The sequence below is a fragment of the Canis lupus genome, chromosome 32 (assembly GCF_048164855.1).
Source record: "Canis lupus baileyi chromosome 32, mCanLup2.hap1, whole genome shotgun sequence".
In the NCBI taxonomy this organism is placed as follows: domain Eukaryota; kingdom Metazoa; phylum Chordata; class Mammalia; order Carnivora; family Canidae; genus Canis; species Canis lupus.
Window position 1 is genome coordinate 17551964 of NC_132869.1, and position 72089 is coordinate 17624052.

A 72089-nucleotide genomic window follows, 5' to 3' on the forward strand; every position below is an offset into this window, starting at 1 on the left:
TAAACCCCCATTATCAAAGATATTCTGGACTTTCTCCATTTGCCATAAAAGAACACACATGGTACAAATAGATGAAGGAAAGTTCTGATTGATAAATCATATACACATGCAAAATTCTTATTGGAATTTTTCAAGATACCAGGAATTCCTAGAACAGTGGTTCTCACGCTTTAGAATGTCTACTGGTTGTCTGGAGGACTCCAGTAGAGGGTAACATTTTTGATCTGGGTGACGTCCATGGCCAGTCTAATATTTAAAAGAGATGAAAAAAGAAGAGGGGAAGAAAAAACATAAGGAAGAGATCGGGTAATTTGTGTGTTCTAAGCAACTTCTTTCCAGTAGATTGTGAGTGCTCTGTATAGTTTTGCAGTGATGTCGCTATCATTATTGGATTAAATGGAAAGTACACCATAAGGTCCTTTGAGACTAAGGCTAGGAATACTGTCCACAGGTTAGGAGGAAGAGGAATGCGAAAGTGGGTGAAAGAAAGTACATCTGACAGGGTGGCTTAAGCCCACTTCATATTTCCTTTCCCTTCTCCACTGCTCTCCTCTCCTGCATCCCTTTCTCCTTCTCAGTGCTCCACCAGGAGACATAAGCCAGAAATGAAGTTACAGGGCACAACCCCAATAAGCATGATTGGAGTGGATCAGAGGGCACTAGCCTTGGGACTGAAGACTATTGACGAAATCACCTGTCCCGTGACCGTTTCTATGCCCTCAGTCCATTTCCTCCACTGTAATAAGCAGGTTCACAGAAGAATACAGAAAATTTGTCTCAGAGGAGTCCGTGTAGTCCAAAAACTGGAGAAGGACTATTCTAGAAAAATCTCAGTGCATTTTATGGCTCAGTGCCACCATGGACAGCTAGATAGGGAAAACCGCCCATAGGGAGTAAGGGACAACAAGTGTGTGTCATTCAGACATTCTACCTACGTTGCATTCCCTGCTCTAGTCGCATTCCTCATACACAGTAAGATTACATCTGAAAGATGGAAACTGGTCTGAATGCACTGAGAATATTAATGGCATTTTTTTCCCTTTGCTCTGTGCCTCTATCTGCACAAGAGCTCTTTGCCAAATTGTCAGCGAGCACGTGACTTTGCTATTGCTCTTGCTGATATTTTTGAAGACTCAACCCATGGTACTACAAAGAGAAAATAAGTTTACTTTTGGGGTGAACAAGAATTATATCTACTAAATAGTCTACCGGCGCGAGTTCAAATGGGAGGAAAATGCAGGTGCAGTGAAAGCATTTTGATCAAGAGAATCTTGTTGCTGCACACAGCTTTCCTCATTTATCAGAACAGAGTAAGAATGTGGTTCTCTTATTTTCCCAAATCCCAAAATATGTCAAGGGGAGAAAGTCCACAGAGCATGATGAGTAGCGAAGGAGATACAGTTAGCAGATTTTCTCTAATTCAGTATGTAGTCTTGAAAACCCTGAACAGATTATTGAATGTTGGTCACCAAGCTCAGAGCACTGAAGGGTAGTAGAACTGATCCTTAGGTAAGGTAGGGATCCTTATCCCTAAATGTTTTGTCCACGTTGGAGTCTGTTCCATCAAGGGGCTAAGGAATGAGCAAAGCTGTCAAGAGGACATAAAGATTACCCCCAATTGCTGACAGCAGATGGTGGCTAATGGCAAGTGTTTTTAACGGAGCTTTATTATTCCAGGTTGAGGCATTAACATGTCTCTGTGGGGTTTTTCTGGCTTTATTTATTTATTTTCTATTTTAAAAAGTCACTTTGTAAAATGACAGTGTGACATGCATTGTAATTTTTGCCTGCACTGGGCTCCCGTGTCAAATATGTTTTCTCATTTTCCTGATGTGGGGGTAGTATTTGGGAATCCAACCAAAAGCAAGCTTCTGTTATTTTGAGCCTTGACAATTAGTAGGGAAAGCATCAGTTCTTCCAAATCAGAGCAAGGAATTGTTTCCGGTTTTCTGAGCGATTGCAAGAGCTCTGAAATCAAAGTAAATATAGCCTGTTTCCACATGTGAGGTGGGTTCTACATCACTCAATGCAAACAGCCCCAAACCTGTTTGTGCCAGCTACAACTGTTTAGTGGCCTTAGAAGAAAAAGCTTTTTAACACTTTTCCTTCTCTAACAAAGCAACTTTAGTCACTGCAGATTTAAATCTGATTTCTCAGTGATTATCTTTTTGTTTGATTTTTAAATCCCAACTATTTGGTTGGACTCCAGGAAGTTGTAAGTAGAGCAAAGGGCCGTTGATTAACGCTGCCACAAAAGAAAGCTAAAAATGGAGAAAGAATCTGAGACCCTTAGACCCTTTTTTCACACTTACCTTCCTTACCAGAGTCCATCCCAATTACCAACAGAGGGAAATCATAATAAGTGAGAGACTGGCCTCCCTCCCACCTTCCTTGTTCCAGCCCAGGGACTTAGTGAGTCTCAGACTCAGCAGCCCACCTGGAGATGTGAACAACACTAGTGGCAAGTTAGGGACAGCAGTGATACTAAGGGAGCATTTTCTGAATCTCTATACGTAATTCCTGGGCACAATCTGATACATATTGTTCATTTCTAGAATATTCCTTTCCCATTCCCCCTACCTCTCATTCCTTTCCCTTTCTCTCAGGTCTTTGAAAAATTAGATGCAGTAGAGTTATGACAATGGGGCACATTAGGATCCTACCTGCAACCAGGCGTCTGTGGTTGTTAGAGCTGTTTGGAGGGAGTAACAGGAAGGAAGGATGGGTATCTATTGCTCTTGTGGAGGCCGAGAAAATTAAGGCCATTCCACTTTAAGTTCAGCGTTAGCACAAGTACAGCCATCCCAGGCCCCTGTGAATAAGAGCTGAACTTACCTTACTTCAGTTACAGGAAGAAAACAGCTTACAGCTTAACGTCCTAGAAAGCCTCATATTAGAATAAAAACAGAGCCCAAGCCAAGGGCAGGAAGCCCCTATAGAATGAGAACAGAGCTCAATGCCCTTGAAAACCCCATATCAGAATGTAAACAGAACTTGAGGAATTACTCCAGCCTTTCTGGAGGTCCCCGAGACCAGCCCTTAAAACTAAGCTAAAACCCACCTCGGGGTCCAAGTCCCTGCTCCGCTGTGTCGGGTGTACTTGGACCCAAGCTCGAGCTTGTAAATCAACCCTCGTGTGTTTGCATCGGTGTCGGCTCCTTGGTGGTTTCTCAGATTCGCAATCTTGGGCACAACACTCTTGGGATATTTTTCTGCTTTGGCATGAACTTTTTGAGCATGGGCTTCCTGGGAAGGAAATTCTGGAGCAAGTCCTTCATTCTCACTGAGAAATCTCCCCTGCTGCCCTGGAATTGAGACAGCCCCAGGGTCGTGCCTCGGTATGTCCAGGACAGCTTCACAGCTGGAAGCTTGAGCTCTTGGGCCATCAGCTATTTCCAATTTTAAGGGAAAATAACAAACAAGTAAGCAAAACAAAACGAAAGATCAGGTTCTTACACGGCAGTCATCAGCTGCTTAGAACCTTTGTATTCACTCAGGAAAAGTTGGAGAAAGTCTCCCGCCCTTTTCAAATTGCAAAACAAGCAGAGCAACCTCTTAGGCTCCAATATTGCCAGGGGGTGGAGGTGCCAAATAAACAGATTTTCCGCATCCCTCTCTCCTCCTGCAGTGTCAAGCATCTTGGGCAGTGTTTGTACCACAGGAGAAAAGAAAAAAAAAAAAGGAGAATGTTGTACTTTTGATGCAGGCAAGAGCCCCATTACTAATTAAACCGCAGCAGCCTGAACTTCGAAGGATCAGCTAGTGGGACCTCCAGCAGAGTTAGAAGGTTCTGTTGAAATGGTAATGGAGTTTTTGTGCCTCAGACAGAATCCTAGAAATGGCCTTGATGTCACACCCTACAGCCTCCTCATTTCATCCCTCCCCACACTAGGCTTTCTGGGAAGTTAGAAGACCTCCTAAAGTCTTTCTGCCTGTTCTTCAAATCTTATGAGGGCCAATTGAGTTGGTGATTAAGCCAAGACCTTTAAAGATTGCTATTGTCTCAATTAGGATGACTTGGGCTATAAATTATGGAAAATCCTACCTCATCTGGCTTAAATAGTAAGGACAACTATAACCTTATATAATAAGAGGTCCCAGTATCAGATGGCTCTAGGGTGACTCAGTAAAGCTACTCAAGGACATCAAGACCCTGGTTAATTCTTCTTTCCTATCCCAATTTCAGCACAGCAGCCTTGTCTTTGACAAACTCCTCCTCCAATTTGTGAAATGACTTCCAAAACCAGACATTATTGGCAAACAACAAAGTCCAGTCAAATGAGAGCGTCGTTTACTATCATTTGTCCCTTTTTTAAAAAGGATTCCTTTGCTAGAAAATTCCCACCAGATTTCCTCACTGGCTCAGTCTCCTTCTCACTGGCTCAGTCTCATTCCCTACTCCTACCCAGTTACTGGCTAGGATAATGGGACTGCAGTGACTGACCAAAGTGAATTGGGATTTTTTATCAAAACCACGGGGGGCGGTGGGGGGGAGGAAGCTGAATAATTAGAGATTTGTGAACAAGGAAGAGTAAATTGCTGTTGGTGATGTAACCAGCATATCTGGTTCAATTTCAAAAGCCAAATAACCTCCTGAATACCAAGTCTAGAACAAGAAATGACAGAGACAGTACAGAAACACACAGAATATATTTGTAATGGGAAGAGTTCTGGTCTCAGCAAGATGGCAGACAAAGATAATCTGACCATTCTCCAACTGTAAGGACAAAAAATGCAACAAAAATACAACAAAACAAAATGTTTAAATGCACTGTGAGCTCACAGGTAAGAAGAGGAACACCCAATTACCTGAAAGAAAGGTGGAACTAAAACAAGAGTTGGAAGCACACAAGCTAATGGATCAGAAATGCCAGATTGGGGCCATGGTGCCTGTACAAGGACAGGAGATAGGGTCTTTGAACCAGGTGAGAGGGGAGTAGAAACCAAGACTCTGGAATAAATCTGGGAGCTTCCAACAGTGGCACTGGTGGCATCCTTCCACTGGAAGGGTAGACTTGAAGATATTATCTTTGTTAGGGGCATGACACAGAAGCTTATCTGTTTCTGCCTGAGATTTGGGTGGGAAAACAGTTCTTCCCTGGGGGAGCAAAACTGAAAGCAGGCCTTTACTTAAGATGATCAATTGTCACAGTTTGCCTGGGACAGTTTTGGTTTTAAATCGGGATCCTTGAAACCCCCTCAAGTCTAGGCAAAGCCGGACTTGGTCACCCTACCTCCACCTTGTGTTGTTTAGGCATCCAAATCCACAGTAGCCCATTTCCAAGAGCTCCTGCACCATGAAATGAACATAATATAGCCTGAAAGCTAGTGATACTTCTGAGGTACTTGGCAGAAGCAAGTGCACCTGTCAGGTCTCATAGCCCAAGCCACAGGGATTTGGGGGACGAAATAGAAGGTAGGGAGAGAGTATTTGTTAAAGATGAGCCTACAATGAAAATCATTATAAATACACAAGAAGTCAATCTACCATGTGCAGAGGTCAGTGGATAAGGCAAGATTAAAGCTCCATAAACTAGAATGACAGGACAAGAACATGGAAGAGAATATAAGTAAGAATATTTAAAAACCACTAATGATGTGTGTGCGTGTGTGTGCATGTGTGTGTGTATAACCTAAGAAAATCACTAGGTACTAAGTAAAGGCACAGGCAGATTTGAAAAGGAAACAATAGGGCAGCCTGGGTGGCTGAGCGGTTTAGCGCCTGCCTTCAGCCCAGGGTGTGATCCTGGAGACCTGGGATCGAGTCCCACGTCGGGCTCCCCACATGGAGCCTGCTTCTCCCTCTGCCTGTGTCTCTGCCTCCCTCTCTCTGTGTCTCTCATGAATAAATAAATAAGATCTTTAAAAAAAGAAAAGGAAATAATATATATGGTTGTCTTATTTGTTATTTTCTCTTTGTAATTCGGTTTTCTTTTGTATATTTTGATGTCATGCTGGGATTACAGATCAGTAATACATATAACATGTATATTACTCCTGGTAAATATTTTGTTTATCTTAAAATTATGGTCTTCTTTAGTATTGGTTAGGCTTTGTGCTTTACAGTCTTTTGCCAATATTAATATGGTTATAACAGGTCTGTTTTTGTTGGTTGGATATTGTTTAATATTGCTTTGGGAGTAGCATACAAATTCAGGTCCTCTGTACCTCAAAGATGGTATTTATTAAACATGCAAGACACTTATTTCATTGGGGAAAATGCTGAGAGACCTGGGAGAGGCTGAGAGCCATCGGACTACAATACAACCCTGACCCCGAGGGGAGGAAAAGGAAGGAAAGGAGGTGAGTGGAAGCATCTTAGATTGCGGTCCAGCCTACAAAAGGTTCAACAAAGCCATTACAGCATCTTCCAGCCAGAGTCACCTGAGAAGATGCATTTCTCCCAGGAAACGGCCTGCTGAGATGCAACTGCCACATGGAGCCAGTGGCTGGGGATAGTCCGTGGGATGCTTGGTTCTGAAGCACATCTGCCTGTGCCCTTGGTCACCTACAGTGAGAGTTGTGAGAGGTGCGTTCTCGTGTCTGCCACTGAGTATCATCCTAGTATTTTTGTATCTCATCCCTTTACTTTCAGTTTTTCATAACATTTGGAAGGTATCAGTTGTAAACAGTTTATAGCTGGACTTTGAAATTTCCAGTCTGAAAGTCTCTATCTTATAACTAGTGGGTTTAGTTTATTTATAATAATTATAATTGCTGATATAATTGACTTTGTTGCTGTCATGATTTCTGTTCTTCTAATTTACTGTATTTTTTCTTTGCCTCTTTTCCCTTCATAACTTCATTCTAATTATGATTTTGAGGGTGTGTGAAGGTGCTAGTAAAATAGTAAACATAAAAACATGTAAAGAGACAGTATATGAGTGTGAAAATGTCAATAGTAGACTAGATTGTGCTTTCTTTATTTCCTTTTTTGCTTTGGACTGGTTTAGAAGTTACATGTTCCATTTCTATTTCTTTTCCATTTCTTTTTTTTTTAAAGATTTTATTTATTTATTCATGAGAGACACAGAGAGAGAGAGAGAGGCAGAGACAAGGCAGAGGGAGAAGCAGGCCCCATGCAGGGAGCCTGACGTGGGACTCGATCCTGGGACCCCAGGATCACACTCTGGGCTGAGGGCAGGCACTACACTGCTGAGCCACCCAGGCTGCCCCTCCATTTCTATTTCTTAATGGTTGGGATGTTAGACTGTGCTCTTATCTCAACAAAGTCTAAAACTAATCAATTTTCTCCAAATTAATCTTAATTCAATACAATTATAAGAAAAACACCAGCAGGCTTTTTCTGGAACTTAACAAGTGTACATTAACAGTTGTGATATGATTCTAAAATATATATGGAGTAACAAAAGACCATAAAGGGCCTAGATAATTTTGAAGATAAAGAAGAGGAGGAGGGGAAAGAGGAAGGATTCACCTTCTCAGATAATAAGACTTTTCATAAAGCCGAAATAAATAAAGTGGCATTACCACAGTGATAGACAAACAGAGAAGAATAAAGATCCCAGAAATAATCTTTCACTTACACTCCCCTCTTGCCCTGCCCCACCACACATACATATACACACACGCGTGTGCGCACATACACACACACATGCATGTACTTGCAAAAAACACACACAGACACACGTATATACACAATATTGGGGTTTGACAAAAAATGGCATTTCAAGACAATAAGGAAAGAATATTTAATATATGACGTTAAGACAAATAGATATCTAAAGAAAAGAAGTGAAAATTTCTTTTCTATAGAAAAGAAGTGAAATTGAGTCAACTCATTACAACACACATGCACAATTCCAAATGAATTATAGACTTAAATGTCAAAAAAGCAAAACCTAGCATTTCAGAAAAAAAGTAAGATACAAAATATGTAAGTAATGAGGGAAAACTGATAAATTTGATCTTATAAATTAAAACCAATGTATAATGAAAAGCATTTTAAAAGTTGGGAAACATTTGGGGTACTTGGGTGGCATAGTTGGTAAAGTATATGACTTTTGGTTTTGGCTCATGTTGTGATCTCAGGGTTGTGAATTGAGCCCCGCAGTGCAGAGTCTGGCTCTGCACTCAGCTCAGAATCTGCTTAAGATTCTGTCTCCTTCTCCCTCTGCCCCTCCCCCCACACACTCTCTCTCTCTCTAAAATAAATAAATGAATAAATCTTAGGGAAAAAAAGTTGAGGGGTGCCTCGGTGGCTCAGTTGGTTATGTGTCTGTCTTCAGCTCAGGTCATGATCCTGGGGTCGTGGGATGGAGCTCCATGTCTGGCTCCCTACTCAACAAGAAGTCTGCTTCTCTGTCTGCCCCTTCCCCTACTCAAGCTCTCTCTCAATCTCTCTCTCTCTCTCTCTCTCTCAAATAAATAAAATCTTTTAAAATAATAAAAAAAATTTTTTGAAAGGTTGAGAAACATTGTGACAATAGGGATGACCCTTGAGGGCATTATGCTAAGTGAAATATGTCAGACAGCAAAAGATAAATATGTATGATTTCACTCATATGTGAAACTTAAAAAGGCTGAATTCAGAAACAGCAGAATGATGGTTGTCATGGGCTATAGGGTGAGGGAAATAGGGAGGTGTCAGTCAAAGTGTACAAACTTTCAGTTATAAGATGAATAGTTTCTGGAGATCTAATGTACAGCAGGGTGACTATAGTTAACAAAATTGTATTATGTTTTAGAAAGTTGCCAAGAGGATGGATTTAAATGTTTTCTCCACTAAATAAATAAATAAATAAATAAATAAATAAATAAATAAAGTGTGAATGATGTGAGGTGATGGATGTATTAACTGACCCTATTGTGATTATTTGCATTATGGAAGAGTGTCAAATCATCACATTCTACACCTTACTTACACAATGTTTTGTCGGTTATGCTTTGGACTCAATAAAACTAGAAAAAATTTAAAAGTTCTTTTAAAAGTTGGGAAAACATTTTAGGCCAAAAAATATCTGCAATCTCTTTTTAATAGATATAAAATTAATATCTAAAAGGGATATTACAAGTTAATTAGAGAGAAACTATAACCCAATAGAAAACACAAAAATTATAAAAATAAAATTCACTGCAGAGCAAATGGGAAGAACCAGTAAACACAAGGATATGTTCAAATTCACTAGCAACAAAAAAACGCACATTGAAGCAAACAAATACAACACCAACTTGCTCTCATCACATTGGCAAAAACTGGTTGTCAGATAAAACTGCATTTTGGGAAAATGTGGAGAAATAAGAATGTTTATCTTAGGGCACCTGTGTGGCTCAGTTGGTTCGGTGTCTGACTCTTGATTTCAGCTCAGGTCATGATCTCAGGGTTGTGGGATTGAGCCCTGTATCAGGCTCTGCACTGGGTATGGAGCCTGCTTAAGATTCTCTCTTAAGAGAATCCTATGCTCTCTCCTATGCTTGCCCTTTTCTCTCTCTCTCTCTCTCTCGCTCTCTTTCTCTCTCTCTTTCAAAAAAATAAAAAGAATGTTTATTTTGCTGGTAAATGTGAACATGTTTGCCTCAATGTTTTTTTTTTTTTTTTTGTTTGTTTGTTTGTTTGCCTCAATGTTGATGAGCAGTTTGACAACATCTAGAAAGTTTCCAGATGTGCTCACCCTCCCCTTATAGAGGTCTTCTCTTGAGAGTCCTTCTGTATGCACAAGGGAGCACATATAAAGACATCACTGCAGCACTGTGAGCAGAAGACAAAGAGAACGAACTGCCAAATTGCCTATTAGCAGAAGAGGGAAATAAAATGAGGCTTATGCATGCAATACAGCACCAAACGGCGGTTACAGTTGACTGGATCTACGCGTATCAAAACCCAATGCTGTGTCCTAGGAATACACCCAAGAGAAATGAGAACAGCCGTCCACAAAACAATATGTACATGAGTGTTTATAGCAGTATTGTCCATAATAGCCAAAAGATGGAAACAACCCATATGTCCATCAGCTGATGAATGGATAATTGTGGTATGTCCATGTAATGGAGTATTACAACATGGATAAATCTTGAAAACATTACACTAAGTAAAAGTAGCCAGTCACAAAAAAAACATGTATTACATGGTTTCATTGATAGGAAATGTCTAGAATAGGCAAATCTATAGAGACAGAAACTGGGTTAGTGGTTGCTTACAACTGGGAGGAGGGGAAGATTGAGAGAACAATAGGGGGGATAGCTAAAGGGTACAGGATTTCTTTTTGAGGTGACTAAAATATAAAGTTGGGGTGACAGTCACAAATATACTAAATATACTAAAAGCCATTAAAATGTACACTTTAAATGGATGAATTATACATTATGTGAATTATGTCTCAATAAAGTTGAGACATTAGATAATTAGATTATTTAGATTAGCATTTAGATAAAAAAGCAAAAGTAGGTATTATAAAACTTCACAATACACATCAAAGTGATGCACATAAAATTCAAGAGAGAAGCTGCCATTGTCCAACATGCACATGAGAAAATGCTCCGCATCACTTGCCATCACGGAAATACAAATCAAAACCACAATGAGATACCACCTCACACCAGTGAGAATGGGGCAAATTAACAAGGCAGGAAACCACAAATGTTGGAGAGGATGGGAAGAAAGGGGAACCCTCTTACACCGTTGGTGGGAATGTGAACTGGTGCAGCCACTCTGGAAAACTGTGTGGAGGTTCCTCAATGAGTTAAAAATAGACCTGCCCTACGACCCAGCAATTGCACTGCTGGGGTTTTACCCCAAAGATTCAGATGCAATGAAACGCCGGGACACCTGCACCCCGATGTTTCTAGCAGCAATGTCCACAATAGCCAAACTGTGGAAGGAGCCTCGGTGTCCATCGAAAGATGAGTGGATAAAGAAGATGTGGTCTATGTATACAATGGAATATTCCTCAGCCATTAGAAACGACAAATACCCACCGTTTGCTTCAACGTGGATGGAACTGGAGGGTATTATGCTGAGTGAAGTAAGTCAGTCGGAGAAGGACAAACATTATATGTTCTCATTCATTTGGGGAATATAAATAATAGTGAAAGAGAATAGAAGGGAAGGGAGAAGAAATGGGTAGGAAATGTCAGAAAGGGAGACAGAACACAAAGACTCCTAACTCTGGGAAACGAACTAGGGGTGGTGGAAGGGGAGGAAGGTGGGGGGTGGGGGTGAATGGGTGATGGGCACTGAGGGGGCACTTGACGGGATGAGCACTGGGTGTTATTCTGTATGTTGGCAAATTGAACACCAATAAAAAATAAATTTATTATAAAAAAAAAGAAGCTGCCATTGTGGAGGGCAGGAGGGGGACAATGGGAGGATGTTTAAAGGTATCTATAATGTAGTATTTCTCTTAAAAAGGGATAACAAGAAATATAGAAAACTGTAATGTAAGTTTACTCTTGACTGTATGCTACTGTATTATTTGGGGGGTTGAAATTTTTCACACTTAACTTTTAAAATTTAAAACAAAAAATACTTTCTTACAACCTGTTAAAATCATCGAAAGGAAACTTATACCTTTAAGAATGAAACAAAGTATTTTATTCCCTTGCTCTAGTCTGGTAGATAATTAACCCATCCTCTTTTTCTGCCTTTGACTATGTTTCACAATTTCTGAGGGTAGTCTCAGGTGACAGGCATTTAAGTCCATAAAGTGAATTTTACATGAATCACACACCTTTCAGGTGGATGTGGTTCCACCTGAAATTCAGGCAACAGAGAATGACAACGTGATGCTCTTTGCCAGTTTGGACCAGATTTTTGTTATCCCTTCAGGAATATTAATTAAGTCATTCCTTCCCATGATAATACAATAGCACATTTCAGCCTCAGGTTGGAAAGGGATCACCTTGGATTGTTTTCCCAAACTGTAGATTATTAGATGGTGGTGGGAAGAAGAGGGTGAGGCATGTGGACATTTTTGAAAATGGAATAAGCGTTGGGAGTCTCTTTACATTCAATCTGTCAAAACGGGAACTTGTTGGTTGTGAAAAATGTAAATATTTTGTAGTCCAACTAAATTCAAGTTTGAAATGTGAAAGGCACATAAAAATCAGTATCGTGCTCTCTTCTCAGAAAGGACTTTTTTATTGCAAACTGTAAAACAGATTCAGCTACTCTAGTCCTTCTGAAGTGGCATGTTACACTGATAACTGCAATGTTCTGAGGATACCATGAATATAGCAGAGTAAATGATATAAATCTGTGATGCACGATAAAAGAAAACTAATTGCAAAATGTACACCATTCTGGAATTATTTTTGTCAGAAAGTAGTAAGAGTCACTGGGTAGAGTTTGTTGGAGTAAGTATTTATGGCCAGTCCTTGGAGTGTCTGAAATCACTGCTACAAGATGCTAGCAAAATCCACTATGCTTACTGACTTAGTTGATCATCACACCCAAGAGGAAAGATTTTTATGGAGAAAAATCTTTTAAATATGTGGCTGACTGCTAATAGATGGAATCAATTACCCAAGAAATTAAAATGAATAGATGGTTAGTCATCACTGCTTGGATTACTATAATAGCCTGTTTTTGACTAGGACTTCTTTCTGCATAGACAATGATAGCCCCTCTAAGGACAAATACCCACGTTCTAAAGATCATTGATAGCTCATAATTTCTTTCTGGAAATTACCCTTGTGGACCCTTTCGCACCTCTGTAATCCACTAAGATGTTGGTTTATAATGAACTTTAGTGTACTTTGTATATGCCCCTTGAATCAACCTGTAAGAATTCTATTCTTTTTTTCCTTTACTATTTTCAAAAGAAGTTTTTGAGCAATCAGCTGAAAATCAATATGATGTGTTCTGAAGCCATTCTGAAACATTGGATCAAGTATATTTGGAGCTAATGTTTAAATCACATAAACATTCCCCTGATCAACGAATTAATAGAGCAGTCCCAAGAGCGTGAATAATTCGCTTCAGATGCACTACATGAAGGTATTGGATTCATTTATGCTTTCATGATTGACATCAAATTCATATTATGTCAATGAAAAAGCAAAGAAGAATGCAATTTTTTAATGCGTGTGGGAAGTTTCTGAAAGTGTTCTCTAGGTTAGCAATTTGAGAAGTAGAATCCAATGTCCATTCAAAATGACTATTAGTTAAAATTCAGAAATTATTTGGACCATCGTTTCCCAAAACGTATTCAATCTCATGCAATTCCCAGGAAATGCTACTAAAATGGGGGTGGGGAGGCAAAGGAGAAGGGCCCTGTGATCAAATTTTTTCAGGAAACAGCTTATTCTGACCTCTTTTTGGAGCATTCCAGTATATCTTAGCATATCAAGGACTTGGAGAAGTCCTGAAACAAAGAAAACTAACCCTATCCATATTTATTTGATCAATCAATTGGGAGTCCTGGCTCCCAATCAGGGCTACTTCCTGGGATGTACCAGGTAAGGTAAGGTAATCTAAATGATACTCCTACAATTATATGAACTTTTTCTATAACAAAAAACCAAGTGGTTTAGGAGTTATCAAGAAACCTACGAATATTTAGGTATTGATTGTCCTTCTCTCTGATTTAGGACTAGCCTGATAGTATCATTTCAATTCATTGTCCTCTCTGGTTTAGAACTAGCTTGATAATATCATCTTACTCTGCTTTTTTCTACTTTCTCAACATCCATATTAATACTACAGATCCAAGCACAGTTCTCAACTGAAAAAAGTTTTTTTAAATAAAAGAGCAGCCTCAGATCACAGAAGGAATAATGATACTGAGACCTTGATAACCCAGAGGCCAAGAATGGCTCTGGTTCTCTTCTTTATATCATGCTTCCATTTATACGTCGGTATTGCGGGAGACCCTCAAGAAATTCCCCTTCTGTGCCTGAGACCCTCTGACTTCACCATGTAATTATTTTTCCTTCCCGTCAGAAGCAGATGGAATTAATAGTCTGTGACAATTGTCTATTGTTCTAAGCAAGTTACGCCATGATCTGGATGCCTCTTTCCCAGAAGATGGACGGCGGAGTGCATTGAGGAATGAGAATGTGTAATGTCTGCAACTTTCTTGTTCAAAGTCCCTCTTTGTTTGGAAATTACACTGGTTTGACTTTCTATGTTCCATCAGATAAGAATCTCCATCCTCAGTGTCCCTGATGAAATTAGACTCATGACTGGGTGTCACCAAGGCCTCACTGCTTTTGCCTTGAGGAAGCATAAAACAGGAGTCAGAACATCTCCTCCCTGGTAAGGAAGTTCTTCAATCCGGAAGACCACCCCCCCTCCACAGACCCAGGCACCCCATTTGTCATTCTGTCTGCCCACCACAGACAGAGCCAAGTCAGCCTGGGCTCAGAATCACTCAGATAATTGAAGAACCCACCTTCAGGCAGAGGGCTAGAAGCTGTGTGGGTAACATCTGACTGTTCCTACCTTGGTCTTTGATAGCTTAATCTTTGATGAGGAATAAAGATTGGCAAGGCCCTTTGCCTTTGGGTTTCTCTGAAATCTTGATCTCATTTTAGATGGCCTGGATTCAAAAGGATGTCACTCCCGATTCATGCAGTTTCTAAGTCAGGATGATTACATTTTTTCCACAGTGATTGGTTGTATAGTTCATGCTTCTGTTTTAATAAATAGTGCATTTTTTAATGGGGAGAAGTCTAGCTTGTAGATATCTGCTCATATAAATTATTAATGCTTGTTTACCCCTTGCACTTACAAAACTCGCCTGCCTAGAGCTCCATAAACAACCTAGGAAGGTGGAATAAAATAAACTCATATTTATTTAACATCTACTGAGTGTCAGGCACATGTGCTAGGTCTTCCATGTAACACTTCCATGTAATGAAATTTAATCTTCAATCTGACTTGGAAAAGAACCTTCATTGTCATCATTATTATAAATGATAAAACTAAGAATCACTTAGTTTATTCAATCAGCATTTGTTACCTACTAATTTGAAGGACGAGGAGAAATAAGAGGGGAAATTAAAGAAGCAGAGAGACTAAAATAATCCACCTTCTTGCTCCTCAGACTATTCCACACATCAGAATCACTAGATGCTTGTTAGAAATGCAGATTCACGGGCAATCTTGATCTGCTATGTCAGAATCTATTTTAACAAGATCCTAGGTGATCCACAGGCTCTTTAAAGTCTGAGAAGTGGTGTCTACCCAACTGAAACCTGACCCCGTGGGAAGGGTGGAGAAAGGAAAAAGAGTCTCTGAGGGCAAGAATGGGGAAGACATCGAGTCCTGAGAAATGTGAGAACAAAGATCTTGAAGGCTGTTGTGCTGCATCTAGAACATTGAGAAAGTGGTTGGAAAGTAACATTCTAATTTTTTTCTGTAGTTTTTAAATTAAATCCCCTTTTAATGTTTTTCAGGAGGAAATAGTACAATTTTGAGTTTTATTTTCAATTATTCTTCATTTCTAGTCCAACCCTGGCCTTTCATTGCAACAGGAAGCTGACTGACTTTCAAATAGGTTGCCATGTAATCATACTTGTTGAGCTTACTGGTTTTGAAAAGCCAGATGAGATTTACTGATTCTGCAAGAGAAGAACTAGGCTTATGGTACCCATGTCTTCTCTCTCTTCGGTCTGTGGATTAGATGTGAGATATTTGGCCCTACTATGCTTGATTTTACCTACAAAACCAAACAGGATTCAAATTTGGGGCAACAAATTGGCATCTGTGAACTACTCAGAGTCAAGGGGGCTGTGTCATTTAGTATATCCTCCTGCTGTCACAGGGTCCCTTAGGGCCTTGTTACTTGACAAAGTGTGAGTCAACAGACAAGCAGCATTGGCATCACCTAGGGCTATGTTAGGAATGCAGCATCTAAGCCTCTTCCTTGAACCTACTGAATCAGAATACCCATTTCACCAACATACTCAGGTAATTCATGTGCACATCAGTCTGATAAGACCATCTTCGCAATATTTGGAATATTTTTTTGAAATTCTTTCCTTACATTAACAAGCCCCCCCCCGCCATCTTAGTTCATGCTGCTATAACAAAATACCATAGCCTGGATGGCTTATAGACATCAAATATTTATTTTTCACAGTGCTGGAGTCTGGAAGTCCGGGATCAGGGTACATGATGGGATGAGGGCTCTCCTCTGTCTCAGATATCTCCTTGTATCCTCACCTAGTGGAAGAGGGGCAAGCTAGCTCTCTGGAGCATCTTTCATGAAAACATTAATCCCATTGAGGAGGACTCCACCTTCGTGACTTAATCACCTCCCATGGCCCCCACCTCCTAGTGCAGTCTCTTTGTGGTAGGTTTCAATATGTGAATTAGGAGGGGAGGTATATTTGAACCATAGCACCTCCCAAATCTTTCTCTCCCAAACCTGTCCAAGGCAGACACACAGGGACTTGGTTAGTTTTTTTTTTTTTCTACAACTGCTTCTGCAAATTTTCTACAAATATCTCCCAGGCCAGATCTCTCAAAGTGTCTCAAGAGACAATATGATTCTGAACTGATGCTAAATGCATTTTTTGGCAGAGGTAGAACAAAAATCCTGGATTATCTACTCTGCTGGAAGGCAAAGAGATGTTACCATTCCTTGGTTTTATTTACTTAATTATAAAACCATTTATGTGATGGCTATTCCAGCAAATCTGACTCCAAGTTCCAAATCTAAATATAAAAGATTTCACTGTTATCTAATTCAGAGCCTTAGGGATTTTCATATCCAGACTCTTGTTTGGTTTGAGTGATATTGATAGCAGGGTCTTCTTTTTGTAGAGATGTAGACAAATGACTGGCTTTACCATATGAACCAGCAATTCTATTTCTAGGTATATACCCAAGAAAAATGAAAACATAAGACCCCACAAAACTTTGTGGATGAATGTTCTCAGCAGCATTATTCATAACAGCCCCCGAATGGAAAACATTCAAATGTCCAACGACTGATGAATGGATAAATTAAATGCAGTATATCCATATAATGGAAGGTTATTTAGCCATAAAAAGAAATGAAGGACTGATGGATGATATGAAATGGATGCATCTTAAATACATTATGCTAAGTAAAATAGGCCAGACACTAAAGGACAAATATTGTATGATTCCATTTGTATGAAGTCTCTAGAATAGACAAATCCATAGAGACAGAAAGTAGATTAGCGGTTGCCAGGGGCTGTGAGAGGGTGGGAGAGTACTGCAGAATGACTGCTAATGGGTATGGGATTTCTTTCAGGGGTGTTGAAAAATTGACTATAGTGATGATCGTGCAACTCTGAATGTATTAAAGAGGCACCAACTTGCACACTTTGAATTTTATAGTATATGAATTATATTACAATCATTTTTTTTAACACAGTAAAGTTTTTTTAAGAAATGAGTAGCACTGAAACAAAAGCAGCTCCATGTTTGAGGGGCGGTTGGCTGGAGGACTGTGAGCGGGCCTGGCCCAGGACAAGGGATGAGGAGAAGTGGCGTCGGCATCAGCTCTATCCTGTAGGCCCCAGCATGGACCACTAAACATAGGAGATGCTTCTCAGCACCCAAGATCCCAGAAATAGGGGCGTTCTCAGTGTATCACCTTCCTCCCTGATTGAGGCAGGTATTTCTGACACTGATCGTTTTCTCTCCACAGAATCGAACCTCACTTAGTTTTTCACTAAGTTGCTTTGCCAGGATGTAGGTGTCTCATGTGGTCACAGTAAAGAAGATAATCATTCCTGAAATTGTGTTATTAATTCTCCTCTGTTCTGCTTTAGCTTAAGCACTACTGTGGGGGTTGTTCAGCCCTACAGAGAAGTTGCTTCCCAAATGAGTCAGCTCTGCATTGTTAGGTAGGCCCCATCACTGAAGACAGGGGCTAAATAATTTGTGGGCCATCATGAAAACTGAAAATGCAGAGTCCCTTGTTCATAAATCAATCATTTCAACACAGTGACAACAGAGCAAGCAGAGACCCTCAAGTGTGAGGCCGCATATGATTGTACAAACCACCGTGAAGCTGGCCCTGGACAGATACATGGATGAGAAGGGCGGGGGGAGTTCCCATTCTTATGTACTTGAGAATAATCCCATACCATTTATTGGACTAGTTCTCATTGATATCTACTTCAAAATGGTGTATTTCTAGGGAGTGCCTGGAGGTAATAGTACAAAATATAATCTGCTTTTTAAGGAACTCTTCCAGTATTTTATTAAAATAATCTATTTCAATGGTTTTAATTTGCAGATTATTTTATTTTACCTTCCAATATTATTGAGATGTTGAAAGAGATAAAATTTCAGCATCCATTTTACATACAGAGAAATTGTCATGTAAAGAAAGCATTTTAGGGGGCTATCCAAAGATAAAGGAGCATTTGATACTTCTCCCATATCCTTTTATGATAAGCTATTTTGCCTCTGATAGTAGTATGGGGATACTGCACATTGATTAATAATTCTGACATATGATGCATTAATAATAATAATAATTAATAACATTTTATCACGTTTACAACACACCATGCACTGTGATAGTCCCTTTACAGATTTTATACTATTTGTTTTTCACTCCAAAACTCTTGCCCAAAGTGATCATTTGTGAACTGAGAGGTTAAATACTTGTCTGTGTCACAATGTATGTGGGTTTGCATGTGTGTTGTTGTGTATTACGTGTGTTATTCAGACTGCAAGCCTAATTTAGCTTCAGTTAGTAGTAATTCTAACAGAAATATTTTATGTGAACAGTGCCAAAAAGATCCAAAAAGTTTACCACTGATTATATTGTGAACCTAAAGGGGCCTCCTGCGTCAGAGAGGCGGCATAGCATGATGGTGAAGAATGTGGAGTCGGGTCAGAATATCTGGGTTTCAAACTCAGTGATATGCTTACTAGCTGTGTGACCTTGAGCACACCAGTTACCCTCTCTGTGACTTGGTTTTCCTCCTTATAAGAGGGAGATTGTAATAGTATTCAGCATAAGGTTGTTGTGAGGGCCAAATGAGTATACAGCTAAGATATTGTATTTTACTGGCATTAACTGTTGCTATAATCATGCTATGTAGAAAATCAGAACTTAACATCACAAGTTATTAGCTGAGATTGTCCACCAACATTGTTCTTATGTACAAAATATGCTTAATAATTGATTAAATTGTACTTATGGGCAATGTATAATCATTCTCCAAGAAGCAAGATAACCAACCACCAGGGCAGAATGAATGGTGGGAAATGCTAGAGCTCCAGGGGCTGAGCTCCATACTAGGAGAAACAGGTGAAAAAGAGTACCAACTCTTTTACATGGTGTTTAAACCATCATCAGTCTCAGTCATGGTCCAAATGACAGTTGGTTACCAACCGGGATTTCCAATCAGACCAGCAAGGGACAATGGGCCAAAATCCAGACAGCAGAGCACTAGAGACACAGCTATCTATCTTGCAAATCCCTCTCTCTGGGAACTAAGATCCCAGCAACTGGGCAGGGATTAGGGGTAACACCTCCCATCCCAAGGAGGAGGGGTGATCATCAAGACTGAGGCAGAGCCATGAGCCCTGAGTCCCCGAAATATCAGAAAGATTAAGGGGATGAGCATAAGTTGGCTGTAACCTGGAAGCTGTGATCCCAGGCATTGCTCAGGGGACACTAATTGTCCCGGGTCTGGCTAATGGATAGCATTCACAGAATGATGGGATCTGGGCCAGGTCTACAATGGTGATGTAAAGCTGGGTGAGCAACTTCTGGGGGAAATGAGGGCATGTATGTGGACATAACTTCAGTTTCCAACAGACTGGCAGAGAAGAGGACCAAGAGGGGGGACTGGTGTTCTAGCTATGAGAGAATGGGAATACAGAGGCAGAGGAAATAAGATGAAGGCAGCACCACTAACATAGCCTTCCTTATCACCTGTGCCTATCTGACCTCTGGTCTCTACTCAGACCCTTGTGACTTCTGTGAGCCCTGTGTGTTGTGATCCCTCTGGACAGAACCACCTCTCTAATCTTGTCCTCTAAGAAGAACTGCACTTGATTTTAAGGCCAACCTGAGGCCCCAAACACATTACGTGCTGACCTTCCCTGCTTTTCCTTTTCTTGGGGGAAGCTCTGTTAAAAACCTGGTAGTGACTTAGAAAGGGTGTAGGTAATGAAGGAGGAGGTGGCCCCATAGTGGATGCTAAGTACTCCTGAATTTTATAGGAAAAATAAATTTTTTTCTTTCTTCTTTCCTCTGCTCCCCATAAAACCCAAATCATGTGTTGGGTAATGTGAGTCAGTCCTTCCCATCTTTACATTTGCTTTGCAGTCTGTAAGTTGTCCTTATGCTACTCTTTTTACATCTCATGTTAAAAGTTAAATTTAGCCTAATGTTGCCTAAATAAAAATATTGGGGAGAAGAGAGTATAACTGGAAGAAAACATCACATAATTTGCCTTGCATCTGAATCTCTGAAATGGCCTAAGCTAGATCTTTGTACCTCAGGCACATAGTAGGAACTCCAAAATGCTTCTTAATAAGTAGATAGATAAAGAGAATTCTGATTAATATTCTAAGTTTGTAGTAGGCTGTCTCATGTCTAAGGGCTCTGTTGAACAAGAGAAGAATCAGTGTATTAGGGTAATGCATTTACATAATGAGGTTTAAAAAATGCTTAGTACATCTTCAAGCAGAAAGCACCTTTTTCTTCGATGCTATATCATTGTGCCCATGTTTCAACACAAGTCTCCAGGGAGAGGCGGGGGAGGAGCGTGGAAGTTGGGGGAAAGATTCAAGTCTCGATCTAGGATGGAATCAGGAAAATGGGAGCCCTTTGGTAAAGTACGTCTGATATATATAAATGTATATTTTTAATTCCCCAAGTTGCTTAGAGAGTGTGCGCACATGTCTCATGCCAGCTTATGTAAAGCTCACACCCCACACCACAAAGGGCAGATGACGCCCAGCACATCCACTAACTTCACAGAGACAAACATGAAAAGTGACAGCAGCTTCCTGAGAGCTTTGTGAACTGACACATTAAAACCTGCCTATTGGCAACAACTGAAGGGGGGTGGCAATAAGCAATCCGAGTGTGATGTTTTGTGAGCAACAGTTTTAGCAGGCTGCCTCTCAAAAGTAAAATGTGCTAGCTAAAAATGCCCATGCCGGAGGTTTGCCTCAAAGAGCCAAACCTGAGGTCATGAAGAATAACTTTCAGAGAAGTTAGGGAACTTGTGCAATATCAGCAATTTAACCTTCTAGCCTCGGAACTCACAATGAACATTTGGGGTTCAATAAAATGATGACATAAAGGAAAACACACATACTATTTTTAATGAACTACGGTCAGCCTGGGGTGTGTATCTGTCAGTCAATAGGTCAGAAATGATATTGGCTCCCGCTCTCCAAGGGAAGGATTTGAGACTTTTAGAAGATGCAGAGATTCTATCTGGTGTGTAATGAATTCAGACGGGAGTTAAACAGGCTATGAGTTTAAATCAGCTGTTTAAGTTAAGCTGGACTCTCTTTTGCTGATTCCCATAAATATGGTCCTAATGCTTTCTGTTTTCTTTTCACTTCCTAAAGCACAGATACATTGGCAATGTTCTATTACATTCAGAGGGGAAGGCTTTTGAGTTAGCCAATATCATCGCCCCACATGTGTGCTGCTGAGATTTTAGGGTTACACAGAAATAAACTATTCATGATTTCTCCTGAAGTCTCTAATTTAGTGTGGTTTTCCAGGAACAACAGTTTAGAATTATTTTTGTGTTCCAGAAGGGTAACGATGTACCCTAATGAATGACTCCAATGTGTCCCATGAAATTACTAAATCATTGACAATGGAGATATTTGTGCCTAAGAATATATAATGTGTTAATTAATCTAGTCAATAAATATCTAGTCATTAAGAGAGGCATAATGAAATCCCCATGCTTTAAATCCCTAGGCACATCTGTGCAAAACCAGAGTATATAAACATCATCTTAAATGCTCATCAGCAGAACTAAACACCCACATACGTGGAAGCAAGGTGAATAGAATTATAACTGTGAGCACAAACATCAACAACAAAAAGTCTATAGAAGCTGTTTGTAGAAGTAGAGTCAATATGCCAAAGAATAGCCCAATCTCCCTGATGCAGGCAATTCCAAGTGGATTCATCTTGCTTGACCTTCACTGGGAAAATTTCAGCTAATACCAGCAGTCACAGTTTCATCATGTTTTTTTTTTTGTTTTTTTTTTTGTTTTTTTTTTTCAGCAGGCATTGGTCATACTTGTTAGTCAATGACATCAGGCTTGGCCAGACCTACTGGCATGGAAATCCCTCTCAAATACAATACACAGCAAGTACTCACAGCCTTGTAACATGACTGGAAGAAGACCATTGGTTTCCCATTCTCTAGTTACCCATCAAACTTACAGCTTCTTGCTTCTCTCTCTGAAACGCTGAGAATGAATCAGGACATTCCCAACTGCAAGTGTACACAAGGCTTAGAGCTCACAATCCTTACAAAAAAAGAGACCCAAGTAAATTTCCAGGCTAATAGGACCCTTGTCTTTTGGAGGCAATCCACATCTGGATCACTTGTAGTTCGACCTGGGAATCCAGCTGTAGATGGAAAAGGCTTAGAAATTTACTCTAACTTTGTTTTCTTGAGGGGATGTATTGTCATCTAATACCTTAATATAGGATCCTTATTGCACAAAACAGAACTCCACACAAAACAGGCTAGGCCAAGCAGTCAATTTCATTGACGCAGCTTCTCCCAGAATGGAACAGTGAGGGTCAAGAACTGAGGCTGCTTGTCTGTCTCTAAATGAACCCCACAGATTTTGACTTCTTCTCTTCTCTTTGCAGAATGAGAAGTTTCTCTGCTTCCCCAAAGTTTCAGCTTGCATTAGATTTTGCTTGGCCCCAAATCTACATGACTTTAGTTCACATTCCTTCCAATTAATTAATTCTGCCCCCTTCAAATTGTGTCCACAGAATATCTGCAAAAAGATTTTAACCATTCTATAAAAGAGAAGGAAAAGTACAGAAATTGAGAATAAATGTTTAGAAACTTTCATAGCAATTTGATCTTGCCCCACATTCCAATCTGGGGCATGATGAACGGACCTGCCTTTTTGAGTAAGATAGACTAGTGTGGGTGTTACTAAATTGAAGTTGTGTGTTGCCTGAGACACACATCATATGCAGTAGGACCATGTTGCAGCATGTGACAGTTTAAGGTTATTTTGTCAACTGTAACCTCAAAAGTCACAAAATCCAAAATTCATTTTATTCATTGACAGAAAATGTATATTTAATTGTAACTTCATAGTTTTAAGTTTCGGGAACTGGCTACTGAATCAAAATGAAGGTTAGATCTAAAACTACAATATCATCTCCTTCATTTTAGATAAAAGTTAATATCTTGAGCTTGTGGAAATTGCTTTAAAATATCTTCTTCCATTTCCATCAACCTACTTCTGTAAGGTTCATTTCTCTCCTACAAGTGCTATTAAAATAAAACACAGAAGCAGTTTAGATACATGTGATCCTTTGAAAATAGTGTCATCTTCAATGCAACCTAGATTAGGTTAGGTAACAAGCAAGAAGTAGGCTCATTGGTTACAATAAAAACTTTATATATTGATACACATGATGCTTATTAAAACAGGTATGCACTATGGAAAATTACTCTAAAAATCATAGCTTTTGTTTAGCTATGATTATGAAACACCTAGAAGTTAGAAGTGTAATAACAACTATATTAATTGCACATATTTGCATTTCTAATGAATAATGTGCATGATTTTTAAAATTCTTTTTCCTCATAGGTTATGTTTGTTCTGTTTACGTTTATTGAAAAGGAATTTTATGGCTGCTAAATCTAATAATAAAAATTTTAGTCTTATGGACTGTATATCTTTCAATTTGGTTTCTTGGTAATTCATTTTTACTGTATTTTATAATAATATTGGCCCATAGTGTTTTGAAAATTAAGGAAAACAATGTGATCTTTCTTCATAAGTGGCCTGAAAGGCATTGCTGATGCTCAGTTTCTCAGGGCGCCGATTAAAGAACCTGAGGAGGGGAACTGTTAACTCACTCTGGACAAAATGTTCACCACTAGATCATAGTTGTGATGACATGGGGCAGGCAGTGGCTGTTGAGTTCACACAGGGCTATCCTTTCCAGAGGCTGGCATCAGCTTGGAGGTCAAGTCCATAGCCATATTCTTCATCTATTTTACTAACTTCAGCCTCTCATTATTTTTAATTTAATGTGATGAAACAAAATTATCAATAATAGCCTTACCACCAATTTCAGAACTGTGCTCCCTGTAGCTTGGCTTCCTTTGGCTTGATTACTAGGAAGGATGTCTACAGCTCTACAAGGAAAGTTACAAAACAAGCAAATGTCAATGTGTAAAAGAAATCGTGTATGAAATCTCTGAAGGTATTCAGAGAACTTAAAAAAAGTCTATATGTATTATTCTCCTTGCCATATATAGAGTGACAGGGTGGGTCTCAGTAAGAGGGGACAGTGTTCAAAAAGCAAGTTAATCATTTCAGAAATGTTCATATTTAATACCTATTATGGACCATTCTCTGTGCTATGTTCCATGTTCGAAAACAAAAAGCAAAATCATAATGATTTTGTTCCTTTCAAGGAACTCAAAATCCACTTAGAAAACAGTATGATAAGTGTCTCAGGTACACACAGAGATGCAGTACCCAGAGTCCCTTTTGAGGAAAGATTTGTTGCCCAGTTGCAGGTGATGGGGGTCCTGTCTGCTTCTAGCTATCAGCTCCTACAGGCACACCCTTCCTGGAGCACTCACATCCAGTGATTGAATCAGACAAGGTTATAAAATCCTGGCCATTTTGGCCTGATACTGGACATTCTTCAGAGTTCCCACTGGGTTGGAAAAGGCCTTATCAGATCTGCATCATAGCTTGATGTCTTTCTCTACCCCATCTCCTTCCTCCAAATTCTATTCACAAATGTTGACCTTGAATACGTATGCTGTACCTCAAACTCTGCATCAGTGTCTGCACAGAGAATCAAACCTGCACAATGTCATTTTAGCCTGATGTATAAGAGGCATATAAGTCCAGAGCAAGTGAACTAATCCAAACATGAACTAGAGTAACTCAGAAAAGACTCTCCAGGAAGGAATAATATTTTGGTTGAATCTGGAAACATGAACATAAAATTAAGGCAGGGAGCAGCATGAGGTAACTACATTCCTCTGGGTACAGTAAATGGATTGTGCAAAAACAAGGAGGCATGATTTTGGCCCACAGGATCCTATCACTTGGGTCTCAGCTTAACCATCACCTCCTCTAGAAGTCTTTTCTGATCTTCTGATTTAGAGTAGCTATCCCTATCCCTACCTAAATCACTGTCACATCCCATGGAGATGTTAAAAGCACATCTGGAATTGTAGATGAGGAGTAGATCAAAAAGGACTGAGAAGTCAGGACTTAGTTCTGATGGCCACAGGAAGGAGACTGGAAGACTGGAAGTGTACTTCCTGTACCATCTGAGTTTTGCCTTAGAAATGCATATGGCGGCTGCATGAAGTAGAGTAAGGGTAGTGACAGGAGGATCAGTTCAGAGGCTTTTGCAATGACGCAGATTTAAAAGATAGACCCAAAGGAAAGTGTGACAGACCATATAAAGCAACAGTTCGCAAATGTTACAGTGCACGAGATCACCTGGGAATTGTGTTAAAGTGTACATTCTGATACAAGAGGTCCAGGTTCAAGATTCTGTACTTCCACTGCTGGTCTACACATCCAAGATCTCTTTGGGAAGTTGTTAACCAGCAGATGATGTGTACTGATCTCATATGGAGAAAGCTACCAAGGTTCATAATTCTGTAAGGCATAGCCATCCTCTATGATACCAAATGACCAGGATAGATGTGCAGAGCTCTTCAATGCATAGATGGTTGGAGACATACCAAGCAAAGAGATGGCTATTGTATCTCAAACGACCATAAACCTCTCCAAGTATGATATTCTGGTATGTGGTTCATTTAACTACGGCTTCATGTTGTCTGCTATTGACCAGGAATTAGATCATTTAACTACAAATGGATTGAGTCAGCTTTTGGCTTCTGCTAGAGCCCTAGATTCATCACAGTTTCAGCTGTTGTTAGATCATCCAAAACATGGTTTTCATAGAAAAAAAAACCCACTGCAAGCCAAATTCTTCTATTGGTTACTATTATGTAACATTATTATTAAAGCCAATTATCAAGGACACCTTAAATTGGCAATTTTGGATGGGTGCATCTGAGCACTTAATTATCCTATTGAAATTAGCTATAAAACACACTTTTATTGTGGTCATACAGGAGTACGTGCACACCAGCTTTAAGCAGCATCACCCAATTTTAGACTAGATGGTCAGTGGCTTTTCCTCTCTTTCTCCTTCACCTCCCTTCACTTCCCTCTGCACCCATGTCCATTAGATGTTTGTCACATAGCAGAATATGGAATTCCTGGCACCTGACATTGAACCTCAGTTATTTTGAAATTGAGTTTTTTCTTCTGTATCTTTAAATTCAGTTGGAGAAAACTTGGAAAGTTTTCAAACTGTTAATAAATTTTAATCTGATATTATTTCCACATGCATATTTATATGTTCCTGCCAAATAAATGAACATTGCCTTTCATATTGATCATCTCTAAAATTGCAAATTGCAGGGGGCTTTAGAAATTCTTAATTCGGGATCCCTGGGTGGCGCAGCGGTTTGGCGCCTGCCTTTGGCCCAGGGCGCGATCCTGGAGACCCGGAATCGAATCCCACGTCGGGCTCCCGGTACATGGAGCCTGCTTCTCCCTCTGCCTGTGTCTCTGCCTCTCTCTCTCTCTGTCTCTCTGTTACTATCATAAATAAATAAAAATTAAAAAAAAAAAAAAAGAAGACTATCATTTAAAAAAAAAAAAAAAAAAAGAAATTCTTAATTCTACACAGATATGTGCGTGTCCAACGCATATCAAAATATTTTAACTTTAAAAATAAGATTTTTTAAACTAGGGACTTTCAGGGGAGATCAGTATATTTACATGCAATTATGCAGTTATTGTTTGGATTTTATTTTTTCATTGTCTCTTCAGGAAAAAATGAAAAGTACTATCTTACTATTTTCACTTCACATACAGCAACATACAGTCTGTAAAGAAATACTTGCAAATACTGTGAAGTGCCCCTGGGACTGACAATTTCACACAGGGAGGAAGGACAGGAAATATTAATTATAAGGTTCTGATTCAATTCAGAAGACTCTAAGGACATTGTCTAAATTTAGAACGAATGTGCCATAGAGTGTTAGTAATCTGCCCCTCGCTGCTAGTCATTTCCGCTTGTATCCTGAACTTGGTTTAATTAAGATTGAACCTTGTGAACTGAACAACATATAACATTGTTAAAAGAGCAAACTGGAAGGATCACGGGGTTTTAGGACAAAATTAGAAATTCTATATAGAGCTGATAGCAATTTCTCAGGCAAAAGCAGTAGTATAAGTCAACTAATATACATGAAACTGCATCGAAAGGTATATAGTATTATAAATGTAGAGGATTATTACTATTATTAGTTAAGGGATACTGCTAGAGGGAAACAAGCCTCTTGGTGGGAGAATCATAAATCTCTGGGCTGGGAAAATAAAATAAGTGCATACCTCTGGCACAGGAAACAATACAAATGTGAAAAGCAAACAGCAGCCAAGTGAAACCCGTTCACATATCCGTTGCTGGAGTGTTTTCATGAGCACCAGTTGAATGTTGTAGGCCACTGGAGCTCAGCCATGCTGTGGCTATCACTAGGGGATTTTTCATTCCCACAAAGTATTTCCAGAAGACCCATGAACAAAGGCACAGAGAGCTGTAGTCACATAATTGCACAATCATCTGAGATTTTCATACCGTGATTAGTGGTGGATTTAGCAAGCGGTTAATAAAATGGACACTTCAAGGCTCCTCACTTGCATTCCTGAGAATGCTAGGAATTGTAAAGTATTCCAGGTGGCAAGTGGAAGGCAGATGACAGTAGATACCATTTCTGTGTTAGCATTTCTAGTATACCATCTGAAGAGATCACAGAAGAAAGGGTCCTTTCATTTCCAGAACTCCAGGCATCGGTTGTGATATCTCTTCTCATTCTAAGTAAATATTTATATCTCTACCTACTTTTGTATTTGAAACAAAAATGAGGCATCTCATTTGATTTCTTTCCTGTGATTCATATATCTCCACACAACATGAGGTTTAATAAAAGTGGACCTGTCTCGGTTCTTCAAGAAAAGTTCCAAAATGCCCACAAATCTAATTTATCCATCAGTCACCAAATCCTTTTAGGACAAATACAATCATCAATAGACCATTTAGAATGGTCTAGATGTTTTGCTTAGAGCACCTAGTACAAGCAGGCACATCTCTTTGACACCACTGCAGGGCTCCCCTCCTTTGCCACATGGTCAGTCAAGGCTTGCTCATCTTCTCTCTTTTCTCTTCACTCATTAAACATCTACGTCTTTGCCAAGCCCTGCTATCAGGGTTATAGATATTATTTTATGGCAACCCTAAAAGCTAGGTATCAACATTACCCCCATTTTAGAAAACCCAAGGGAAGCCATACAGCTGGTAAGTAGGCTGGTCTTGACTTTGAGCCAGGAGGTCTGCCTCCAGAGCAGGACGATTTAACCACCATTCACACTACCTCAGTGAATTGAAACCTCCCTAAACCTCCTGTTGACTTCATTTCTTCAGTGCATCTCGGTTCTAATCTAGCCCTTAAAACTGTTTCTCAACAAGGAATCATTTTTTTTTACTCCAGTGGGCATCTGGCATTTTATTTATTTTTTTAAGCAAACTCTATGCCTGACATGGGGCTTGAACTCATGCCCTTGAAATCAAGAGTCACATGCACCACCAACTGAACCAGCCAGACACCCCTGTTGGAGATATTTTAATAGTCCTAACTGGGGAAGTGCTACTGCATCAAGTGATAGAGGCCAGGAATGCTGCTAAACACTCTCCAAGGCACAGGGCAGCCCCCACAAGAAAGAATTAGCCAGACTCAAATACTAGTAGTATTACCCTGCGTTAAATCAATACCTAATAATTCACATCAAATACATCATCCCTCTTTTAGTGACTCCTCATTCATTTCCAAATCAAATTGATAAGCTTTGCACTTGAATTCTCTGCCGTCTCTAAGATGTTCTTTTCTACTTTTCCGCTTTTATTTTTTTCAATTCTACCACCACCATCTGTAACCCGTGGTAGCCTGAACTGAGCGATGGAAACCTGGGCTTTGCTCCTGGCTCTGTCCTCAGTCAGCTTTGTCACCACTGGTACATCATAGACTCTCTAGGCCTCGGTCTCTTCACCTGAGAAATGATGGAATAGGCCATATGATCCCTTAGACTTCTTCTAGCAGAGCCATTTGCTCTGGATTCCCAGGGCAGAAAGAGGCACTCCTAACAAGAGGGGCCGATCTCTTTGCCTAGTGCCAGACTGATGAATAGGTGTGTCTCTAGAGCAACTTGGTGAACAGAAGTACACAAGAGAGGAAACTAAGGTTATAGGCAGGAAGGGAGGCAAGGATGAAGAGAATGTAAACTAGAACAAGTCAAAAAACATTCTCAGTGTAGGTCATGAGCAAAGAAAGATTGAGTAAAATAGGAGTGATGGAAGCTCATTCTCATCAGGTGTCAGACACCTGAATCGCCTGACATGTGTCAAGATTGTTAAGTTATATGAACTTGTATAGCTTGCAGTGCACCTGGAACTGCCTAAGGTGACAAGGATAGGAAACCCCATTCCCCAATAGACTGGGACATGATGAGTGACAAGGACATGACATTGGTTTAGTGACAAAAACAGTTACAGACAACTCCACCAACCTGACTCGGCGGGACTGTCCAACTATAACCAAGGCCTCACCTGCTATCCAGTTCTGTGCTGTCTCATCATTCCAGATACCCCCTCTGGAGTACTCCCACCCCAAATGGAAGCTCCACATTGGCTCTGGCTAATTCACTGCCACTACTCCAGGATGAAGAAATTCTTCTCTTTAGTTCTCCAGCCCTAGGTCTTCCTCAGCACCTTTCCTTTTTTTAAGTGTCTAGATCATAATCCTCTAAACAGCTGAGGGCTTGGGTCTGTTTGTGTGTGTGTGTGTGTAACAATCTCAAACATACAAAAAAAATTGCAAGATGAGTGCAAGAACATTTTTTCTGAATCACTGAAGAATTGTTAACATAATGCCCCATCACTCCTGAGTGCTTTGGTGTATGATTCCTACAAACAAGGATCCTCTCCTATATAACTCGCTACAACCATCAAAACAGGGAAAGTAACATTGATGCGCATTTAATTCTCAGACCCATTCAAGTCTCACCTGCTGTGACAATAATGTCCTCTATAGCAAAGTAAGCCAGTCTGAAATCACAAGTTACATTTAGTTATCATATCTCTTTCGCGTCGTTTAATTTGAAAGAGCTTTTCAGTCTTTTATAACCTGGACATTTTTTAATTACAGACCAGTGATTTAGTAGACTATCCCTCAATGTAGAGTTGTCAGATGATTCTGCAAGATTAGTTTTTGATTATGCATCTTTGGCAGGAATGCCACTTAAGTGATGCTGTGTTCTTTTTACTGTGTCCTATGAGGTGGCACATGATGTCAATTTGTCCCATCACTGATGATGCTAATTTTGATCAGTTGATTAAGGTGGTATCTGCCAACTTCTCCACTATAAAGTTATCCTTTTCTTCTTTGTATTTAATAAATATGTTGTAGAGAGGTACTTTGAAACTTGGTAAAATGTTCCATTCCTCATCAAACTTTCAACTGATTTGCTTATTGATACCAGCATGGACTAATGGATGCTGATTTTATTTGATTTTATCATGATTTATTTCAATGCTCAAATTGTCTCAGATTTGGTCAATGGTAGCTCCCCAAGCTAGTCTCTGTGTCTTTTGACATGCCCACATCATTCATCAACCACATCATTACTTTCTGCCACTATAAGGTGTTTAGGATTACTTGCATTTTCTCTGCCCCATCTCTGGGGCTTCTTCAGGGATCTTTTTGAGTGGAGAATGGCATTAGTCACCAAGATCTAGATGTTTGATGTGTTTATTGCTACTGGGGTGTCACTGTTTCTTCACTCTGTCCTTGGATAGTGCTAGAGAATATATGCTTGCCACGCACTCATTTACATCCATATCTATCTACTGATGGATCTATCAAGAACTATGACTTCACATCAATATCTCTAATTCCAACCTATCGCCATAGGATTCATTCTAGTTTTGTCCATTTTCAGATTTGTAACTCCCTTCTCCGACAGAGAGAAACCCCGCTTCCAGCATCCTTAAAATATTTACTTCTTTGCTCCATATCCCTGTACGTATCCAACATCCTGTTGTTGCTGCATTTACTCCCTCCTGCTGCACAGATACCCTGTTTGTCCCATTCAGGCTCTGAAACTGAACTGCTTACACGGCTACACATCTCCCCCCTCCCCAACACACACACACACACACACACACACACACACACACACACACTCCACCTGCACTCACACAGATGTCCTCTTGCTTTGATCACCCCACATCAGACTACTGCCAAGGCTGCTAGCCTTCACGGATGCTCTTTTTCACTCTGAGCTCCAACAGTCTGCGCTGGCTCCTCCCACCCCAGCCTTACACACACGGAGACAATATCCTCACCCTTGCTAGAATGCTTCTCACTTCATGGAAGCTCTGGTGGCATCTCCCTGCTTGGACATGCTCCTCATTCTGTGGTTGCTTTCATGGCCTATACCCAACTATCAATGCCAGCAGCCTCCCTTGGAATGCTCTCCTTACTCCAGGTGGGCTCTCATGCCACTCCAGGATTCCTCCTACCCCATGGATGTTTATCTTACTTTGTCCACATAATGGCTTTGGACTTGGCTTTGGGAAGGGAAAGAATTTGAGGGGAAAGGGCAGAAAGAAAAGAAAGAAAAAAGGGAAAGAGGAAGAGAACCATTGCTCTTTTTATTATTTAAAGAAAAAAAATTTTGTATATACTCCTGGTCAGTCAAGGTTCAGTGTGAAAAGCAGACCATTCCAGGTGTTTTATCAGTAGGTATTTACTTGAGGTAATTGGATGCTTACATGTTCACTGGAGAAAGGAGCAGCAGCAGGTTCCAGGCTGAGCCTTTGGGGAATGATTTCTGAAAAAAATGCTGGGCTGAGGCTGCTGTTGGAACCATGCTGGCTGGAGCCCAGAGTCACAGCCCCTTCCACAGCAGCTACTAGACACCTTGACACCAAGAGAGGACCCCTAAAATTGTTACCCACATGTCAGAGAGTTGAAGTAAGACAGCTGTGGCCACCACCACTGTTTCTTGCCACCCAGGAAGCTGAAAGTAAATTCCAGAAATCACTGAAGAAAAACTAGTCTTCCTAACCAATGGCAACAACCTGAAGCTAGTGCCATGGTTCTCACTTCTGTTTTCTAAGTCACACAATGACATCTATGTTTTACGGTAAACCTAATGAAATATTAGCATTTGAATACTCAAAATATTCAAATCGTTTCATGGATGTTCCAAATATACGTATTATGTGTTTTCTTAAGTCAATGTCTATGCTTTTCTTTCAAAGCCCAACAAAGAATATCACCTACAGGGGACTCCAAATCCTGATGTGGCCACTATGGTATGTTGTGCCCATTCCTATGCTGCTCCTTTTACTTGGAATTCTCTGTCACCCAGCGTCCTGATCCACCCATCGCCTAATCAGCTGTCTTCAGATCAGCTTTTGTTTTTTACTCTCAGTTTTCCTTTCCTTTTTTTTTTTTTAGGATTCTATTTATTTATTCATGAGAGCCACAGAGAAAAAAGCAGAGACACAGGCAGAGGGGGAAGCAGGCTCTTCCCAGGGAGCCTGGTGTATGACTCGATCCCAGGACCCCGGGATCATGACCTGAGCCAAAGGCAGATGCTCAACCACTGAGCCACCCAGGTGCCCTCAGTTTTCCTTTTCTTTTGGTTTTCCCTCCAACTCCCTTAGAGTGTTCTTCATTTTTTTTAATTTTTTTTTTTTACATTTGCAAGTTACTTCCTACTCCTAATACACACACACACACACACACAGATATGAACAAGATTTTACCTTATTGATTGATCTCCACCTTTTACGTGTCACTATTCCATGAAAACGGGTCTATTTGCGTGGAGCAGGCAGTGATAGACTTTGCCTAAGGTGGTCATTGGAGTTGTCATCCAGAACATTTAGTCCCAGGATGTCTAGGGTGGAGATACCGCCAGTACTGTCTCTGCCTGCCCCCATCCAAGCCCCTCCAACAATTTGTGCACAACTGCTTTCAGTGTGTTTCCACTCCCAGCAGCCAGAACCTGCATCTCTTTGACAGAGGGCTACCCTCTGGCTTCGGAAACCCACTTTGCCTTCAAGCACGGACGGTGGAAAGTAAGCAGTGCCTGGAAAAAATCCAAGTTCTCTTCATGAGCACCTTGAAGACTGACTGAGGACAGGAAGGAAATAAAATCATGCCCCAGCTCCCTAGGTCCCCAACTGGGCAACTCTAATGTATGATACCAGGGCAGTCCTCAAAGCCCTTGACGTAGCTCCTTCCATTTGACTTTGCTTGATATCTCATACCAGCTTCACCTCTTTCCTGTCCCAAGCCCATTTTCCTGCTTCTCTGGTTGTATTTTCTTAAAAACATTTCCTAATAAATCACTTTCACATGAATCCTCTGGGGCTGATCCTGGGGAACCTGACTTAAGACACATGGAGAAATTGAATCTGTTCTTCAGTTCCATCCCAAGCAGGGCATTTCTGAAGCATAAATACTTCTGCTCCTGCCTCTACTCTATCAGCATAGAGTCACGTAACAGTTACCATTTCTATTTGGAGGACCTTTTCATCATCCACTGAGACCATTATCAATCCTTGCAAAACAATAAAAGAGGCTAAGAAGATTCTCCATTTGCACATGATTTTCTTTAAAAAAAAAAAAAAGAACCTTGTTTTCTATCTAGATGATAAAGATGAAAAAAAATCTTCAACTTCCCTAGAGATAAAGTATACAAATAAAGTAAAAAAAAGAATGCTAGTTCTTACTAATCCAATTAGCAAAGATTTTGAAAATTATCTTCTTCAGTCCTGATGAGGTGAGATATATTCAGACACCACTGGTAGGAGTGTAAATTGGTACCACCCTCTGGAAAAGCAATTTGTCAAAATATGTCAAGAGTCTTACAAATGTCCCAGCCCTTTGGCTCAGTTTACACACCTTTAGGAATCTATCCTAAGGAAAATAATTTGAAATCTTGTGTGAAGATTTATGCACAAAGATACTTATCATCCTGCATTGGAAATAAGTTAAGTGTTCTAGAGGGTGCAGTGGTTGAATAAATGAAGGAAGAGTCATTTGATAGAAGAATTTTATGCAGCTGTTATAAATACAAGAAATGTTTAATAAATCAATAGGTTCTTTAAAACAGAATAATAAGCTGTATAAACCATCTACAAACAGTATTTCAACTATGCAAAAATTTATCCTTGGGAAAAAAGATAGGAAGAAAATACAGCAAAATCTAAAATGAAAATAGAACATATTTCTTTCTGCTTTTAGGGAAACACAGATTCTGGATGATTCTTTCTCCTTTTTTAAAGATTTATTTATTTTAGATAGAGAGTGTGGGAATGGGAGAATGGTGGGGAGGGAGAGGGATAAGGAGGGCAGACTCCTCACGGAGCATAGAGTCCAAATAGGGGCTTGATCTCATGACCCTTGAAATCATGACCTGAGCTGAAATCAAGAATCTGCCACTTAACCAACTGAGCCATCAGGGCCCCCTGTTTTCTTCCTTTCTTTACTCTCAATATTTTCTATAATAGGCATGAATTAGCTTTCTATTTAAAAATGTATGATTTAAATCATCACAAGTTGTTCACATTCTGAATGTCTCCAGGACACACACTCTTGAACCTTGCTGGTTTCCTATTTTTTTCTTTATCTTCATAATACCACTTTTAAGGTTTACTTCAAGAGGAAGCTTTTGTAAACAGTTCATCGAAAAGCAGGTGATATTCTATATTAAGCTCTAAAGAAACATCTTAGATGCAACTCTGGGTACACAGCTCTCATTGTAGAAGAGGCTTTCTTTTGGTCTTCCTTCATTATACATTTATATGGAAAGAAAGTTTGTGGAATTGTAAAACTGTTCTTCCATTTTTAGTGCATATCCTATCACAAAAACTATAGAAGATATTATATAAGTCACACAGTCCACTGATAATGGCTTCTCAACCTTCTTATCTGCCAAGAATGAAATGATAGAGACAAGACAAGGAGCCAGGAAATACAACACTTGAGTTTTAAAAAATGGTAATAAAACAACAAATATGGAAAAAATAATGTATGCAAAATAAACCTGGAACCCTATTCCATTATGGGTTTATCAAATTTTCTTATGGAGTATGAGCGTTGTAAGGAAATCTATGTTTTTTCCTATTTAACACTTAGCAATCATAAGTTTTTTTTTTTTTATTGGTGTTCAATTTACTAACATACAGAATAACACCCAGTGCCCGTCACCCATTCACTCCCACCCCCTGCCCTCCTCCCCTTCTACCACCCCTAGTTCGTTTCCCAGAGTTAGCAGTCTTTATGTTCTGTCTCCCTTTCTGATATTTCCCACACATTTCTTCTCCCTTCCCTTATATTCCCTTTCACTATTATTTATATTCCCCAAATGAATGAGAACATATAATGTTTGTCCTTCTCCGACTGACTTACTTCACTCAGCATAATACCCTCCAGTTCCATCCACGTTGAAGCAAATGGTGGGTATTTGTCATTTCTAATAGCTGAGTAATATTCCATTCTATACATAAACCACATCTTCTTTATCCATTCATCTTTCGTTGGACACCGAGGCTCCTTCCACAGTTTGGCTATAGTGGCCATTGCTGCTAGAAACATCGGGGTGCAGGTGTCCCGGCGTTTCATTGCATTTGTATCTTTGGGGTAAATCCCCAACAGTGCAATTGCTGGGTCGTAGGGCAGGTATATTTTTAACTGTTTGAGGAACCTCCACACAGTTTTCCAGAGTGGCTGCACCAGTTCACATTCCCACCAACAGTGTAAGAGGGTTCCCTTTTCTCCGCATCCTCTCCAACATTTGTTGTTTCCTGCCTTGTTAATTTTCCCCATTCTCACTGGTGTGAGGTAGTATCTCATTGTAGTTTTGATTTGTATTTCCCTGATGGCAAGTGATGCAGAGCATTTTCTCATATGCATGTTGGCCATGTCTATGTCTTCCTCTGTGAGATTTCTGTTCATGTCTTTTGCCCATTTCATGATTGGATTGTTTGTTTCTTTGGTGTTGAGTTTAATAAGTTCTTTATAGATCTTGGAAACTAGCCCTTTATCTGATATGTCATTTGCAAATCTCTTCTCCCATTCTGTAGGTTGTCTTTAGTTTTGTTGACTGTATCCTTTGCTGTGCAAAAGCTTCTTATCTTGATGAAGTCCCAATAGTTCATTTAGCAATCATAAGTTAACTTGTATCTGTATATAATGGAAAACAGACTTTTCTGGATTATAATTCCCATGCCCTACTAAACCACTTCTGAAAAGGATCAAATAGTATAAGGCAAACTTTAAAAAAAGGATTACAATAAAAATTGCCATCTTTTCCAATTCTGTATTTTATGGAAATGTACTCTGATTCCCTTGGTAGACAAATACAACTGACTTTAAAATCTTTAGACATGATAATAGATATAATGTGTCATGAACAATTGAATCCAGAGGACAAAGAGTGAGGAAATGGCAACCGGATACACTGGGATAGTGAGTCCCTAACGGGAGAGAGATGCTTTAAAAGCAAGCGGATCGAGGAAAAGGATGAGATAAACCCAGGAAAATGAGCTGCTGTGGGTGGCCAGGAAGCCAGCAGCTGGCGTTTAAGAGTGGCCAAGAAAGAGAAGAGGAGAGAAAGTACTGAAGAGGGCCTTGAGAGATTGAGGGGGCCCAGGGAGAGATGTGTGTTCAAAAGGTCCTGGGAAGTAATCCAAGGAACCAGGCACCAGTTTAACGAGGCCCCAGTGGTTGCTAAGAGCGCGGATTTGGCCGGGACTTGAGGGTTGGGCTTGGAACCCTATAGAAAAGAACAAATAATCCCAGTAAAGGCCAGTGCTAAGACTCAATTGTCTGACCCAGAGGGGAGAGAAGAGAGCGAGAAAGACAGGGAGGGAGAGAGAGAAGAGAGAAAGACAGAGACAGAGAGGCTCCTTGTGAGTCTAATCTCAGTGGGTCCCAGTGAGCAGGCTGGGTCCAAGTGCCTTTTCTCGAGGAGCCCTTGGTGGCCAATATTTCTTTGGCCCTCCTTCGGTTTGGGGGCATCTTTGAACAATAGGAGATGCACAATGAAAAGGAGAAGTGATTATAGAGTTTTCTGGAACTCTGAAGGCCAGCAACGCAGAGAGGGTGATGAGCTGCTTTCTTGTGCAACAGCCGAGGAAGGGGCCCAGAAGTCCTGTGAGCAGACGCAGGGCCCTGAGCAAGCCGGGTGTGTGATGATGCTCAGCGCGGCACCCAACGCCTTTCCCAGCCTACCCCCCACCCCCACCCAGGGGCCCCATCTATAAGGCAGAAGCCGAAACTTCAGTGGAAACACTGAAGCCAAGACTTGATTCTTCTGGGTACACTGAGAAAAGAAACGCTCCTATGCCTTAAGCAATTGCTGTTTGAGAGTGCCTTACCCACTCTCCCTTCAGAGCCCTCCACCCCAGTAGGAGGGCCCCCAAAGTTGGAGCTGTGAGCAGAGAGGTTCCCACCTTCCACTCTAACCTGGCTTCATTGCCAGCATATTTAAAGGAGAATTTACTGTTCTCTCTCCTGGACCAGGTCCCTCAGTAATCTCCCTGCATCAATCCAAAGCAATTAAGAACATGTGCCCTAGGGACAGCGCTTGGGCAGAAATTCTTTGAAGCCTTTGCAACTAAGGCCGACTCTGTGGAGCTTGAGGCTGACAGCTCACTGCGGTGGCTGGCGTGCCACATGGAGGTGTGGAGCTGCAGGGAGTTGACAAGATCCTCCTACATAGAAGAATTCAGTTGAGATTTCTCTATTTTTTATTTAGCAGTCAGGTGGCTCATCATCCCCAGGCAAGCTCCCAGGCAGGGAGAGGCCCAGCGTCCCCCCCCTCCAAGAATCCTGTTTGTAGCTTCCTGGCATGATTATCTATTAGAGCTGCAAATGCCAGGGATACAAATCAGAGAAGACTGGCTGAGCATGGAGACTTTACATGTGAATCAAGAAAGGAAGAGGGTCATACTGATCTCTCTCAGAATCTAGGCTTGGCTTCTTGTATGAATTTCAAGGCAAAAGTTCACTACCAGTGTTTTCCTAGTCTCCTTTCTGTCTCCCTACTGCGTGCCATCTGCTTCACCCAGGACTCTCAGGCTGGCTTGGCTGACAGGGATATCTTTGTGCATTGTCACTTCATTTGTCTTTCAGACATGTATTGAGCACCTAATATAATTCAAGCATTTTAGCCAATCGCTAGATATGTGGAGCTGAATAAGAAGCAAACCATGCCACTGGGAGCCCAGAGCCTTGTATAGAGATAAACATAGGGATAAGTAAATGTGCCTGGCTGTAAATCCTAGAATAAAGGTAATAGAGCATCTATGGAATCCCAAAGAAGGGGAAGCCAAGTTTGCATATACAAGAAATGGAGCCTACAGTTGGGTAGTAAGGAGTCCAGGTGGGTCTTCTCAGAAAAGATGATATTTCAGTCAGAGAAGAAACAGACCCAGGGAACAGCATGAGCAAAGGTCTGGGGTTAATAGGGTACAAGGCACTTTGGGACAGCAGAAGGCAGCCAGGGAGGTAAAAGCATCATGCGACTGAGGCTGGGCAGAAGGGCAGAGGGGCCAGGAGGAAGCCTAAGTGGAAGGTTTGAGTGTTTTGTAGGCCACATGAAGAAGTTTGGGCTTTCTGGATAGTGGTGCATCCCTGAATGCTTAAAGCAGAAGAATAGTAATTTTTAGAAAGAGCACTGTGATAATAGGATGGAAAATGAGGAGAAATCTGGATAGGTGGTTAATTCAATAGGCAGGAATGATGAGGATCTCAACTAGGGAGGTGGCAGTGATGAGAAGAGGGAGGAAGAGTTCTTCAGAAAGAATTTCAGAAAGTATTAACAGCAGGGGACAATCATGAAACGTGAGTGCTGAGAGGGATGGAAAGGCAAGGTAATGGAGGTTTCTGGCACTGGCAATGGCTAGAATGGTCCATACGGGGACTGGAACTGGAGTTTGGGGGAAATGTGCACAGGAAGGACGAGCTCAGATGGAGAGATGGAGAGCTGTCGAGCTGCAGGTGCCTACAAGACAGCCTGATGTGTTTAGGTCCAAATCTGAGGGCAGGGCCAAGGCTGTAGACATCAGTTAGAGAATCATTGAGTACATTGGTGACAGGTACATGAAGAGAATAGAGAAAATCAACCAGGGAAGGCCTTAAGTCTTACTTTAGGCAGTACCTTCTATTTCAAAATTACTTTTCTTTATCTCTCCTATGAGTTAAAACTTTCAGTCCTTCCATGTTATGATCTCAACACACTCTTAAGAAGAAAGTAGATGTCCATGTTATTTTTAACTAAAGGGTAAATGACTGATTGCTAGCTTGTTGAGAACTTGCTTTTGAGGTCAAATCTGAAATTCCATGGATAAGGGTGAATAAAAGTATAGAAATAAGGATAATACAATGTGCATACTACTTGAACTAATATCATAACCATATAATTTTATAATACCCTTAGGAGGCAGCTGGAACTGATACTATTAGTTGTATCGCGTAGATGAGTAATCTAAGATTCAATAATTCAATGACATTCTAAGTTATAGAATAATTTAACTGAGGTTAAATATGACAGAATTGGGATTTGAACTCTGTTTTCCCAAATCCTAGTCCCCTGGTTTTCTCCTTTACACTAGTCTGCTCTTCAAAAACAGTAAGTAGCAAGGCCAGTGTTCTTGAATGCTGTTGGGAATTAGGAGTCTTCCTTATTGTGGAGGAAGGGGGAAGTCAGTGGAAAGTTTGTGATAGCAAAATTACCCAAGAAGCCATATTTTGGTAGTATTTGTCCAGATTTACTTTCTCATAGAATTTCAAAGGTGGATACTTATTTGCCAAAAGACAGGCATTTCTTTTGCTGGACTGTGACACCAATGGGACTCCTCAGGTCACAAAACCCAAATACCCACTCTGTAGCTCTCTCTCCAAGATCTTCCCTGCCTTTCAATTCTCAAATGCACTGCAATGTATCTGTGCATATTTTCAACCAAAATCAATCAAATATCAATGCTAAAACAAGAACTAGTACTTTGAGAGTTATGTGTGTTGTAAATATTCCACGGTTTTCAATCCCAGGGTAAGGTGACTCATCTTAATAGTTTTTCATTCTAATGCACTATTATTTACCCAACTTGATTTGAAAAAGAGAAAGAGAAAGACCTTGACCTTTTGCAGTTTTTTTAAAAGTGTATTTTATAGTCTGCATAATAAGGCAGTGGTTGTTTCGGCTATATTTTGTCCTGTAATCGATGTTAGAGATAGCTTCACCAGAGATTTGCAATGGGATTTTTATTTGATTTACATTTTTACATTTACAATGCAATTTCCTCTGGCATGTTATTTTTCTTGTAAGATACACTAAAACATGATGTAAAATAAGTGGACTACATTGCTAAAGAACAGAAAAAAAATCATTAAAAATGAACTATAATCAGAATAATTAAAATTTTTTTAAAGACTACATCAATATACACATTTGATTATGTTTAGAAACTGGCAAAGTTAAAAAGATATAAAATACTAATAATTCTGAAATGGCTTTATAAACTGGCTCTTCTACATAATAGTAGAAAATGTACTTCAAAAATGTACATCAGTTTCACCATAACTTCATTGGCATTTATACATTCAACAGATATTTATTAAACACTTAGTAAGTTACAATCACTGAGCTGAGTGCTCAGGATAAAAGCAGTCAATCACAAAGAAATAGTTTTATCCCTCATGAAACTTTTATAACCTACTAGAGTAGAGTGGATGTGGGGATATGTATGTGAGTATTCAGGTATATGTGTATATGCATGCTTATACTTACAAACATAAATACATATATACATGTTACATAACTACACATACGTTTTACCAATTTACTAATTTAGTGGGTACATATCATTTCTATAATTTTAGCTAACATTTTATTTCTAGTGAGCTTGAATATTCCTTCATGATTTTTGCCAGTTTTGTTTCTTCTTTAAAAATTGACTATTCATATGTGTTACTTACTTTTGGCTTAGTCCTTTTCTTATCTAATTTGAATGATATATTTATATAATCATGTCATATTTACTGAAAATGTTTCTCAGTTTCGCATATATATACCAAGCTGTTAACTAGATGAACATAGAGAAGTTAATATATAATCAGCCCTATCAATCTTTCCCTTTCTAATCTGTGTTCTTACTTCCAAACTTAGAATGTTCTTACCCAGCACCCCTACTTTGGCTTCTACCAATCTGAATCCAATAGAAAAGAAGCATGGAAAAGATATTATGTTTTAAGACCCTGCCTCTAAGTAAACTGATTTATATGTATATGCTAGTATGTATAATTTCATAGACAATAAAAATGGAATAATAGCATACCCAGTATCTTATAGCCTGGGATATTTTTTACCTTTCTTAAAATAATAGATACTTTCCCATGCCAATAACTACATAGCTAATCATGCTGTGGACTATATATAATGCCCTTCAATTAATGAATATATATATACATATTATATAATATATATGTTTCATATTAAAATTGAGGTTGAGATGGACACTTTTACAAGTTTTTTTCTTTTTCTCAGATTCTTTTCTTTTTTAAAAATATTTTATTTAAATTCAATTGGCCAATATATAACACCTAGTGTTCATCTCATCATGTGAGATTCTTTTCTCAAAATATACTTTTAAAAGTATAAATACTATAAAAATCATTTTTTTTAGATTTTTTATCTGCGTTGCCAATATGCTCTCCAAAATAATTATTCACCTGGTAAGAGGTTAAGATTTAAAGACAGAGAAAACTGTGAGAATATGAGGTCATAGACTCTAAGATGGAGCAAGTTGGCCCGTGGTGGCAGAAGCTGAGTCAGGTGACAATCATGATATTCAAGAGGCTCAGGCAAAGCAGTTAATGGGCCAGCTAGATGTATATTCAATTTACCCAAGAGGATTCCATTATTTACTCATTTATGTAAATATAGAAGGGCTCACCATTTTATTTTAAAGAAATAATGCAGACAAAAGTTACTGTCTCCATGGAGCTTATAGTTTTATTCTAACAGGAGAAACAGACAATAACCAAATAAATAAGGTAAAAGATTTATCATGTCAGATAGAAGAAGAGCTTTGAACAAAATAAAGCATGGAAAAGAGATAGGGAAGGCTAAGTCGGGAGGCTTATAATTTAAAAAAATAAATGTCAGAGAACACCTCACTGAGAAGACGGAAAGGAACTGAAAGCCAAAGCTGGGTGGAAGGTGATTCAGAAAAAGTTCCTGATAATTTTAGACCTTGCCTACTAGGGAACTTATAATTTTATAGAAAGGAATTAAATGTAAGCTTTCTTTTAGGAAGTTGGAGCCCAAGGAGGAAAGAGAGAGGAAGAAGGAACTGAGCTGAACTCCTCTATTCACTAATCAGATTCATCCTCTTCCCTCCCTGGAGGATGAATGAGGTTTGCTCCCTAACCAGAGGTATTTCACCGTGTCTGCTTGTTGATGGAAATTACTCAGTGGAAAGGGGCAGATTAATGATCCAGGAAGAGAAGAGGAAGACCAGACTTCTTGAAAAGGTTACAGGAGATACGATCCAGTGCACAAGCATTTGGTAGGAACTAGGAAGTTTATCCCACTTACCGCGAGAGAAGCAGAAGATGCATTGGTGTCGGAAGATGCATTTTTCTCTTCTGATTGTTCTTATTTCCCAGTGAAATAAAGAGTGAGATCATCAGTTATGAGTGAGAAGGGTAGAACAAGACTGAAGAGACAGAAGGTGAGAAATAGTCTTCTCAAAGAGTGGGAAAGGAAATTGACTAGAGACAGGAGAAGATTGGCTGAACAGCGCAGATCTGCCTCAGCTTTGTAAATTCAGGTTGTAAATTTCAGGTTGTAAATTTTGAGCGACTTTATGCATCATGGTTATAGATTTTTCGCCAGCCATATTCTCAGATGCAGGAAACGAGAACACAAAGTTTCACTTAACCAGCATGGTAGTTTTGCCACGTACCTCTTATAGAGAGAGGAAAAGCATGATTATGTTAGATGCAAGGGAGTGATGGAGCATGGAAGTCAGTTTAATTAAAGAGGAAAGAAGTAAGAAAAGAAATGCAATACAAAGGAAAGAGAGGCACGGGCAATAAACTGAATTTCTCAGTGGGCTCAAAGAAATGTGATGACAGCACCAGGGTTAAATATGTTGGAAAGCTTGGAGTGATTGTTAAAGAATTAAATGATTGAAATTAGGATTTGGAGATGTTAAAAGTGATGATGAGGTCTAGAGTTTAGCTATGAGAGTAAATAGCCAAGGTGGGTTGGTGGAAGATATCATTTCAAGTAAAGAGGATGGTTGTTGGATGGATCGTCTACCTAATTGTTGAAGTCACTAGGAATGATGACGGCACCAGTGACAGAGAGAGTGCAAGCGAGGTCCTAAAATCTTCAAGAGCCGTATGACTGGAAGAACATGGAACAAGATTGCAAGAAGGAATAGAAAAGGGTAGTTTTTTTATGCCTCATGGCATATGCTACAAAATATTTGGGGTTTTGAAAGAATGAAAAGAAAAGATCTGGGAAAACAATGAGAATAAGAAGAGCACCAGGCATTATCTCTTGGGGCCAGAGTATGGGCACTGTGAAGTAAAAGTAGGTTGAGAGGGCTTCCAGGAAAATAGTTGGAATCTATAGTCCTTGACTTTTTTTAAGATCATAAAATAAAAGGCAAAATCAGGTTTTTGATAATTAGAGTGAGTGTTTGGAGGAGAGACTGAGGATGTGGAAGATTATGACAGAGACAGAATATAAACAGTAGAAAGCAGAGTGGAAGGATGTAGATCCTAAATGGATCCCTAAATGATCCTATCCTTCCATTTGGGAGATGCAGATCCTTATATATAGAGGTATTTCTGTGTGTTCTTTGATGACCTAGGTTCTTGGACTTCTGGAAGACATTGAGGTAAAGGCAGCACGCTGGCATTAGTCCCAGTGGTTTCTTAGGGAAATGTGGGTCATCTATTCCACTTACAGCTTTTTTCTTGGTAATAATAGGAGAGAAGAGGTCAGTGTCTGATGATGAGAATGGTCTCATCATGGGCCCAAAATTTTAAATATGGAAACTTCCTTAACTCCAGCTGAGGGTAGTATTATAGTATGTTGAGCTACCCACTTTGTTCATTTATTTCCAGAATTTTCTTTGATATTGCATGCAAAGTAATATTGTATTGCAAATCTTCCAGATTCCATCTAATTTTTTTGATGTTGATTAATTCTTAACATTGATTTGGAGCTTAGTAGAAAAATATTAGAATCCTTCTCTTTCTTCCACCAAAAATTAATTCTCTCTCTCCTATGAATTTCTCAAAAACCTTTACTTGAATCTCTTTTGTAACATTTTATCATAATTATTTTTATGAATATTTCGTATTTCTGATTTATACAATGTTCTATTATACTACACTGCCCAACAATGCACCTTGCATATAGTGGTCTTAAATATATGTGGGATACATAAGTTAAAAAAGCAATGAACAAGGGCACCTTGATATCTTGGTTAAGTGTTTAACTCTTGATTTCAGCTCTGGTCATGAACTCAGGGTTCCGGGATTGAGCCCCATGTAGGTTCTGCACTCAGTAGGCAGTCTGCTTCAGACCCTCAACATCTCCCTCTGTCCTTTTCCCTTCTCATGCATGTGTATTCTCTCTCTCTCTAATAAACACATAAATTTTTTTAAAAAGGCAATGAATGATCTGGGAATCAGAAAGTCTGCATTGGAGAATCATTCTGCCTTTCACTATGTATGTAACCTTAAGCAAGCTATTCAATTTCTCAAATTTGCATCTGTAGGGTGGGAATAATAATGGTCCTATCTACCTACAGGCTCCCTAAGATGCAAGAAGTGTGAGAACTAGAGGCAGTATTTTAAAATGCTTTGAGAACGGATTCTAAACAAGCTATTTCAAAACTGACATTTAAAAATATATTATCATTCATTACAAGACAATTTGATAATTTGCAGGAAGCACTCCATTATATGTCTATTTTTTTTTTGGCTCAGACAATAATTAGGCTCTCTCATTCTACTATTAGCATAGAAGTACTGCTGGAGGAAGCAGCCATAAGCAGACTGTAGCTTTCAACTCCAAATTCAACAAAAATTTTCTATTGCTTTATACCATACCTGAAATCCCAACACTTACTAATTTATTCCCTGGAGTTAAACACTGTCTTTATTCTTTGAATTCTGCTTCAAATAAAACAGAGAAATAACACAGTACATATGACTTGGATTTGAATCCGAGTTTTGCAATTTAGTGGCTCTATGACTTTCACAGAGTTTCCCAATTCGTAAAATAGATATAATGATAATATCTTCCTCCTAAAGTCATCATAGGGACAAAATAAGATATGTATAAGATCTGTATGTAAACATCTCAGTATGGTACCTGGCCAATGCCAGTTTGTCAATAAACTTTCAGTATTCTTTAAATATATCATAAAATCTCTAATAACACAGTGATGGTGATAGATGAAGTAAAAAACAAAGATGTAATATAGAGAATCAACAAATCCAAAGATTTTTCTTGGAAAAAGATTAATAAAATAACAAACCTATGGGGAAATTGATCAAGAAAAAAATAGAGGAAGAACACACAATAAACGCTAGAAATTAAAGAGGGATATAACTGCAGACACAGCATAGATAAAAATTTAATAAGAGAATATTGTTAATACTTAATGCCAATAGATTTGAAAACTTAGACAAAATAGATACATTTCTAGAAAAAAAATTATAAATTACCAAGCTTAAGAAGAAACAGAAAGTTAGAATACTCCTTTAACTATTAAAGAAATTAAATCAGTAATTTCAAATCTTCCCATAACAGGTCCAGATAATTTTATAAATGACTTAAACCAAATTTTGGGGGAATAGATAATACCTGTCCTATTTAACCTAGACAACAGAGGAAAAGATAATACCCCCCTCCCAATTTGCAGGATAACTGTAACTTTGACATCAGAACCAACAAGAAGAAGATGAGAAAATAAAATTGCAGAATAATCTCACTAATAAACATAGATTCAAGAATCTTACCTGAACCAAAAAGTAGGAAACCAAGTCTGTCAAAACAGAAAAATTACATATAAAATATATGCTTATCCACAATAAAGGATTGGAACATTATAAGTCTATTGATATAATTTAACAAATTACTATATCTAAAGAAGAAAAATCATAAGCTCATCTTAATAGATGCACATAAAGTAGTTGATAAAATTTGACAACCTTAGCTAAACAGGAATTGAATAAATATTCCTTAACTTGATATAGTGTGTCTAATAGAAATATATTGCAAGCATTGTGGTAATGGTAAAAAACTGAAAGTGCTTCATGTAAATTCAGGAATAAAGTGAAGGTACCTACTATTACTACTTTTACTCAAGAATGTACTAGAGACCTAGCTGAAAGAGCAGGCAAGAGACAAGGAGATGTAATTACATGGAAAGAAAATGTATTAGCCTGCTAAGGCTGCTATAACAAAATGTCATGAACTGGGTGGCTTAAACAACAGAACAAGGTGCTGGCTAATTCAGTTTCTGGTGAGGTCTCACTTCCTGGCTTGTCAGTAGATACCTTCCTGCTATGCTCTCATATGGCAGAGAAAGAGAGAGCAAGTACTCTGATCTCTAAGGGTACTAATCCCATTATGAGGACCTGGCACTCAAGACCTCATCTAAACCCAATTAACTCCTACAGATCCCATCTGCAAAAAAATGTCACACTGGGTATTAAGGCTTCAACATATGAACTGGGAGCAGAGAGTAACAATTCAGTCCATAATAAGAAAATACAAAAATATCCCCAAATGATATCCATTTTGGTGGGTCTACAAACACTGTTAATAGCTGTGATTAGCAAAATGGATGAAATGGCATTAATATACAGAAATCACTCACATTTTATTTTACCAGACACAAACCAACAATAAATATTTTGAAATATAGAACTTCCAATAATAATTTTAAAAAATGGAATACCTAAGAATAAATCTTAGAAAGTATGGGCAAGAATTCATAAACCAAATTGGAAAACTTTTAAAAATAAGATTAAGGAAGATCTCAATAAATGAGAGAAGGACAAATGGATCAGCTACCCAGAACAGAGAGCTCTGGATCTGAAAGAATTTATATATATGACAAAGTGGCACCATAAATCAATGGGGAAAGAATATATTACTTAGTGGATACAACTGGAAAAAATTAAGGTGGATCCCTGTATAATAGTTACAAACGTGAACTATAGATGGATTAAAAATCTAACTGAAAATCACACTATAAAATTCTTAAAAGGAAACACAGGAAAATAACTTTGTGACTTGTGTATTGGCTTTCTATCATTGCCATACCTATTACCACAAACTTGGTGGCTTAAACAATTCAAATTTACTGTCAGAAGTTTTAAAAATTAAGGTGCCAGCAGGACCGAGTCCTTTGGAAGGCTCTAGAAAAGAATCATATTTCTTTCCATTTCCATCTTCCAGAGGCCACATGAATTCCTTGGCTTGTAGCCCCTTCTTTTATCCCCAAAGCCGACAGCATAACATCTTCAAATTTCTCCCTCTCCTTGACCTTTGCTTCTGTCGTTACCTCTTCTCCTGTAACTCTCACTCTCCTACTTCCTTCTTTCTTTATAAGGACCCTTGTGATTACACTGAGCCCACCCACATAATCAAGCATCTTCCCATCTCAAGATTTTTCACTTAATCACATCTGCAAAGTCTCTTTTTCCACGTAAGGTAATATATTCATACATGCCAAGAATTAAGGTATAGATATCTTTGGGGACCATTAATCTGTCTACTACACTTAGGAACAGGAAGAGACTTCCTGGAAACATTTCAAAAACTCAAACCATAAGGAAAAATAGGATTCATTTGATTGTATTAAAATAAAGAACTTCTGGAAGCAATTGAAGAAGACGGGGCACCTGGATGGGTCAGTGCTTGAGCATCTGCCTTTGGCTCAGGGTGTGATCCTGGGGTCCTGGAATGGAGCCCTTCATCAGGCTCCCTGTAGGGAGCCTACTTCTCCCTTTGTCTATGTCTCTGCCTCTCTCTGTGTCTCTCATAAGTAAATAAATAAAATCTTTAAAAGAAAAGAAATTGAAGAAGACACCAAGAAATAGAAACATATTCCCTGCTCATGGATTGGAAGAATTAATATTGTTAAAATGTCCACACCACCCACAGTGAGAACTACAGATTCAATGCAGTCCCTATCAAAATTCCAATGGCATTTTTCATAAAAATAGAATAAACACTCCTAAATTTGTATGGAACCACAAAAGACCCCAAATAGTCATGTCTGAGTTATGTATACTCTGTGACAAAGCATTTCTGCCTCTGAGTGAATAGCTCCCCCAAAGAAACTCACCTACAAACACCTGCATGAAGTTGTTCATGGAACTATCATTTGTGTGTATGTAAGAAAGGCAGAATGAGTCGAAATTAACCTGGGTACCCATAACTTGGTGAGTAAATAGGCAAAATAAGGTAGCTTCATGCATTGGAGTTCTATGCTGCAGTTTGCGAGAACTGTCTAGATATGCTTATAAGCAGTTTAATGTATCTGAGAAACAGGACCTAGAAGAAAAAAGTAATAAATGGCATTCTATGATAACATTTACAGAAACTAGAATACATGCAAAAGCATATGCTATAAAAATATACATACCAAAAAATCCACAACAAACAAATTGGAACGTTTGCCTATGATGGGGAAAATGCGTAAGTGAGGTGGGAGGGAGAGAAAGGGAAGGAGAGGGGAAGGGAGGGACAGGGGAATGAGGAAGCATGTTCAAGGATTCAAACACTCAATATTGTAGTGCATACACTCTCTCCCAATTGAGTTATAGATTTGATAAAATTCTAATAGAAATTCCTACAGGGTTTCTAGTGAAACATGACAAGTTGATTCTAAAATTTATGTTGAAGAACAAAAGGTTAAGAATAGTCACTATGCTCTTAGGGAAGAATAATAAGGCAAGGAGATGACAAAAATCAAGACTTACTGCAAAGCTTTAATAGTAAGAACATGATCCTGGCACATATAACAAACAGACCCATGGAATATAATAGAGAACCCAGAGTGAGATATAATATAGAGGCCCACATATACGGAAACCTGATCTATGACAGAGGTGGGAGGGAGGGTATATAGACTATTTACCCAGTAAATAGTAATGTGTGAGGCTCTTGGTTACCCAAGTTTCAAAAAATAGATTCCTTTCTATGTGACATATAAAAACCAATTACAAATGTATTAAAGGCCTAAGTGTGAAAACAAAACCTGAAGAAATTTAGGAGACAAAATAGAGTATCTTTATGATCTTGATGTGAGGCATGATTCCTCAAACAAGATGAAAAATGTAACTATAACCAAAAAATGGTAATTTTTACCGCATTAAAGCTAAAAACATCTGTTTATCAAAGGGCTTTATAAAGAAAGCAAAAAACAATTATCATATGTAAAATCAACGAAATGTTAGTACTCAGAGTATAGGGTTTTTTTAGAGTATTCCATATCAAATAGAACAAAAAATCCCAGAGGATAAATAGCTAAAAGACATAATTTCAAAAAAGGGAGTATGAATGGCCAATAAACATATGGAAAAGTATTTGGGCTCATTAGTATTCAGAGAAGCACAAATTAAAATCCTAACAATGTACTACTTCATATACATCAGATTGGCACGTATTCTAAAGTCTGGCAGCACCAAATGTTGATGAGGATGTAGGACAGCCTGATCTTTCATATATTGCGGGTGGGAATGTACTTTTGTACAACCCCTTTGGAAAGCAATATGGTGTTAAGCAGTAAAATTATAGTGGGCCTACCCATGACACTGCCCCTTCACATATATTGGGTGCACTAGAGAAACTCACATGCGTGTGCACCAGGAGTTAGGTGAGAGAATGTTTACAGAAGCACTGCTCGCGTTAGCAAAGACAGAGCACAATGTTCAGAAACAGTAGAATGGGTAATATATTGGGACGCAGTCGTAACATAAAATGCTCTACATGTTCAAGCACATTCACAACATATGCTATACAGAGTGGCATGAATGAATCTCAAAATGTTGGGTGGAAAAAGCAAGGTGCAGAAAGCCACATTATTTATGTAAATTCTTAAAACATAAAAGCAGCAATGCTTCACGGATACTTGTATAGGTAACAAAGTACAACGAAATGAAAAAGCATTATAAACAGAAAGAATGGATAAGAATTCAACTGGGACATGTCAAGAGTATAGAGACACTTCTATTCTTTTGTTAAAAGTACAGAGAATTTCTATTTTTTTATATTTTATAATATATATATTTAATATTTTATACTAGCTGCATGCTAATACATAGGTATTGATTTTTTGGGCTATATATTATGTACATATATAGACACATAGAATGTATATATAAACATGTTATTTTCATTCACATATTTATATTCATTATATCCAATATTGAGGATTTATGTACTATTTCGTAGTAAAACCACAAAGAAAGAAGGAAAAAGGTGAAGGCTCCAGCTATCATAGAAAAGGTTTCCAATATAAGCTATGACAGTTGAAGCTTAGGCTCTATTCCTCTCCCAAGCCTAGAAGTCACCTTACCCTGTGGCTTTACACTAAAATAATTCCAAAAAATCCTGTGGCTGGGAATATACTCACTTACGAGTCCACAAAGACACACACACACACACACACACACACACACACACACACGCAGCTGCAATTGTCACAGCTGTCTCTCGCCATCTCTAGCTCCGCTGCTGAGACTAGCAAGTTAGTAGGTCTCCATTACGGATGCAAGAAAAAGCCAACCAAAATGCTAGACCATCTAGATTTCCTTCTAGAACTGAGGGAAAAGGGCTTGAGCACTGTGAGGGGAAACTTGGCAAAGCCTGAGGGGTTTTCGGGCAGGAGAGAGCTGTTTGAAGAGCCCTGGGGAATGCTGCCCTGTGGGGAAGGCATGTGCATGGTTGACCTTCTGACCAGTATCAGGCGTATCAAATGCACTCACCATTCTGAGATTCCTTTTTCCCTTTGACGTTGCTAAAAATGGAATCAACTGCAAACAGTATGTGACTGTGTATGGTAATTTGGGTAAAGCTTGTCAAGTGTAACATTTTGCTGGAAATATGGTATGGTCTGGGATCAAAATATTATTTTTAAGATGAAATGGAGTAGCATTTGGAGTGGCAAGCCGGTGTAACCTCAGAAGACTACTCGACCCTCTTAAAACATTGCTTTCTCCCAAGATACTTCTCCAGACCCTGGCAGTAGCTAGGCAGGCCTTTCCAGTAGCTTGCCATGCTGGAGGTAAAAGCACATCACTCACTCAGGGTTGAGAGTCCCAGGGGACTCCTTCTTAGGGACACATCAGTTCTAAGGCAGAGTCCAGTGAAATTCAGGAGAACTGAGTAGATTTTTAGAGTGATTACAGCTTCTGAAGTCAACATGTTCTCTCTATAATTTTTTTTTCTTGTGAATTGAGACCACATGGCATAACAAGCTACAATTAGACCTTTTACAAAAACATAATTTTTGACATGATTTGTCTGCTTTTGGATCACAGTTTAAGTCTACCTATGCTAACAAATACACTTAACTTTAGATGTTTTAAATTATAGGAACCAGAAAACCTAGGAGCACTGGCGATCAGATGTAATAAATTTGTATTAACTCTAAGAACTGAGAAGCTCTTAAAGAGAGAAGAGCTCCTTGGGTTTTCTCCTAATCATTCAGGTATATCACCAGATATAATAAAATCATACCACATTGTGTTTTATTTTGTCACAATGAATGCTGACCTTGAGGGACATGCCATGCCATGGTGTGCCTAAGTAATGGAATTAGCTTGAGGAGAGTCTATATTTAATGCCACCTGGTAAATGGTTAGCATGGTTTGGATCTCAAGTTGTCTTGATGGCCCAGTCTGTTTGGGCTGTTATAACCAAATACCATAGAATGGGTAGCTTATAAACCACATAAATCTATTTCTCACAGTTCTAGAGGCTAGAAGTTTAAGATCAGGGATGATGCCTGGGTGGCTCAGTGGTTGAACGCCTGCCTTTGGCCCAGGGTGTGATCCTGGAGTTCCGGGATCAAATCCCACATGGGGCTCCCTGCATGGAGCCTGCTTCTCTCTCTGCCTATGTCTCTGCCTCTCTCTCTCTCTCTCTCTCTCTCTCTCTCTCTCTCCCCCCTGTGCCTATCATAAATAAATAAATAAAATCTTAAAAAAAAAAAGTCCAAGATCAGGGTGCCAGCATGGTTGAGTGAAAGCCCTCTCCTGGGTGGCAGCCTTCTCATTTGCTGTATCCTTACATGGTAGATGAGAGGCAAGCTAGCTTTCTGGAGGCTCTTTCCTGAGAACACTGCCCGAGGACTCCACTCTGACCAAATCACCTTCCCAAATGCGCCTCCTTCTAACACCATCACCTTGGGCATTAGGGTTTCAACGTGAACTCTAGAGGGACTACAAACATTCAGACCATAGCCCTTAGGTCACTCCCCACCACCTCTACTTTGTTCCCCTGGATGTATAATGCAAATTTGGGAATATGTGAAAAGGAAGGAATAAGAGAAATGCTAGAAGGAAAAAATGCCTACATTCATATGTTATAAACATACATATGTGTATATATGTATTACTGATGTTATATATAACATATATATATGTATTACTGATGTATGACTGAAAAAAGAGAAGAAAGAGAAAGAAGAAAAGGAAGGAAGACTGAAAGAAAGAGAAGACTAAGACAAAGCGAGGAAAGGAGAATATGAAGAAGGAAAAAGAGCAGCTAAAAGAAACAGGACAGGAAGAAATGGAGGTGAAACACCCACTTACCACCTCCAACTGAGCAAGTTCCCCCAAAGCTCCCGGAGGCTCCCAGTGACACCGCCTCCTCCCCTTGGTAGAAGCATCAAATCAAAGGTTTCCCTGCAAAGTATTTTTACTGCCCCCCCCCCAAGAGAAAGCGCCCTATTATATTAACAAATAAGTCCAGCTTGGGGCCTGCCCAGACTAGTCTAATTAACATCTAGCTGCCAGCAAGTGAGGCTAAGGTGCTCTGTATCCTGAGCCCATATGCTCCTGCTTGACCATCTGACCTGCTGGGCTGTGCCCAGACTGACACAAAATAGACGGCTCACAATCGAGGTTTGCCAAAACAGAATTTAATCTGGAAGGTATGGGTTAGTTTGTTTATTTAATCTAAACACATGCACAGGTACACACACACATACACACACACACACACACACACACACAAAGTGCTTGAAATGAAGGCTTTTCGAGTAATTAAACAGAGGCGTGTTGTGTATCACTGTGCCTTCCCTGGCACAAGAACATAACCAGTGTTTTCAGACCGATGGTGATGTCCCCTCAACGATTTCTGTAACAGGAACATCCCTCCACATAATCCCTGGCTAGTTGACTTTGGCGCCCCATCTTTTCTTGTGTCAGCAGCCTTGAAAGACAATGTCACTCTTCCTTATGGTTCTGAGAACACTCAGATAGGAAGTTTGTTATTTATTTGTTTTTAAAAAAAAGAAGAGCTCATTTCAAAAGCACACAGTGAAAAGGAGCGGGACTGTACCAGCTAAATCCTACTTTTGTATTTGATGAGCTTTATTGAGGATTTGCATACTCAAAAAGGAAAATTGAGAGACATTCAACTCTGCTTCATGTTATTAGTTCATATCCTATCATTGCTCAGTTTGAACTTCTGGAATATTCCTCTTAATTTTTAAAGTTTTGCCATTCCCATACAGGCATGACCTCAGCAATGTCACCAAAAAGAAATGGTGGGAGATATATGGTGTCCTTTACAAATGACATTGGAAAAGAGAAAAAAATTCTTAGTTCTGTAGCTAAAAACCTAAAATTTGCTTTATATCAAATTACTTATTATTAAATTATTAGAACATTATTAGGGTGTTATTGAAAGGTGATAATACTGGGTTATATGCAGAGTGTGACTTTATGTCTCACATACTTACATGGTGCCAGTCACTGTATTACACAGTTTTACACAATATCTCTTTTGGTCTTCATCACAAGCCCCAGAGGCAAAGATCATTATTCCCATTTTACAGATGAATAACCTGAAGCTTAAAAAGTGAAGTGACTTGCCAAGGTCATTTGGCTAATCAGTGGAAGAGCAGAGATTCAAATCTAGGCTGATGGACTCCAAAACAAGGACCTCTCCTCTTCTCTGCCATGTCCTGGTTGAGACTGCCTGGATTCAAATCCTGACTCAGCTGAGCTGCATACATGTGTTACTGATGTATGATCATGAGCTGGTCACTAAACCTCTTTGCTATAAAATGCAAATAATAATAATAGAGGCACACAGTTGTGAGAATTACATGAAATGATACGAGTGCTTAGAACAGTGCACCTAACCCTGTGTATGATAAGCTCTCATAATGCGGCTGTTATTAAAAATGTTTATAATTAATCGATATGGTTACCCTTCATTGTATGGTGTTGGTTCCTTTATCCTGGTTCTTAACAGATATATTGTACATATGCCATTTATTAAAAGCTAACTCAAACCTGTTTTGGAAGCAAATTGGGTTTAAGTAATAAATGCATGAATTAATTTCAAATTTTGTTCCACCAAAGGGCCTGTTGCAAAAATCTTTCCCTGTCCCTTTCCCATGGACCTGAGCAGGAACTGTCCATCTACATGAGGATACCATCTGGTGGCACTGAAACCGTGACCTCACTGCATCCCATCACCAGGAGGACAGGCAACAGATGATTAGTGAAAATCAAATTTTAGTTGGAAACTATTCGGGAATGGTTCTATTTTCACATATGGACACAGCCTGACTGAAACTAGGGAGATCTTCTCTTTTTGGTTTCTTTTCAAGGTCTTAAGAGGAGCTCTGAAAAACATCTCAGGCCATCTGGCCTATTTTTTTCATGACTGTGACTCCTAAAAGTAAATGTGGTCCGAGAAGATATTTATTTGTAATAAAAGAAACTAAGGAAATTCTCATAACTTCATGGGGTTGGTCTAAACCTCAATCACTTATTCATTCATTGTTTTTCCTTTATTCTCCCAATCATGATTCTGAAGCATCTATTATGTACAAAGAAGTGTGATGGTGTGGGAAATTCAAAGATGAGCATCTTGTTAGTGACCATTTATTGAATCTCTGTCTATTTAGCACACTATGAGGAACAGAAAATCCTACTCAAACTAGCTAGCGTATGGGAACATGTAAATGAAACATCCAGGGGGAGATCCCAGCCTTAAGCAGGGGTTTGACCTGGGGCCTCAAGTGATGTCATCAGGATCCTTCTCTCTGCGTCTCCGCTCTGCTTCCCTCCGTGATGGCTCTGGACTCTACAGGCCTCCAGTTCACACCCTCCTAGCTTTAAGACCAGGGCAGGGAGGGCACACCTCTGTACCAATTATTTCAGTAGTGTCAGGATCCACTCTGCTTTGAGGTGTTTGGCTTGACTAGGATCTTACACCCATCTCTTACTGGTGGGACCTGGAGCATTTGTCCTCCCTTAGAGTCTGGAGTAAGATTCACCTGAAGGGCATGGATTGAGATGGAGAAGGATGGCACCCAGCGGAAAAACAAGATATTGTAACTGGAAAAAGGGAAACGCAAGAAAAAAATACATGTCCATTATGATTAGGTGGCAGAGAAAGATCTCCAAATCCATTCTCCTTTAATTTTTAGTTGGGCACAAGGCCACATTAATAAAGAAACAAGCTCCAACTTCCCTTGAAGCTGGGTTGGGGATAAGGCTAAGTTATGGAGTATTAGCCAAAGGGTAGGTGAAAGTTTCCAGGCATCTTCCTTAAAAAACAGTGGTTACTTGTCCTTTGCACCTTTCATCCTCATTCCTCCTCCTTTATTGTCTGGCTGTATTCTTGTCAAGAGGCAGATGGCCATACCCCAGGGTCAGGTAGTAGAAGCCAAAAATGCCAAGGCCAGAATTCAAGCAGAGATTGAGTCCAGCGTTCTTTCTACAGAGCCATCTTATCAAGGTCTGTACACAAAAGTTTACTCAGCAAGAAACATAAGACAAGTGTACGAAAAGCCATCAGAGTGAAATCAGAGCGGGGTCACAGCTCAGTATTGACTTTGTGATCTTTGAAGTGAGAACCTCCCCTACCATGGGCAAGTAAATCAACCTATCTAAGTCCCCATTTCCACATCTATAAAATGAATAATGATATTGCAAAGATTGAATGACATAAACAATGTATAGTGTCTGGCACAAAAATTATAGCTGCCCATCATCACCTCCTCTGCTTCCTCTTCCTCCTCCAAGTTAGAATAGGATAAATACCAGAAGAAAAAAAACAGTGTTTTAGAGAGAAGTTACTTTGAGCTGGGTCTTAAAAATATTTCTGTTTTTTAGATAATCAGATTATTTCTCTAGGAATAAATATTTCTCAGGTCATATTTTTCCCTAAATTAATTTCTAGGGATAATTTTTTCTAGAGATAATATTTCTAGGGAGTTTAGGCCTAGAAATCTGCATTTAGAACAGAATCTGTGTTGATTCTTCTTCAGGTGAACCATGGACCACATTTTAGGAGCTACTTGGTTAGAAGATAACATTGGAGTAATAGGTGGAAGGAGGGAAGGAAGGACAGAGGAGGGAAAAATACAGACAGAAGGTGACTATTGGAAAACCCTAAATTTGAGCTACAAATTTTGAACTTAGTAGTTCATGGAGCCATTTCATGTTTTTGAATAGAGTTTTTAATCCAACCTTTGATTTAAGAAAAATAATCTGGTAGGTCTGTGTTGGAAGATTTAAAGGAAGGTGACTAAATTAGGCAGCTCATGAATGGCTATTGCAAGGCTAGGTAACAGAAGCAACTAAAAGAAATTGGAATTTTTAGGAATGCTGTTTGGAAAATGAATGATGGTAAACTTAGACTTGAATGCATTCTACTTAGGGTGCCGCCAGAACATGTAAGCTGGTACATATCTACAGTTGTTAAACGAGGAATCAGTAAAATCTATGTCATCCCCCAAGCTTGGGAACTTCTCCCTTTTAAATAATAATAATAATAACAGCAATAATGGGAGCAATAACAACAATAATAATTGGTGCAAAAAGTGACTGTGCTTATTTCTAGTTAGCACACTCAACTACACTGGGGTCATACATTTGATTTGAACTTGAACTGTCATCACTCAGTATGTACGTGAGCTGCCTTCAAGCGGTTGAAGAGCAGAGCAAAGTGGAATGTGCGTAACCCAATCCCACCAGTGGAGCCAACCCACAGAGCGCATACAGTTGCCTCTAGCTGAGACCGCATGCCCAAACCTGTAACTCAATAATCTTGTCAAAGTAATTGGGCACAGGTGGTCTACACAGCTGGGTGAACAGCTGAGCCCGTTCACTATTTTTGAGGCTGTCTTAATGAGTTGCTCAAAGTTGGGTGTGTGTATGATTTCTCTACTCCGGTGGTTCTCACCTAGGAGCAATTTTACCCCTTTGGGAACATATGGCAGTATCTGAAGACGTTTTTTATTGCCATGACTAGAGGTGTTGCTACTAGCATCATCTATGGGGCAGAGGCTGGGGATGCTGCTAAGGGTCTTATAATGCTCAGGACAGTCCCCACACAACAAATAATTACTCAGCCCAAAATGTCAATAGAGCCAAAGTGGAGAAACCATGCTCTATTAAAACACAAACATGAACTCTGTGTCTTCTTGTAATTTATTTTGTTTAGCAGAACACAATGGCTGTGTGATGACCAGGAACCAAAATGAAGAAGACTTATCCCAGCCCTGAACTTGGAAAAGGTATTAATGGTCCTGAACTTGGCAATACAAAAATGTATTTAATCTCAGCTTTGTGTGTGTGTGTGTGTGTATGTGTGTGTGTGTGTGTGTGTGTGTGAGAGAGAGAGAGAGAGAGAAGTCATTGTGAAAAATAATTTGCAAGCAGAGACAGCAGTCCAAATCTGAACAAAGAAAATCATTTAACGCTAAGCCCCAACAGCGCATGCACAGCAATGCCAGGATAGTGACTGAGTGGGATAAATCTAATCCTATAACCTCCAATAAAATGCACACGAATTGTGTGCAAAAGGCAGAATCCTGCCTCCTCCTCAACAATAATGAACAACAAAAAACAACTATGCAAATTCAGTCCTTCACAAAAATTCATCCTGTAATTTTCTAGGGATTAGCAGTGATCGCAGGAGTAACATAACAAGAATATTGAAAGGGCAGAGAAGAAATGGCATTCCCAGAAACAATCAGCACTGGCAGTGCTTCGCCTCCAAGGTGGGCATTGGGAATTTCCTGATGGATGGCACATTATCTGCCCAGTGGGTGGTCCTGGAGTAGCCAGGCAGGTAGGGCTCAGCAGGACACAGAATGCTAATAGGAACGGTGTATGCTGTAGTACAACTCCTGTTCTAGTCTAACCCCCAGGGAGTCTGCAGAAAGGAAAGCTCTGGAACTATGGTTTGGAAAGAGCAGAAGCATAAGCCAGTCTGGAGGCAATGCGATGGGATTACAAAGAAAAAAGTTGTCCTTCCCACTTCTCATTGTCTCCTCCCCACCAATCTTACCCCTTAATGCAGTGTCAAGAAAATGACTAGCCTCCTTTAAAGATGGCTAGAGTATCCTGAGAAAAGACTACAGAAGCTAGCACCTCTACAGTCTGTGACCTTAGGACTGGTGATTACGGGCGAAGGAAATTTTCTTAAGACATACAGACCGAGTTGCCAATGAATTTTCCTTTTTGTTTTAAATTGTATTTATTTATTCGCAAGAGACACACACAAGAGGGGCAGGGGGCAGGCAGAGACACAGGTAGAGGGAGAAGCAGGCTCCATGCAGGGACCCCGATGCGAGACTCAATCCCGGGTCTCCAGGATCACGCCCTGGGCCCAAGGCAGACGCTCAACCTCTGAGCCACCCAGGGATCCCGAATTTTCCTTTTCCAAAGAAACATTGGCTTCTTCACAGTGGCTTCTCCTAGGACATCGTCTGCTCCTCTCGTTGCTGTGATTTTGGGGTGCTTTCCTGTCCACGGCCTCCGCATCTGTATTAGTTTCCCATGGCTGCCAACAAAAATTACTATAAACTTACTGACTTAAAATAACACAAATTTATTTTCTTGCAGTTCTGGAGGTGAGAAGTCCAATATGGATCTCTCTAGGCTAAGATCAAGGTGTCAGCTGAACTACATTCCCTGTAGAGGATCTGTGGGAGAGTCTATTTCCTTTCCAGGTTCTGGAGGTCACTTGCATTCTTTGGCTAATGCCCCCTTTCCATCTTCAAAGCTAGCAGTGGCCAGTTGAGTTTTTCTCATGTGGCACCTCTTTGACATTGACTCCTCTGCCTCCTTTCATTATCTAAGAATCCTTGTGATTACGTTGAGCCCACACAAATAATCCAATATAACATTCCTGTTTTAAGGTCAGCTGATCAGCAACATAAATTACATCTGTAGACTTAATCCCCCACCTTGCCATGTTTATATATATTCTTTTAATCATTTTATTTATATTTATACTTATTTATATTTTTTCTGAGAATTTTTTTCCTCAGATGTCTTGGGGGGCATTATTTTATTTACCACAGCTTCCCTGTTTGACTTCCTCTTTCCAGTTTTGGGTTGGCAACTGATTGAGGGCATGTGCAGTGCCAGTAACTGTCTATAAATAAATATGTGCTAAATGAATGAATTAAGCAGTGGGTGAGGAAGTGAAATGTTAATATTCTGCTTCCTGACCTAACTTTACAAATCCTGGAAGTAAATGTAATTACTAGAGCCTCTGAATTCGCACCCACACAACTGACAACAACCCTCCAGACACCATGTGCTCCATCCTGTGGATACTTAGTCATGTTTCTGGCCTCACTTTTGACTTTAGTTGCCTCTGCCTCTTGGCCTCTCCCAAATTTTAGTAGTTTGTGACCCGAATGGGCAAGATTGCTTTCCCATCTTCCTCACATAATCAAGACACTCAATTATGTGAACCTTGTTCTCTCACAGCTCTACACTTTGTGTTGTTTTAATCACCTTGATTCAGAATGTTTCTTAAAAAAAAAAAAATCCCATGAATTTATTCTAATTAACCTCTTTCCCATTCATTCCAGAGTTTGGGCTTAGGAGTAGTGACTTGAATGAGGTTCGTAGGTCACTGTAGAATTTTTATTTACTGGACTCCTCTGGAAAGTATTGAGCTATTCTGGACTCAGATTTATTTTCCTATTAGGTTGTGTGAAATTCTGACAGCTGCAAAAATAATTATGAGGCTAAAATAGAACATAAATGCATGTGTAGAGCAAAAACATTTTATCCTTCCTCAGTTAAAAGAAATGATTTGCCCTTTCATACTAGAGGCTATTAAAGACATATTTAACTCTCTGTGTTCTGCAGGGGACAATTGATCAATGGAGATATTGCTGGAAGCATGTACTCCCAAACTGGCTTTCCATCACTAGTTACTTATGTCCAAAACTACCTCATTTAGATAACTGGTGTATGGTTGTTGATTTTTAATATTAGCCTAATCAAAATACATACCCCAAATACTGTACTTATTTGCCTAATTCTATCATTCAACTTCTTTCCTCTGATATGTTTGCTCTAAAACAGAGGGAATTATGTAAACATCTGGTTACAAGCTATGACAGTCATTAATCTTAATGTTTTGCACCCCCATTCATTAAAGAATTACAGTTGGCCCAAAGTTACCCAAAAATCACTGACAAAGTTAACTAGAAGTTACATATTCCCCACATCCTCCTGTCTCAGTCTCCAACCAGCATGCTTATCAGCATCCACCTTCCAGCAGTGACACTGATGCAGGTAGTAAAAGCTACCACTGGTTCAGCTTAAGCCTTTTCTGCAGATCAAGTTCTCTGGGGTACCTTGAGTACATTTTCACTTAATTCCTTATACTCATAGGAGGTATGTATGAGTATGTTACTCATACATATGAGTATGTCCCATGTTATAGGTAAGGAAATTAGAACTTAGAGACAGTAAGTAATTTGCTATCATATCGCTGAAAAATGACAGAGCTAGAAACTGAATTTTGTAAAGCTAAGCAATGCCAAAACCCAGATTCTTAACCTCTTATCTAAGTCTTAAAGATATGTTTACCATCCTTTAATTAAAATAGGACATGAATAAAGGTCATAATGGGAATTATTTTTCATAATGGAATGGGAAAATATATTTGTGGGTTATCATTTTTAAACATTATTTTTAAATGTTCCTTAGATAAGTCCTTGCTTTGTAGTATTATCTATAGCCCTTTTGCTGTTAGAATGGCTAATTAGGACATGCCCGATGTGATTTGCCTTCATCTTGGACTTTCCAACTCAATGCTCCCACTTTACAGTGTGGTTCTGTGCTAATTAAACCTATACTGACATTATTGGGGGATAGGGGCTCCCCTATACATTTTTTAGTGGTCCTCATCCATCAGTGATGGCAGTTTTCAATTCTGGCTCTGTGCTCTCTGGCCTGCCTCTGGCACACTTCCTGGGTATTTACTGCTTCTTCCCAACATGTACTCCATCTCCAAGCTCCTTTGCCACTACATTTTCTCCTACGTTTTCTTTTCATTTGTTTGCTTGTATCCCATTTTTCATGGTCAAGTCCCAGTCAGCTGTCACACTCTCTTCTCTCTTGTCTTAATTCAACAAATATCCATTAAAGGCCTATTGTATTTGCAACTCTATGTTCCTCATGCTGAGCTCCCATTTTTTTTTTAAAGATTTTATTTATTCAGAGAGAGAGAGAGGAGCAGAGACATAAGCAGAGGGAGAAGCCGACTCCATACAGGAAGCCTGACGTGGGACTCGATCCAGGGTCTCCAGGATTGCACCCCAGGCTGCAGGCGGCGCTAAACCGCTGTGCCACCGGGGCTGCCCCCATTTTTCTTCTTTTTTCTCTCTTTTCTGTGGTTGCATCATTTTTTTAAAATCAGGCCCCAGTAAATAGCAAGTAGGGATGAGGAGCCAGCTCATCTGTGTGGGGAGCAGGAATTGTGGTCCATGAGTGCTTAGGCATTTGTGTGGCTTGTGGGTCACCTAAGGGCCCCTCCATCCCTCTGTTCTTCCCTGAAGTCTATAGTATATCTTTCAGAATAGGGTCCAGGATTACTGCCAACAACATTCAGTTCAACCCAGGACACCAACCCACTGTAACTTTCTCATAGACAACATCATCATTTAGAATCAAAGAGGTTAATACTGGCAGGAAATCTAACGTGGGTAGTAACTTTTTTTTCTCAAACAAGAAAATCCACAGTATCTCATAAGGTAAAACAAACTTTATATGACTCTGTGCAGATCTTTCTTTCACAAACTTCAATAATACCTTCCCATACTTTGTTCAGAGATTCTATTATTTCATAGAAGAATTGCATTTTAAAAAAATTGTTGTTTTTTAAAATATTTATTTATTTATAATTTCAGTAGAATTAACATTCAATGTTATATTAGTTTCAGGTGTACAATATAGTGATTCAACAATTCTATACATTACTTAGGGCTCATCATAATAAATGGAAAAGTGTACTCTTAATCCCTTTTATTATTTCACCCATCCCCCTACCCACCTTTCCTCTGGCAGCCACCTGTTTATTCTCCATTAAAAATACTGCTCTTTCATAAAAATATGATGGCTCTAAAATGAGATGCCCTATCCACTCATTCACTCATCCAGCAGATATTTATTATGCCCCTTTTATGTGTAAGATAAGGCGTTAGGCATTGTTGATAATACAGAAACATCTGCCACCTACTTCACTATTTTTCTTAGAAACATTCCTGCTTACAGAACCCACTAAGAGGTAGATCTAAGTGTTTGCCCAATATTACTGTAGATATTCCATTTGTTACTGGCTGGTCCTTTCTTCTTCACGTTTACTCTTTGGTTTGGAGTAATCTAAGTGGCCAGCTTTTACTTGAGAGTGACTCTACTCCCGTTAAATGACTTCTTTCCTAGAGCAAATTATGGTTTAGGAGAGAGAGGATAGTTATACCTGTTCCTTTTCTTAGGGCCCCAAATTATGGCTCTGCTATTTCTTGTAGGAGTAGCAACTAATACAAAGCCTCTCTGGCACCTCACAAAACTGGCCCATAACAGAAATGAAGGATGACTAGCCCTTGAGGGTGTTCTCCAAGATAAGGGCAGGCGTCGTTTCAGAAAAGTCAAAAAGGTGCTAACAATGCAGGAAGAAGAGGCCTTTGTAAGACTGAGTGGAGATGGAATAGGATGGAAAAAGCTTTTGCACAAATCATTTGAAAAGCCTTCCTTCTCTGGTGAGTGGCCCACTCAGAGAACACTTGAGCTTGTAACAAACCACAGGAAGGACCTACTGACCGCAGGTCATAGGCACAGCTCCTCTCTACCTCATGGGCCAAGACTTCTCGGAAAAGATAAGAAGTTCCTCTTCTCAAATCTTCAGCCCCTTCGTTGGCAACTACCATTGCTTAGTAATTCTGAAAGTCAAAGCAACTCCCTACCCTCCCTAGTCCAACCACAGGCCCCGTCTGACCCCTCCATCTGTGCTGATCTTTCTTTTTCCTGAACCGCTTTGGCCCTCATAGTTCACCACTCACTAATACATAACTAAAAATGCCCTTATTCGTCATCTTAAATCCTTTCTGGAATACGTCAAGATATTGTTTCAGGTTTCATGTTGTCTGTTGTTTCATATATGCTAATCTTCTTTCTCCAGGTTAGTAACTCTTCGAAGGCAGAGCAAATATCTTACAAATCTCAAAAGCTGGTGGGGATCTTATTCCTAAATTAAAATTTAGTTCATTATGGCTCTATACAAGTACCAATTCATGTATGAGGATAATCAAACAAAATATTCTTTATTTTCAGATAGAATATTCTAAATTTGAGATGTCTCTGAACAGCCATGTGGTCACTATTTTCATGGCTCCTGGGGTCATCTTCTCACACTGGAGCCTAGAACAGTCTATTGGAGGATGCAAACAATCTAAAAAATGTCTTTCAGGGAACTTCTACTTTCCAGTTCCATAGGTAAGGAGCTTAGAAGTCACCACTCCATCCTAACAACAAATTAACAACTCTTCTTAGATCTGTAAGAAAGAGGAGGACACAGGACCTGTCCAAGACTGGAGAGACAAGTGAATAGAGGAGTCATAGCTTACGAAAGCAGAGACTCAATAGAGACTGCTTGGGGGAACTTGTACCAGCTTAGAACAATCTGAATTGTTATTGATGAATTGCTGAGGATAGAGTACAGACAAGCCTGAAAGTTAAACGTTTTAAAGGGACCCAGTCTTTTGCGAGTTTTATCTCCAGGGACCTAATCAGGTTCTCACAGTAAATTACAGAGAAAATTCCCCTTCTGCTTCTGGCAGGGCTAGGAGAAAAACTATTTTGATATATGCCAGAGCACTCTGTTCTTCTTAACAAAGTCTTCTCTCAGGAGAAACTAACTAGAACCTAACCTGCTGGGATATTATCAGAGCTTAACTCATCTAGGAAAAGGAAAATACCCAATTCTGGCTCACTCTAGCCTTTTATGGGAGAGAATGGAAATAATCGGTTGTGGTCTACTCTAGCCACCTTGTCCCATCTAGAGGGGAAAGAAAAAAAACTGAGAAACAGTTGTGAAATTCAGTCCCAGGGCTCACTAAAAAAATTATAGGACTGCAGACCACTTCCTCTCTCTCTCACACCTGACAACCACATTACTAAATGTCTATTTACAAGAGTTCCTTTTACCTGGAACATTATGCCTGATTATCAAGACAAAATTACTAGTCATGCTAAAAGGGAAAAAAAAAAAAAAAACAACCCACAATTTGAAGGGACAGAACACTGGTAGCAGACATGGCAAGAAAGTTAGAATTATCATACTGGGAATTTAAACAACTATGATTAATATGCTAAGAGCTTTAATGGACAAAATAGACAGCATGCAAGAACAGATAGGCAATGTAAGTGAAGAGATAGGAATTCTAGGAAAGAACCAAAAGAAATGCTAGAGATCAAAAACATTGCAACAGAAATGATGAATACCTTTGATGAACTTATTACTAAAATAGACATGGCTGAGGAAAGAATCTCTGAACTCAAGGATATATCAATAGAAAGCTCTAAAACTGAAAAGCAAAGAGAACAAAGACTGAAAAAACAAAACAAAAAAGAACAGTTCTGGAGGCTGGAAAGGCCGAGATCAAGGCACCAGCATGATCACCTTCTGATGAAAATGCCCTTCCTATTTCATAGCCAATGTCTTTCTCACTGTGTCCACACATGGTGGAAAGGGCAAGGTATCTCTGTGGGTTTCTCATATACGAACACTAATCCTATTCATGAAGATTCCACCCTCATGACCTAAGTACTATTCAAAGGTCTCATCTCCAATGCCATAATCATTAGGGGTTATGATTTCAGCATATGAATTTGGAGGGGACACAAACATTCAGATCATAGAAGAAACATCACTACAGATTTTGTGGACATTAAAGGGATAGTAAAGGAATACTATGCACAACTCTATGCCCACAAAATTTGATAACACAGTTAACAACCTGGATGAAATATACCAATTTTTTGAAAGATAATCTGCCAAAATTCACACAAGGAGAAAGAGACCATCTGAGTAGTTCCTACATCTATTAAAGAACTGTAAATAATTAATAACCTTCCAAAATAAAAAAGTACCAGGCCAAATGGGTTCACAGGTAAATGTGACCCAACATTTAAGAAATACATTATGCTAATTTTCTGTAATCTCTTTCAGAGGCTAGAAGCAGAACCTCTGCTTCCTAACTCACTCTATGAGGCCAGCCTTACCCTAATACCCAAACCAGACAAAGACATTACGTAAAAAAGGAAACTACAGACCAAAATCTCTCATGAACATAGAAATAAAAATCCTCAACAAAATATTAGCAAATGAATCCACAGTGTATAAAAAGAATTATATTGCATAACCAAGTGAGATTTATCCCAGGAATGCAATATTGATTCAATGTTCAAAAATCAATTAATGTAATTCATCATATCAACAAACTATACAAGACAAATTACATGATCATATCAATAGATGCAAAAAAAAAGAATTTGACAAAATTCAACACCAATTCATGATAAAAACTCTTAGTAAACTAGGAATAATTTATTTCCACAACATGTCAACAAATTATCTATAAAAAGCTTATAGCTCACAGCATATTTAATGGTGAGAAACTGAAAGCTTTCCTGCAAAGATCAAGAACAAGAGCAGGAGGTCTTTTCTCATCACTCCTTTTCAATATAATACTGAAAATTCTTGCTCGTACAATAAGACAAGAAGAGGAAATAATATTATACAGATTGCAAAGAAAGAAATAAAACTATATTTGTTCACGGATCACATGATTGTGTAGAAAATTCAAATATTTGACAAAAATTCTCCTGAAACTAAAAATCAATTATGGCAAACATAAAGGGTTAAAATATAAAAGTCAATTATTTTCCCACATATTAGCAAAGAATGAGCAAAATTCGAAATTCAAAACACAATACCATTTATATTGGCACCTCAAAAATTAAGTACTTAGGTGTAAATCTAACAAAATATGTACAAGATCTATATGAGGGAAGCTACAAAACCCTGATGAACAAAACTAAAGAAGAACTAAATAAATGGAGAGCTCTTTCATGTTCATAATTAGAAAGACTCAATATTGTCAAGTTATCAGTTCTTCCCAACCTGATCTACAGATTCAATGAAATCCCAATCAATTATTTTTTGTATATTGACAAAATGATGCTAAAGCTTATGTGGAGAACCAAAGGCCCAGAATAGCCAACATAATGTTGAAAACAAAGAGGGAGGACTGACACTACTAGACTTTAAGTCTTACTATAAAGCAACAGTAATCAAAATAGTGTGGTATTGGCAAAAGAATGGACAGATGTATCAACAGAGTAGTAGAAAATTTGGAAATACACCTATTTAAATATAGTCAATTGATCTTTGACAAAATGACAATGGCAACACAAAGGAGACAAGATAGTCTTTCCAGTAAATGGTAGGGGAACAACTGTTCATCCACATGCCAAAAACATTAATCTAGACACAGAATTAACTCTTTACAAAAATTAACACAAATGATAGACCTAAATGTAAGATGCAAAACTGCAGAACTCCTCGAAGATAATAACAGAAGAAGGGCAGCCCGGGTGGCTCAGCGGTTTAGCGCCGTCTTCAGCCCAGGGCGTGATTCTAGAGACCCAAGATCGAGTCCCATGTCAGGCTCCCTGCATGAAACCTGCTTCTCCCTCTGCCTGTGTCTTTGCCTCTCTCTCTCTCTCTTTCTCTCTCTCTCTCTGTTTCTTATGAACAAATAAATAAAATCTTAAAAAAAAAATAACATAGAAGAAAACCTAAATGACCTTGGGTAAGGCAATGACTTTTTAGGTATAACACCAAAAGCATAATCCATTGGGAAACAATGATAAGCTGGACTTCATTAAAATTAAGAACTTCTGCTCTGCAAAAGACAGTGACAAGGAAGTGAAAAAATAAACACAGAATAGGAGAAAATGTTTGCAAAAGACATATCTGATAAAGGATGGTTGTCCAAAATCTACAAAGAACTTTTAAAACTCAACAGTAAGAAAACAAGCAACCCAATTTTAAAATGGGCCAAATAATTTAGCAGATACTTCATCAAAGAAGAGATACACATAATGTTCCACATCTTATGTTTTCAGAAAAATGCAAATTAAAACAACAATGAGATGCCACTATACATCCATTAGAATGGCCAAAATCTGAACACTAATAATACCAAATGCTAGTGAAGATGTAGAGCAACAGGAACTATCACTCATTGCTGGTGAAAATGTAAAATGGTACAGTCACTTTGGAAGACAATTGGGCAGTTTCTTACAAAATTAGACATGCTTTTATTATACCACCAGGCAATAATATGTCTTGGCATTTACCTAAAGGAGCTGAAAATTTATGTCCACACAAAAACCTGGTAAACTGGTACATCCACAAAGTGAAATGTCATTCAATACTAGAAAAAAATGAGTTATCAAGCCATGAAAAGACATGGACAAACTTGAAGACATATTACTAAGTGAAAAAAGAAATTCTGAAAATTAGACCACATTCTGGGAAAGGTAAAACTATGGAGACAGTTAAAAGATCTGTGATTGGTGGAGAGGAGGAGGGATGAACGATTCTTAGGGCAGTGAAAGGACTCTGTATGACACCGTAATGATAAATACATGTCATTATACATTTGTCCAGACCCATAGGATCTACACCATGAAGAGCGAAGCCAGAGGTGTTAACTATGGACTTCAGGTGTTAATGGTATGTCCATGTAGATTCATCAGTTGTAACAAATGTACCATCTTGGTGCACGATATTGCTAAGAGGAGAGGCTATACATGTGTAGGGGCAGGGGTATATGGGAAATCTCCTTACCTTCCTCCTAATTTGCTGTGAATCTGAAACTGCTTTAAAAAAAGAAAAGAAAAAAGAAAGACTTAAGCAAACAAAACCTTCCAGGACCATTGGTTTTATTCTATGGTAAGTAAACGTTATTGATGTATGAATACAAACAGATATTTTTGAAAGTAGAATATTCACACTATTTCCTGAGATAAAATTGGATTTGGCTGAAATTTTCTATTTGCTGAAGGCCTCTTGGGCTACACAAATATCCTCCCACACACCCGCACCAGGCTTTTCCTGGAGTCCACACTCGTCTGCTCTTGGTAATTCTTATGTTCATGTTTGAGAAGCTCTGCTCTTCCCTTCCAATGGCAGGAGGGTAGAGAGGAAAGACTTGATAAGTATTTATTGACAAACTGACTCACTGTTTTTCAAAATTTAGAGCAGCTACAGGAAGTTGAAGTCAAATCTTTTAGGTGGAGCAGTAATGGCATTTCTGGCACTGGAGAAGTCCTACTGGAAAAAATGTTCTACTTGGCTACCTTATGATGCTTCCCTCATCAATGAGACAGTTTTAAGAATGAGCACATGGTTCAAGGGAAGAAGGAATCTTGGAGGGTTGGGACAGGAGGAATGATGAGGTACATTATGACAAAAAAGCAAGGGCAGAGCACAGCTCGGAGAGACCAGTCTCCAAAGAAGCAAACACACTCAAGCAAAGAATGAGCAAGTCCTCTTTTCCCTCCAAACTCAAATCTTCAAGAAACAAAGTTTTTGTTTTCTTTGGGCTTTGTTTTTGTGCCTCAGAAAGGACCAGAAAAATACCGTGGCCCAGGTGAAAACTTTATGTCAGCAAGAAAAACAAAACCCAAAATAACCACTTTGGCAGCGTTCCCATCAGCAATTTCCAACCACGGAGCAACCACCCTCTCTTGTGTCAAGAAATCCCAGCCAAATACAAAATCACTTAGCCAAATTTGCCAAGTGGAACTTGAGTTAACACAGCTTTTTTAAATCTCATAATTCAAAGACTTGCAAGTTACCACAACTTCCCCCATAAAATTAGGCCCCGTGACTTGCAACAATAGGTGCTTTGCTTCAGTTGTGGTATGAAAAGACTTGTTAGTAGCACCTATTTGTGCAACATAGCCCTGAGCTCCCTACACTGTCTCTCAGTAGGATTACAATGTCTCAGGAAAGGGGTGTAGGCCATCCAGGTTCTCAGTGTTGGCAGCCAAGGATGTCCAGTTGGACCTGTGTTCTCAGGGCTGACATCCTGGGTGTATTAGTACTCCTGACTGCTGCAGAATTTACCCAGGTTGTCAACTTGCCTGGCAGAAACTGGTACTTTAAGGAATAGTATTAGGAATAGTACTGCCTAGGCTTGATTTCAGAGACAGGTGGCAGAGGCCTGTGAAGAGGGAGTGCAATAGCCTGAGAAGCACAAGGGTCGGATGAAGGTGGTTGGAGGGAGACAGTAGCCATCTCAGTCTGTGCTCTGCTTGCACACCAGGGCATTGAGCAGTTATGCCCTGGAAGGTCTTAGAGCTCATGTAGTCCCTGAATCTCATATACAGAAGTAAAAGCAGAACCCCACAGAGGTTAAATGACAAGGTACTTGTGGGGAGTAGGGATAGAATTAACTTTGCTTTTGCTTTTTGGAGTGAAATACTTTCAATGTGCCAGACACTTTTCTAGATGCTTTGCATAATTTATCTTTTTTAAACTACACAAAACTGCATGGTAGGTAATCTGATCATTTTTATGACCCTTTTTTTAAAGAAGGATATGGGGGCTGAGAGGTTAAGTTAAATTTGAATCCACATCTGCCTACAAAGCCCCTGCTTTTTCCTCTATGTATCAGATGCGCCTCCCCAGCTCAGCAGAATCTATGACACCTTCCCCAGAAAGGAACACAAGGCTCCATCCCTAGAGCCCTGGGCTCCTGCTGATGTGTGGAAAGCAGTGAAGGGGCAGGGTGCTATCCTTAGGGTTGCAAGTTGCACCTAAGAATATATTAATGGGTAGGAATAATGTAAATTGATGTTTAAGTTTCCTCTGTGGTGACCAGAACCATTATGTTAAATAAATAAACTTTTCAACCTTGTGTGAATGTAAGGACATACTCTGAGCGCCTGGTAACTGATTTCCTTTTATATACCTACTGGAGTTGTTATTAAAAGGCCGGTACAGATCCAGTAGACCTGTAGGGAGTTCAGAGATTCTGTGTTTCTACAAGCTCCCGGGTGTTGCTGATGCTGCCAGTCCATGGACCACACTTGGAGTAGCAAGACTTTGGCTCAAATCCAATTCATGAATAGGGGACTCACTCTAAATTGGAAGTGCTAATTAAGCTGGAGTGCTTTTTTTGTTTTGTTTTTAATGGGACTGACCCCTAAACAGGTTCTAGTCTTCTGTTTGGAAATTTTTCCAGCTTCCAGTGCAATAAGCCACTGCCCGCCCCTACTGTTCTTCAGGACACATGTACACTCTGCAAAAAACATTAACTTCCAAAGCTCAACAAACAAATTGCATTCCTGTGTTTTCAGGTATAGGTCTGCTAGCTAGTGGCAGTCCTTCTTCTCTTTCCAACAAGCAAATCAAAATTTAACAAGTTCTATTATTAAAGTCTGGATTAACACTGCATCCCCTTCTAGTAGTTTCCCCTTTCCCCTACACGATGAGGGCCTTTCAACCCCACCTTCTCAGTGAACCCTTCAGTTGAACATGCCACAACAACCACCCATTCTCCTTTTAATTTGTGTCTTCTTTACACATTTGACCTAGGATCCTTTCACTGAGTCATTTTTTCTTGTTGTTCATCTTGTTTTCCCAACCAAATCCCAGGCTCCTTGAGGGCAGAAGCTCTAATGTTGCTTTGCATCTTCCCTCAACGCCTATCCCAATGTTTTATTTAAATAATAGGCTAAAAAAATTATCTCTTAATTCCCTGAAAGTTTTTCCCTATTGTGTGAGAATAGAAGTTCCCATTGGGCCTGCAAAGAGTGTCTGTGAGGATCAGAGGCTGGAATCTCCAGTTATTCAATAAATAAACCTAATCAATAAATTGACATCTTACCTACAATAGTGAAAGGATTGTGTAAACTCACACTAGAATTCCTATCAATAGTATGCAAAGACCATGAGAGACAATGCGTGTGAAAGCATTTGATACAGTATAAAGCCCTTTGCAAAGGTAAGGTATGAATCTGTTATTACTATTTCAGGCCATATGTTTCTACCAGAAATGAACAACCACGAGATCACCAAGAAATGATAGATAGGCTTTAACTATACTTCAAACCCACTCCCTCTGAAA